This window comes from Callithrix jacchus, chromosome 21 (genome assembly GCF_049354715.1).
Source record: "Callithrix jacchus isolate 240 chromosome 21, calJac240_pri, whole genome shotgun sequence".
Classification (NCBI taxonomy): domain Eukaryota; kingdom Metazoa; phylum Chordata; class Mammalia; order Primates; family Cebidae; genus Callithrix; species Callithrix jacchus.
In genome coordinates this window covers 35,088,241-35,160,329 of record NC_133522.1, presented here as the reverse complement: position 1 = coordinate 35,160,329, position 72,089 = coordinate 35,088,241, and the positions used below count along the sequence as shown (strand labels likewise).

General features: G+C 38.8%; 2 protein-coding genes across 11 annotated transcripts; one reads left to right on the top strand and one right to left on the bottom strand.

Annotated features, from left to right (window-relative positions):
- The first annotated feature begins 27,402 nt into the window (after positions 1 to 27,402).
- Positions 27,403 to 44,478, top strand: CCT8 (chaperonin containing TCP1 subunit 8). 5 transcript variants are annotated; one of them, XM_002761336.7, is made up of 15 exons: positions 27,403 to 27,516; positions 30,291 to 30,381; positions 31,131 to 31,210; positions 32,975 to 33,124; positions 33,617 to 33,797; positions 33,911 to 33,972; positions 35,217 to 35,354; positions 36,494 to 36,672; positions 37,799 to 37,865; positions 38,237 to 38,324; positions 38,409 to 38,524; positions 39,095 to 39,166; positions 39,241 to 39,405; positions 39,996 to 40,115; positions 44,251 to 44,478. In XM_002761336.7, exons 1-15 carry the CDS (start codon positions 27,457 to 27,459, stop codon positions 44,326 to 44,328), a joined length of 1,647 nt encoding a protein of 548 aa, XP_002761382.1. In that variant the 5' UTR covers positions 27,403 to 27,456; the 3' UTR covers positions 44,329 to 44,478. The 5 variants fall into 5 exon arrangements, with proteins under 5 accessions (XP_002761382.1, XP_002761384.1, XP_008984791.1 ...); XM_002761338.7 differs by having other exon boundaries at positions 27,403 to 27,541; XM_008986543.5 differs by having other exon boundaries at positions 27,403 to 27,737.
- Positions 44,479 to 45,963: 1,485 nt separating this feature from the next.
- Positions 45,964 to 71,511, bottom strand: USP16 (ubiquitin specific peptidase 16). 6 transcript variants are annotated; one of them, XM_008986539.5, is made up of 19 exons: positions 71,395 to 71,511; positions 70,408 to 70,470; positions 68,248 to 68,349; positions 65,798 to 65,976; positions 65,440 to 65,543; positions 64,556 to 64,659; positions 63,200 to 63,387; positions 62,260 to 62,355; positions 61,533 to 61,663; positions 61,154 to 61,241; positions 60,017 to 60,095; positions 58,632 to 58,723; positions 58,217 to 58,273; positions 57,139 to 57,315; positions 53,288 to 53,951; positions 51,635 to 51,729; positions 50,272 to 50,358; positions 46,478 to 46,634; positions 45,964 to 46,373 (listed from the first exon to the last, which is right to left on the bottom strand). In XM_008986539.5, exons 3-19 carry the CDS (start codon positions 68,306 to 68,308, stop codon positions 46,252 to 46,254), a joined length of 2,481 nt encoding a protein of 826 aa, XP_008984787.4. In that variant the 5' UTR covers positions 68,309 to 68,349; positions 70,408 to 70,470; positions 71,395 to 71,511; the 3' UTR covers positions 45,964 to 46,251. The 6 variants fall into 6 exon arrangements, with proteins under 6 accessions (XP_008984787.4, XP_035139024.3, XP_002761381.4 ...); XM_035283133.3 differs by having other exon boundaries at positions 63,200 to 63,384; XM_002761335.6 differs by lacking the exon at positions 70,408 to 70,470.
- Between the last annotated feature and the right edge of the window lie 578 nt (positions 71,512 to 72,089).

Genomic DNA, 72,089 nt, shown 5'->3' with positions numbered 1-72,089 from the left:
TTCTAATTCTCTTAATGAAATTGTTAATTCCTTGAAACTTTAGTCTTGCTATTCGAAGTATGGCCCCTGGACCAGCAAAATCAATATCCCTCCAAGAGTTTTTCAGACATGCAGAATCTCAAGTCCCATCCCAGAACCCATAGAATTAGAAACATTTTAACAAGATCCCCAGATAATACCATGTACAGTTCTCAACCAGTGCTCTGGAGTAGTCGGTCACAGCAGATGTTTTTGTGCCATTACATTTGTATTCAGAGCACACAGATTGGGAGACTGCAGGTGAAGGAAAATAGTTTAAGGCTTTTAAGGAATCAGATGTTGAGGTGGTCAATTAATTCAACGTGCCAAACTGAGAGTAACACTCAGACCGTTATTCACCATTACAACAGTGCTAGCAAGAAGCAAAAGAGGGCGGCTCCAGCTCCCCCACGTTCCCCTTGTCCCCATGGAACAGCTCTAGGTGAGGATCAGATGATGTGGAGCACAGACAAGAAAAGTGAGACCCTGCCCCACACGAAAGGCTCCTGCCTTTTTATAGGCCCACAGGCTGGGAAAGGGGGAGGGGCTAGGAATAGAAAGGTGTGGAGTCAAAGTGGCAGAAAGTGCCTCAGTCAAGGCACCCAACAGACAGCCTCTGAATAGAGACATCTGGGCTAGGCATACAGCCATGCATATGTGCACGAACAGGTGCAGGGTTGTCGGGGTGGGGTGGTGAAACAGAATCCTTTTTTATTTAATGAATGAACCTAACCTTCCCATCTGTTCCCCTCCCTCCTCTTCCCCTCCCCTTCCCTTCCATTTCATTTTTGAGGCAGGATGTGGCTCTATCACCCAGGTTGGAGTGCAGTGGCATAATCTCAGCTCACTGCAACCTCCGCCTCCCAGGCTGAAACCATCCTTCCATGTCAGCCTCCCAAGTAGCTGGGACTACAGGCAAGTGCCACCATGCCCAGCTATTTTTTTTTTCTATTTTTGGTAGAGATGGGGTTTTCCCATGTTGCCCAGGCTGGTCTTGAACTCCTGGGCTCAAGCAGTGCTTCTGCCTCAGCCTCCCAAAGTGCTGAGATTACAGGAGTGAGAAGAAAGAGGTATTTTCACCTGAATCCTTGGATGCAACTCCCTTGAAGGAACTGTAAGGCACTGGCTGGTGTACCGAGTGTGGTGTGGGAAGGGCAGCTTCTTTCTTCCAGGGAGCTTGCCAGGCAAAGCCTTGTCATTATCTCAAATCACACATAGATCACACAAAAGATTTTGGCCTGGAGTCAAAATTCTCAACTAGTTGATACAAATAGGCACCATTTAAGAAGATACTACTCCGGCTGGGCGCGGTGGCTCACGCCTATAATCCCAGCACTTTGGGAGGCTGAGGCAGGTGGATCACGAAGTCAAGAGATCGAGACCATCCTGGTCAACAAAGTGAAACCCAGTCTCTACTAAAAATACAAAAATTAGCTGGGCATGGTGGTGCGCGCCTGTAGTCCCAGCTACTGCGGAAGCTGAGGCAGGAGAATTGCTTGAACCCAGAAGGCGGAGGTTGCAGTGAGCCAAGATCGTGCTATTGCACTCCAGTCTGGCTAACAGCAAAACTCCATCTCAAAAAAAAAAAAAAGAAGAAGAAGAAGATACTACTTTGCTCAGTTGGCTAAGCAAGTAGTCTATCAAAGCGACCAATGCATATTGAAGGATTTCTCTCCAGAAATGGTTCTCAAAGAGCAATGTCTGGACCAGCAGCATTAGCATCACCTGGGAACTTCCTGAAAATTCAAGTTCTTGGGCCCCACCCTAGACTTTCTGAATCAGAAAATGTGGGGATGGAATCCAGCCACCTGTGTTTCAATGTCCCCCAGGTGATTCTAACACATGCTAACATTTGAGAACCCCCTACTCTGCAGCAGGTTTCTCAAATTCAGCACTACGGACATTTGGGGCCAGATAACTGTGTCAAAGGGAGCTGTTCTATGGATTGTGGGATGTTAGACAAGCCTCTGGCCTCTAGCTACCAGATTCCAGTACCATATCCCTGGTTGTGACACCGTAAAATATCTCCAGCCATTGACAAATATTCCCTGGGGGACAAACTTGCCCCCGGTTGAGAACCACTGCCCCAAAGTAATAACTATGGCCTAGATTGGTCCAAGACTAAAGCATAACATATAAACATACAAAAATAATAACATAATGCACTTAAGTATTCACAGATACACGACAATGTGACATAAACTAACCATTAAATAGCTTACAAAGCACTTACACATACAGGTCATTTATTCCCCACAGTAATCCTAGAAGGAGGTTAATTATCATCATTCTCATCTCGGTGGGAAGGAAACTGAGATGCATACAAATTACTCAGTATGACCAAGGTCACTGCCTGCTAAATGGCAGAGATGGAACTTAAAGCTAGGTCTTTATTTTTCACGAATAAAGAGAATTATCTTATTAAATGAGTTATGGAGGGGTTATTTCTAGCCTTTAACAATATTGTGGCTGTTGGAAAAAATTCAGTATTAGCTGAGAAATAATAGTTGCAGGGATACTTTAACAGATTATTCAATACAAAAAAATGTATTGTGCATCCAAAATCAGGAAAGCCTATCTTTAGATAGTCACACAAATGATTATATGAGCTATTATTTGGAAATAGAAGTCTTATGATAGTCAGCCAGGCATAGGGGCTCACACCTGTAATCCCAGCACTTTGGGAAGACGAGATGGGCGGATCACTTGAAGTCAAGAGTTTGAGACCAGCCTGGCCAACATGGTGAAACCCTGTCTCTACTAAAAAAAAAAAATACAAAAATTAGCTGGGTGTGGTGGTGCATGCCTGTAATCCCAGCTACTCAGGAGGCTGAGGCAGGAGAATCGCTTGAACCCAGGAGGTGGAGGTTGCAGTGAGCTGAGATTGTGCCACAGCACTCCAGCCTGGGTGCCTGGGTAACAGACTGAGACTCCATCTCAAAAAAAAAAAAAAAAAAAAAAGTGAAAGTGATAGTGAGCCTGAGTCAGAGATGTTGGGGAGATTTGTAATCAAATAAGAGGAGTAAAAAACAGCACAATTAAACAAATCTAGGAATCGTCTTTCTCCTGTAAACTTCAGCCTCTGCCTGGTGAGAAAGTGAAATGAGAATCCTAGGACATTGGCTAAAGGAGATAGAGGGAAAGCACCCAGCACACTGTGGAGCCATTGTTCTGCTGTGATCCAGATCCCTGCAGAATGAGGTGCTGCCTAACCAGCCTTAGGCTTCCACGGTGCAGTGCCTGAGACTTCCTGAAAGTGGACGGAATACTCACTCAGAGGTGAGCTGGGGATTTCCAGGGCACAGTAATAGACTTTGGCTTCAGAGTGAGCATCCAATCAGCAGTAGCCAACTTGGTGACCTTTGGATGGTCCTCCAACATGGCCAAACTTGTTGCAAAGCATAAAACTGAAATGCTAAATAAAGATGAAGGCCAAATCAAAGTCATGATGAGACAAATGACCCCACACAGACCTTTTGATGTCAGTTCTTTTTTTCCCTGAGAAGAATTTGAAACCTCTTGCCTCCTCTTTAGAGAGGGTTGTTAATGGTCCTATAAACTGGAGTTTAAATCTGGAAACATTTCTCATCAAGGGAAAGAGCACTGAGCTTGGACTCAGAATCCTGGGTTCTAGTCCTGGAGGTTCAACAGAGAAACCCCTCAGCCCCCTTCTGCCTCAGGTTTTTCTTATAGAAACAAAGAGAGTTGGTTATAAGAACTCTAGGATTTCTGCCACTTCTACCCTTTAGCAATATCTTAAATTTGCATTTAATATACTCCCCACCTGGGAGACACCATACATAAAGTGACAGAAGGCAGGATTTGCAGTCATTTAGGCCCAGCTCACAATCCCAGCTCTGCAGTATTCTAGCTGGATCATGTTCAACAACTCCTCTAGCCCTCCCTTTGCTCAGTTTCTTCATCTTTAAAACAGAGGTGGTAATAACAGTATCCAACTCAAAAGGACTTTTGTGAATATTAAATGGAATTATATGTATAAACGATTAATACATAGCTCCTGGTACGTAGGAAGCATTCAGTAGATGGAAGTTACTATTAGGTATTTGAAAATGGACAGGCCAGGTGCAGTGGATCCAAGCACTTCAGGAAGCCAAGGCAGGAGGGTTGCTTGAGGCCAGGTATTCGAGATCAACCTGGGCAAAATAGCGAGACTCCATCTCTATGAAAAAAGAAAAAAAAAAACTTAGCTGGACATGGTGGTACATGTTTATGATCTCAGCCACTTAAGAGGCTGAGGTGGGACAACTGCCTGGGCCCAGGGGGTCAAGGCTGCAGTGAGCCATAATTGCACCACTGCACTCCAGTCTGGGTAACAGTACAAGGGCTGTCTTGAAAAAATTTTAAAAAGGTCCGGGCACAATGGCTCACACCTGTAATCCCAGCATTTTGGAAGGCCAAGGCGGGTGGATCATGAGTTCAGGAGATTGAGACCATCCTGGCCAACATGGTGTAACCCTGTCTCTAATAAAAATATAAAAATTAGCTCGGCGTGGTGGCGCATGCCTGTAATCCCAGCTATTTGGGAGGCTGAGGCAGGAGAATCGCTTGAACCAGGGAGTGGGAGTTTGCAGTGAGCTGAGATCATGCCACTGCACTCCAGCCTGGTGACAGAGTGAGACAAAGGAGAGGGGAGAGGGAGGAGAGGGGAGGGGAGAGGGGAGAGGGGAGAGGGGAGAGGGAGGGGGAGAGGGAGAGGGACAGGGGAGAGGGGACAGGGAGAGGGAGAGGGAGAAAAGAAAATGTACACTCAGGGAAAGAAAATTGAAGGATTTTTATTAAAATCTATACCTCATTTTGTGATAGAGGGAGCTAGAGTGACTTAAATGTCAACTGGCTAAAAACATTCTATTTTTTAAAATCTCAAAACTGGTAAACAGCCTCTTAGAAGGAACACAGGCCATTTCTTGTGTTTCCTGCATGATTCAAATTGGTGGATAATTAGTCATAACGATTTCCTGAGTACACGGCACCATTTTGTAATGTGCTTTTTTCTGCTAGTTTGGTTAGAGATGGGAAAATTGTGAATGAAAGAGGAAGGTATATAGACGTGTTGTCCAGTACAGTGGACAGTGGTGCCATGTGGCTACTCACAGCTTAAAATGTGGCCAGTTCAAGTTGAGATGTGCTATAAGTACAAAACTCACAGCAGATTTCAAAGATTTGGTACCAAAAACAGTAAAATATTCAATAATACGTTTATATTAAGTATATGTTGAAATGATAAAATTGGATTCATTGGAGTAAATAAAATATTCAAAAATAAATTTTACCTGCTTTTTCGTTTTTTAATGTGATTATTAAGCAATTTTAAATTACATATATGGCTTGCAGTATGTTTCTGTTGAACAATGCAGTATAGAGAGGAAAAATGAGAACAAACTTACACAAAGAGCAAGAAAAGAAAGGAAGTGCCAGGGATGTAGAAAGTTAAAAATAAAAAAAAGAGCCCATGAGGACGGCCACAGGCTTGATGATCCTAGCTCCATGCAAAGAAAGTCACCAAAATTGATTTTCCTATTAACAAAGAAACTAGCAGAGATTGGATTCCCTATGTCTCTTACATATTTCATTTTGTAACATTTGGTAGAAGAAAGAAAAGAGAAGTTGTGCCTTCCTCACCTCTTTCTTTGGATAATCTCTTTCAATCTTATAAAACTGTGTCCTCTTTGGTCCTAAGTGGTGGAAAGATAAAAGTAAGGAAAGTGCACCCTCTGCAGGCCACTTGGTATTATAGAAATGTTGAACAGTGAAGTTGTTAAAAAAAAAAAAAGCGGAATGAATAAGCGAATGGATGAGTTACACTCATATTACTGCATCTACTGCTGTCATCATTGATTCAGTAAGCTGAAAATAAAGGCAAGGAAACGGGTTGGATAGTAAGAAAATTATTCTTAGGTTATCTTAACTCTTTCTTTTTTCCTTCCCTTCTTTTCTTGCGTTCTTCCGCTTTCCTGCCTTTCTTCTCTTTTATTCTCCTTACTCCCTCCCTCTCTTTTCCCTTCCTCTCTCCTTCTCATTCTTTCCTCCTTCTTCCCTCCCTGCCTCCCTTCCTCCCTCCTTCCTTCCTTCTTTCCTTCCTTCCTTTCTTCCTCTTTTTTCCTGCTTTCACTCTTTGAACAGCTTAAACACTCCTATTTTGGAAATCCTATATAAAGAAGGAAGGCAAAAGGCCAAACTCAGCCTAGTTGCTCTATGAGGTTAATACTTCAGTCACATTGCTAAATCCAATCTGGCAGACAAAGTAAAAAAACAATAAAGCCACAAACATCACCAGCCACAAACTTAATGGTGTCAAATATGTGATTATAAGCAGCCCCTAACTTAGGAAAGGGTTACCGTCCCAAAGTCAGTTTATATTTTGGTTGTTTGGAATGAGAAATCTTATTCTCATTTTTCCTGGGCCAGTTCACAAGGGCACAAATACGTATTAACCTATAATGTATCTGAGACAGATAATAATAACAGCATTATTTTTACTTTATCAAACAGTAAGATGTAACAGCATTTTTATGGAAAAAGACAAAATGTAAGGCCCACTTTGGGCTCTCAGGAGATTATTCTTCTTTCTTCAGGTAATATGAGGAGTCTTCCACCAGCTTCTTGATTTAGAGATGAGGATTACCTCTGGGAGATCCATGCCAGACACCGCCCCCCGCTCCCCGCACCAGTATCTTGTTAGCATTCTTTTGTGCAAAGCAAGGAAGCTAACTCAGTGGTACAGTTACACCCCAAGATTTCCGAACTGGATAACAAAGAAAAATTCGTATCATCACAGGATCAGAGAAAGCAACACCCCAAAAGGTGAACTCTCTCTGCTTTCTTCAAAACACACACACACACACACACACACACACACACTCTTTCCTTTGTCACCAACACTCATTTCATAGATTAGTCATCTGTAGGTTAAGACTGCCTATAATGATAATCAGGCTTCAACAGCCTTAAGGAATGCAGCACGAGGGTTATGGAATATATTTCCTATTAGCATTTTTATTATTCACAGCATAATTTATTTTAAGACCAATTTAATTCCTTTTAACCTATTAAACAAGACTAGCATGGTTAAATTAAACTTTGCAGTGTGTGAAATAAGGAGAGTTTATGAAAGGGAATTTGGAACAACCCAGAAATTGTATTTATTGCTTACACATAATTCAAAACAGTACAAAAATGTAATACAATCTGTAAACTTGTGTTTTTGTCAAATAAAGATTATATATTTTAAAATAAACACTTTCACAAAAATACAACAAAAGGTGATAGCATTTATTATTCGCTTTTTCTTATGCTTACATTTAAACTTTTTAATCCAGAATATTTACAGCAGCCTAAATTGTGTGCCTATTCAAGCTTCACTTCTCAGAGTTAAAATGCTGAAAAAAATTAAAAGCATCTATCTTGATCAGAGTTATGAGAACACAAGTGAAATGTTTTTGCAGCCCTCCTCTCTCTTGAGTGCACAGACATACAATTCAGAGCTTTTGAGAAATATGGTCCCTATCTAATGCACAGTGGTTCAGTGAAGAAGCTCTTACTTACTTAGTGAGTAGATTAAAATACAATCAGAATTTCCTCTTTGGGAAGCTAAGTTTAGTTTTTAGCTATAATCTTTATGTGATTGCAGGTGTGATATACAGAAATCTCAGTGTTGTATAGCATGATCATTAAAAAAAATGAGCATTAGATTTAAACTTTACAGTTAAATCTTGCATAAACCACTCAGGAGATGTATGACCTAAGACATACTGAACCTCTGTGCTTTAGCTTCTTCATACAAAAACTGAGGTTTACTCATTTATTGAATAGTTACCATGTGCCAAGCACTGTTCTGAGAACGAGGAACATAATAACAAAGGACATACTTGGTCCAAATTCTTAGGAAGATTATATCTAAATTGGCAGAGATAGAGTTTTTTAAATTAATTAATGTGAAAATGGTTAGGGAGTATTAGCTTTTAGGATAAAAATAAAACAGGGTAATGTGAAAGGAATATTGAGGAAGTTCCTCGAACAGAGTTGTCAAGGAAAACCTCTCTGGGGAGATGAGATGTCATCAGGGACCTGAATGACAAGGAGGAATCATCTACACCAAGGTTTGGGAGAAGAGAGGTCCAGGCAGAAGGAAAAGATGTTGAAAAAGTCCAACAGAGAATTAGTGTGACATGTTACAAGAACAAAAGGAAGGTAGTGTGGCTGGGGCAGAGTGAGTGGAAAACAGCAGGACACAAAGTAGGCAGGGGCTAGATCACACACGCCTTAGAGGACATGTTACAGAGTCTGGATTTTAAGTACAATTCAAAGGCATTAGAGGACTTTCATCAGGATGGTTGTGAAGGCTGAGACGACATGCATAAGCCTTCAGGACAATGTGCAGAGTGAACACTCAGGAAAGGGGGACATCATCATAGTCATTGTTGATATATGATAAAAACCTAACACACAATATGTGAAGTTCAAAATATTTATTCTTTTAAAACTCAGGGTCAAGTTATTGCAAGATTAATGAAGAAAGAACAGGGCCTGAGCAGAGGATGGGAGTCAATTGCCAATCACCACCTGACCAAATTCTTGTTATTTAATGTGTTTCTTGTCATCATTATCATTTTCACCATGAGATTTATTATCAATGAATTTGAAGTAAAATCTTAGGCCAGTGCTGTTCATCACTGAAGTGAAATGTTGACCAGCCTATGGCAAATGAACCTGAAAGAGCAATACTCAAGGCTGGGGTCACTATGAAATAACACCAACATTCCTTAATTTCCCCCAGAGCATCATCAGGTAAGTGGACTTTCTGCTTTCCAAGCTGGGTGGGAATACTTCCACCCATTTTTCCAGAGCAGGTGGGCAGCAAACACTTGCTGGGCTGTGAACCTCAAGAAGTTCATTTCAAACTGGAACTCACATAGATGTGCCAAGGATTTTTTCCTGGCTACATTTTCTCATCTGTGCCTGCTCTTTCTCTAAGAACACCATATAAAGCAGTCCTTACTCCATGGATCATTTAGTTTACTAAATCATAATTTATTTTTTCTGCAGGATATCACATGCTATTTTAGAGTTAGTTTTCAAAAGGTCTTAAGTGACTTGGCTCAAAATTGGTTTTGTATTAAAGGAAAGAACCGATGTCCCAGAGTTTCAATCAGCACCTTAACAAATAGGCTGCTGACCTCCCACAGATTGCCCAGAGATTGCCAACAGCAATGGTTAGCTGAGATTTCCAAGGTTCATTTCTCTCTGCTTATTTTCTATATTTTTTTCATCCTGTTTTCATAGTCGACAGTCTTACAGGAAGAGGTTGCGGGAAGGTGGTTATACCATAAGATCGGCTGCCTTGTCCTACATAACTTCTAAAGGTGCAAGCAGCTGAACCATCTAGTCACTTTGCATGATAGTAATTTAACCACTTAAGTTGTCTCTCACATTGGGGTTACGATTCTGCATCAAAGCCATCACAACATTCCTTCAAACAACATACTAACCATGCCACTGACATTCAATTAATGTTAAATACAGTAACATTTCATTCACGTATCATATTGGGGAGAATGAGGTTTTCTACATAAATGAATTTTGCGGATAAGCAAAGCTCACCCCAACAAGAACCAAAAGATATTTGTAAATTTTGAATCATTTTTGATAGAATTTAAATGCATTTTTCATGTCCAGTGACCACTTAAATAAGGTGCAGGGAATCTTTATTTTGTTTATTCATAGCCAATAATCACTTTAAGCATAATACACAGCTACATGCAATGAATTTTCCTAAAAGCTTCAATTATATTTCTTAAGTTGTGGTGAACAAGTCTCCTTGAAGCATGCCACACCCCTGTTGGTCTAGCTGTCGCTTTTGCTTCTATTAGGAGGTTTGACTGCTCTTGGCTTGAGCATTCCCACCCCATTCTCATTTACTTGGTGTGAGAAACAAGATTATAAAACTTATGCACTTGAGCAGTATTACTTTACACCAATACTCAGTTCAGAAGGTCCTGGGTAAGATTCCATATCTCAAATAAGAGAAAATATGGGCTCAGAGACAGGCATCTTCTTTCCTTGTGAATTGTTGGCAAAGTTTGAGAATCATCTTGCGCTAAGTCACTCTGCATTATTACATTTTCTAAACATATTCTCTTCTACTTCTCATTTCTCATTTTCATTTCCTAAATAAACTTTCTTACTCAGAAAGTTAATTTCTAATTGCTGTTAGACTATATTTGCCTAAGTTATCAAAAATCGCTGTGAGATGATGTCAGAGAATGAAAAGATCTTTTGGAAGGGATGTTTGGTAAGCATTACCCTCCTTCTTCATTGAGATTCCTGATGTGATTTAACTTTCACCTCAGTGGTGCAATCTGGCATAGAGTCAGAAGCGTGAATATCTGGTAAGAAACAGAAAATAGCCTAATCAAATAGCAATGAGAAAATGTAATTGCTTTAGCAGACTGCTACATAAATAGACACATAGATCCTCTCTTGATTTTATTCCCCTGACACTAATGACTGACCCTAATGAAAATCCCAGAGGAAATCACTGTAATAAAAATAGCCAAAACATTAAGAACAGGGCAAGTGAGAATGATGATGGCTGATAAGCATTTGAATCAAGCATCCTTACTAATCCAACTACAAAAATAAGTACTGGCTCATGGGCTAAGTACCTAAAAGAAATCAGGGACCATCTTACATGAATCAAGTAGTGTGTAGACCTTAAGAAAAAATATTCTACAATGACCCCCTAGTTCCCATTATTATTTTCAATGGAATCTATATATAGAATGTAAGAAGGTCTCAATCTTGCTTTTTATGCTTCGGTGTTGTGCTACTTATGATTTCGTCGTGTTTCTAGTTTAAGCTACAAATTATAAATTCTTCCAAGTAAAAAACAAAATCATCCTAAAGTGAAACTGCTAATCCTTTTAATCATCCTTAAACCATCTGTGAATTCATAAACTAGTAATTTTGAAAAAATATATACATATACACATATAATATATATTACATTTAATCTTATTGCATATATTATATATCATATAAAATGTATACGTATTATACATGTATATAAACATATATATTATTATATATACATATAATAATATATTAAATGATTATATCCGAATGAATAGAACAGATATATATATATTACATATAGAGATATAATATTATATATAACATACATATATATATATACACACACATATATATACATACACACATCCCAGCTGATTCCATAAAGAACTTGATGTGGCTTATAAAAAAATAAAATCGGCCGGGCGCGGTGGCTCACGCCTGTAATCCCAGCACTTTGGGAGGCCGAGGCGGATGGATCACGAGGTCAAGAGATTGAGACCATCCTGGTCAACAAGGTAAAACCCCATCTCTACTTAAAATACAAAAATTAGCTGGGCATGGTGGCACGTGCCTGTAATCCCAGCTACTCAGGAGGCTGAGGCAGGAGAATTGCCTGAACCCAGGAGGCGGAGGTTGCGGTGAGCCAAGATCGCACCACTGCACTCCAGCCTGGGTTACAAGAGCAAAACTCCATCTCGAAAAAAATAAATTAAAAAAAAATAAATCACTAAGGATTTTTTTAAGTTGAGAAAGTCTCAGCAAAAAAGAAAGAACAATCAGGAAAATAGTAAAACCAAGTAGTAAGAGCAGTAGACAGAAATGTTGCACCAGAGCCCTATAGAGTTGGTAGAGATGGGCTATACATTTGGCCCTAAGTTTCCAGCAGTTAAAGAGAGAAACAAAAGCATGGGGAGATTCATAGAGGCCATAAAAAAAAAAAGCCATGGTTGAGTGCTGAGATAAATTTTTCCCACAGGTCATATAAAAAGGATATCATGTAATGAAATGATTGGCATTCATAAAAACAAGCACTGAGTAGTGCTAACAGTCTACGGTAGTTGGCCGTTCCTTTTAATTTGCCTTATTATAGGACAATGGCATGATACCAAAATGCAATTTGTCAAACTCAGTTCTCTGAAGGACTAAAACTTTAATGGTCTGGCTTCATCCGAGGGCAAAATTAATTATCTAAATGAGAATGTACTGCATGGCATTCAGAGGATTTTGCTCAAACATAAATTTTTGAAATTAGGCGTTTGATAAGGATTGGATAAAGAATAGTTATAAATTATCTTCTCAAACTAGAATCCAGGGTGCATATTTCTGTGTAATAGAATAAGGCAAAGAAAATTGAGGAAATGCCCAAGGCAAACACTGCAGTACCTTTAGAAAGAACCAATATCATGCCCTCCTAACATTTCTGAATTCATTTCAAACTATAATTAAATGGGAAAGTAAGCCACCCATGCTTTACAACACAAAGAATGATGACACTAATGTTTAGCTGGAGTTTTTTCAATATAGATATTAATAGTTACCTGCTATAGTGGCTCAAGAAAAAAAAACCTCAGTAAAACATCAAAACGACACCTTAATTTAGGTAATACTGCTTGCTAGTGAATCAGTTTATCCTATGGATAATGAATAATGGATCAATTTATCCTGATCCCAACATTTTCTTAAGATAACTTGTTGAATGAAGTTGTTGAACACAATGTAAATGAATGTTGGAGAACTCTTGCCAAAAACAGGGACTGGGGTTTTAGAGTGGCTGTGGTAGACTGACTGCACTATTGTCCTCAATTTCCATGTCTCCGTGTATCCACAGTCTTTGATACTACCATGCCACACTGATCCTGGGTGTGGCCATGTAACCTACTTCAGCCAATGGGCTAGTAACAAATTTGACAAGGTACTTACACATTTCTGCTTGCTCCCTTGGTGCCCTCTATTTTCATGAGAGCAAGCCCAGGTAATCTACTAGAGGATGAGACCATGTCATGCACAGCTAAATTGCTCCAGCTGACCCCTGCCAACACTGCTCCCCAACCCCAAGCCCACCTGCCAGCTGACTGCAGATACCTAAGCAATCCCTGCCTAATACAGTAAAGCTTGGTCAGATCAGCCAAACCGCCCAACCAGAACTAGGCATGTGAGAAATAATAAGTAGCTGTTGTTTTAAGCCACTGAGTTTTGGAGTGGTTTGTTACACAATTACTGACTAAGCGCCTGAACTTAAGCCATTTCTCTCTCTTTTTTTTTTTTGAGATGGAGTCTCGCACTGTTGCCAGGCTGGAATGCAATGGTGTGATCTCAGCTCACTGCAACCTTGGCCTCCTGGGTTCAAGCTATTCTCCTGACTCAGACTCCCAAGTAGCTGGAACTACAGGGGCATGCCAGCACACCCAGCTACTTTTTGTATTTTCGGTAGAGACAAGTTTTCACCACACTGGCCAGGATGCTCTCAAATTCTTGACTTCATGATCCACCTGCCTTGGCCTCCCGAAGAGCTTGGGATTACAGGCATGAGCCACTGCACCTGGCCAACTTAAGCCATTTATTTATGTAATATTAGGAAATAGAACCAAGAGCTGCTAGAGTTATCTATGGAACTTAATAATTTTAAAGTAATATTTAATATTACTTTTACTTTCAATGGAAACAGGGACAGATTCAGTTAGTGCATCCAAAAGTAATATTAAATATTATGAAACAAAAAGAAACAAGGTAGTCAAAATATCCCTGTTTTATTCATTTTGAAATAATCATTTAACTTAACAGGAGACTGTTCTTCCAAACCCAGATCTTTGCACTGGTATTAAGATGCAAATTCTAGTCTGGGTGTAGTGGCTCACACCTGTAATCCCAGCAATTTTGGAGACCAAGGCTGGTGGATCATGAGGTCAGGAGATCGAGACCATCCTAGCCAACATGGTGAAACCCCGTCTCTACTAAAAATACAAAAAATTAGCTGGGCATGGTGGCGTGTGCCTGTAATCCCAGCTATTCAGGAGGCTGAGGCAGGAGAATTGCCTGAACCCAGGAGGCAGAGGTTGCGGTGAGCCGAGATCGCGCCATTGCACTCCAGCCTGGGTAACAAGAGTGAAACTCCATCTCAAAAAAAAAAAAAAAAAAACAGCCAGATGTGGTGGCACACGCATGTAATCCCAGCTACTTGGGAGGCTGAGGCAGGAGAATCACTTGAACCCAGGAAGTGGAGGTTGCAGTGAGCAGAGATGACACCACTGTAGTCCAGCCTAGCGACAGAGTGAGACTCCATCTCAAAAAGAAGAAAAAGACGCAAATTCTATATAGGAAACAGGACTGGGTTCAATATTATACTTAGGTGGGTTTGCCTATAATTGGTTCCTGTGCACAGAATCAAATATTGAGTAAAGATCAATAAAAGATGCAATCTTATCTTGTTATGGAAAGATTTTTGCATAAAATATACAGAAAGGAAAATTAATTTGATGTGGAAGAACTTTGCCAAAAGCCTGCTGCTTGCATAGAACAATGGTGTGAGAAACTCAAACTTGCAATCTGTGGTGGGAAACCCGGCTAAAATATAAAAAAGAATAACCAGCAAACTGATGAATTCATAATATGAGAAAGAGTAAATTAACCTTTGTTTACAAAAGGGGAGATGGGAAATATACTATATTTTGCTCCATCGGAACCAAATTGGAAAGGCCAGATGCCAACAGACAATAAATAATTTTAATAGCAGAAAACCTCCTCCAAATTATGTATATAATTTGGCCTTTTCAATCAGCAAAATGATGAAATAAAATGTTCCCTGCATGTGCTAAGGAGAGGAGATTTATCTCAAAGTATAAGCCTGAGAAAAGAGGCCCTTTGTATTTCTTGATATTGTGACTACTTCAACCTTCCTCATCAGGTTTGTCTTAAAACCTTTCCTGATTCTCAATTCGAACTGCCAAGTCTGGGTGAGCCACAAGAATTAATTTTAAAAAGTAAAATATTTTTAAATCAAGAGTAACAATTGGATTTGGTAAGATGCTGAATTACTTCTGACTTTCATTTCAGATGTGAGCTCTCAAGCCTGGCCATGACTGTTTTTAGCTTTGTAACAATCATAAACACAGGAATTATGTCATACAGCATCCCATGTAGGAAACAGAAACCACTCAAGCAGAAGGGGTTTAATACAGGAATCCGATCCTTCAAAAAATCTTGATGGGCTGGAGAAGCAAGCTCTAAAATGGGCTTCCGGGAATAAATCCCAGATGTAACAAAACAACTTACCTTGGGAGCTACACTGAGAGTGATCAGCAAGGTAGGAGGAATCAAACACCACCACTGGATGGACCGAGATCAAGAACACACCACCACAGCTGTGACCCAGAAAGCAGGAAGCCAGGATTACAAAGCTGTCGCCAGCCCCACGGCTGCTCTTGTACATCTGTAAGCCTGGATAGCAAGGTGTATTTTTGGCAAAGAGGTGGCAAAAATGCACCATCTCATCACATTCCTTATACTAAGGTTCACAAAAGACCCTGGCCCCTGGTCACCCATGAGTGCACCAGGAATTCTTGTTGAATCCATGGCAGCTGTGGAGGCTTATGGTAGAAATGCCAAAGCAGCATGAAATAGATTTTGTTTTCCTATCACTTTCCAATCCTCACAGGAAGGTATCTAACTGGTGGAGGCTTATTTGTATCCAGAGCCATAACTACAACAGAATCCAAGAAACACAGTTTCTGCTTCCCAACCTTGCAGTACAAGACTTCATGTGTGCCAGTCTAGCACATCCATCGGGGAACTATGACAGTAACTTCTATCTTTGCTGAAAGAGAGACTGATAAACACAGTTTTAGTTCATCAATAGTCGATTCATGAAAGCTCAAGAGAACCTTCTCTCTCAAGTCACCTGAGATAAAGATTTCATCTCTAGATATCTAAGGTATTACCAATAGGATTTAAATGCATCTCACTCCATTTCGCCCTTCTCATTCCCACTACTCTAACCAGCTCAATCACACCTAGGCACAAAAGATACCAGGACAGCTAAACCAACATTGAAACTAATAAATAATCAATCATTTTCATCCAGTTCAAGATCTTCCCTCTTAGAATGGTAATAAACAGGGAGTGATTAGCTATAATAGATTTCATTTCTTGTGACTTTGCCCTAACCTGGCAAGACTTAAGGGAGCTATTCACTACAGTACAGCCTCAAATAGATTGACTGGACTACTCTTGAAACTCTGAATGTTGTGGGCCACATACAGAGACCACTTTGGAACAAAACAGCCACAGAGCATTCTCACCCCGAGGTTACAGATGACCCTGGGCCCCATTTGCTATTGAGTGTACCACCAATTCTTGCGTAAGCCAAAGCAGCCATGGAGACTTGAATCTTCTGAAGTTGCTTGACTTGAGAATTTAGCAGAACCTGGGGGCTTTCTGTGGCAGAGCAATAAACTGAACCAATCAGATACTTGGGATGTTTGAACGTGAAACATGTAGAGCCCTTCCTGGGGGGATGGAGAGACAGTATGGGGAAGCTGAGAAACCCACCGAGAAAAGGAAGCAAGCCAAAGCTAAGAAATAGGGAAGAAAAAAAAAGAGCTCAGCAGTCGATAGAGGTGAAGAGATGCAGAAGCCACCTTGGTAAACACCTAGGTGTTTACCACCTTGGAACAGATAAGCTAAGGTATGAGAATGGTAAGTCAGAGACAGTCACCCTATGATGATACACATGAAAAGTCATCTGGCTTCTAGAACAGTTTTGCTCTTTCTTACTTTTCTGTAATCCTTAATAAACCAAACCCTCTAGAGTCTCAGCATGTAGGTTTCCTTTCTTTCCAACCTCAAAGAGCCTATCCTACACACTAAAGCTTACAGAACAGAGAAAAATTATGTCTGAGTTTATTTCATATGTAACTCATTCAGATTGAGAAGACTATGTATGCAAATGAGGTTGGTGTGGAATTTCCCATTCAACACTTCCCTGTGATGCTCATAGAAGTGGTTCATGGGAATCCTTCTCTCAATGGTTTCAGGCAGGTATTCACTGGTTCTTTACCAAGCTGGAAATGTAAATGGTTTATCCTACTATGGAGATTAATAGAATAGTTGAGAGTCCAAAGATGACAGAATTATGGCCTAACACCTAAGCAGAGCGTGGGTGGTCTGATACAGAAATATATGAATCGAGGCAAAGCTCATCTGATTTATCAAAGAAATTAATGGAAGGAAAAAAAACTTTTCATAAGAATACAGAATGTTATAGACTGAATTTTGTCACCCAAAAATTCATATATTGGGCCAGGTGCAGCAGCTCAGGCCTATAATCCCAGCACTTTGGAAGGCCGAGGCGGGTGGACCACTTGAGGCCAGGCATTTGAGGCCAGCCTAGGAAACATGGAGAAACTTCATCACTACTAAAATTACTAAAATTAGCTGGGTGTAGTGGTATGTGGCTATAATCCCAGCTACTTGGGAGGCTGAGGCACAGAGGCAGAGATTGCAGTGAGCCAAGATCCTGCCACTGCACTCCAGCTTGGTGACAGAGAGAGACTCTGTCTCAAAAAATAAAATAAAATAAATTCATACATTGAAGCCCTAACCCCCTAACTTGACTAACTTGACTACATTTGAAGATAGGGCATACAAGGAAGTAATTAAGGTTAAACAAGTTCATAAGGGTGGGGTCCTAATACCATAAGGTTAGTGTCCTCATAAGAAGAGACATTAAAGAGCTTGCTCTGTCTCCCATCATATACACACAATGAAGTCATATGAGCACACAGTGAGATAATGTCTGCCTACAAGCTAAGAAAAGAGGCCCAGGACCAGCACCTTGATCTTAGACTTTCTAGCCTCCAGAACTAGGAGAAAATAAATGTCTGTTGTTTAAGCCACCCAGCCTATAGTATTATGTAATGGCAGCCTGAGCTGACTAAGACAAAGAGCTTGGTAGCCATCATCCCCTTCCCCCCAACAAGCTTGGAGAAAAAAAAGTGAGCACAACTAGCCTATTTTTATCTCTGTGAAAGATTTTTTCCCTCCATTACAAGGAAAAGAAGAACCTAAAATCTGGCATTTATAGATACCTGCAGTCAAAATATTCATGTATCCAAAATAGATACTGTAACTTTGCTTGGAGTTTTTAAAATAAAGTAGTTTAGGAACCTTATCTTAGTGTCCCAACTATGCCACATTCTAGTAGAGGAATCTTGTTCATTGGAAGGAAAACAACCTCTATCTTAACAACCAGAAATTATTAATACAGAATAGATATATTGGTCATAGCATAGAGGCTGATATCAGCAACTGTTGCAACTGTCTCTGTGAGCTCAGCATCCATCTAGCTCTCTTATCTGAATCAAGACAGCTCCCTCCACATGAGAATTTGGAGCAAAGGATATGTACAGACTATCTGGACCAAGACACCAGCCCTGATACTGAGCTCACAGCAGATTCAGTCATCTAGAGAAGATCCCCCTTGACTGTCACCAGAAAAAGTGTCAGAGTGACAAGTGAAACCATCTGCACCCACAAAGCTTGAGGTCCACATTGACATGACTTTACTATTCCAATGTCCTCATCAACATAACTTTCTTCCCAGAAACAATGGCCTAGAAACATAAAAACTGCAAGTAACTTTATTGTCCACTCCAGAAACTTCCTGAAAAACCCATCAGCTCTTAATAAAAAGCATCAAGTGATGATTTACACAAGACTCTTTGAATCTTTGCCTCAAAATCTTTTTCTTGCTGTGCCCATATCATGATCTTTACTCAAACCTACCCAACCCCCTGCATTGAAGGACCTGCTTCAACCAGACTTTAAAAACTCCTGAATATCCCAATTTCGTTCCCCACTGAGTTTCCAGTAAGACACTGTTAAGGTAGTATTCTTTGTGTCATCAACATATTGTCCCAGTAACATTTTGGGGAGCCAGTATTCCATAGGAATTAGGAAATAATTATAGGTAACCAGACAGTATAAGATATCTTGCAGGAGGAAGCTAGAGACATGTCCCTTCAGAAGGGTGGGCAGGAAGAGTAAGCACCCAAATGGTGCAAGGACAAGATGAGCCTCACTGAAGACAAGAATCTTCGCGGGGGTGAGCCCTCTAAGGAGAGCCATAGAAGCAGCAGTGCCAAGAGACAGGAGGAAAGTGGTTCTGCCCCTGGTGTATCCACAAAGGCAAAGGCTTCCCCCAAACATATCTGAGTCTTGGCCAAATGCCTTGTGATCCCCCTGGAACACAAAAAGGTGGAGGTCTGCAAAAACTTCTCCAAGGTCATCTTTTTCTCACCTCCCAATCTCCCCTGGGAAGCTGTCATGAAGCAGTTTCTCCTCACCTCCAGTGTTCTGATGAGATATGGGTCATCCTGCCTCACCCCGTATTAATAGAGTGGCATAATTTAAAACCACTAAGCTGCATTACACAGCTTGTATTGCAAGCTCCAAGTCCCTTTGGTTTCAGTGTCATTCTTTTTAATGAGCAGAACAATGACCAAGAGAAGCCGGCACATTTGGCTAGTCTTCCTTTCATCATCTATGTGACTAATAAACTGTCTGATTCTAAAAAAGAATACTTGTGTCTTTACCAGTCTGCCTTACAAGAGCTCCTGAAAGAAGCACTAAACATAGAAAGGAACAACCAGTACCAGCCACTCCAAAAACATCCCAAAGGGTAAAGAGCATCAACACAATGAAGAAACTGTGTCAATGTATGGGCAAAACAACCAGCTAGTGTCAAAATGGCAGAATCAAATTCACACATAACAATATTAACCTTAAATGTAAATAGGCTAAATGCCCCAATCAAAAGACACAGATTGGCAAATTGGATAAAAAGTCAAAACCCATCGGTGTGCTGTATCCAGGAAACCCAACTCACGGGCAAACACATACATAGGCTCAAAATAAAGGGATGGAGGAAGACTTATCAAGCAAATGCAGAGTTAAAAAAGCAGGAGTTGCAATCCTAATCTCTGATAAAATAGACTTTAAACCAATCAAGATCAAGAGAGACAAAAAAGGGCCTTACATAATGGTAAACAATCCTAAACATATATGCACCCAATACAGGAGGACCCACATATATAAAGCAAGTTCTTAACGACCTACAAAGAGACTTAGACTCCCACACAATAATAGTGGGAGACTTAACACTCCATTGTCTATTCGACAGATCAACAAGGCAGAAAATTAACAAGGATATTCAGGACTTGAACTCATATCTGGACTAAGCAAACCTAATAGACATCTACAGAACTCTCCACCCCAAATCCACAGAATATACATTCTTCTCAGCACCACATCATACCTACTCTGAAACTGACCACATTATTGGAAGTAAATCACTCCTCAGCAAGTGCAAAAGAACAGAAATCACAACAAACAGTCTCTCAGACTACAGTGCAATCAAATTAGAACTCATGATTAAGAAACTAACTCAGAACCACACAACTTCGTGGAAACTGAATAACTGGCTCTTGAATGGGGACTTGATAAACATTGAAATGAAGGCAGAAATAAAGATGTTCTTTGAAACCAACAAGAACGAAGACACAACATACCAGAATCTCTGGGACACATTTAAAGCAGTGCCTAGAGGGAAATTTATAGCAATAAATGCCCACATGAGAAGCAAGGAAAGATCTAAAATCGACATCCTATCATCAAAATGAAAAGACCTAGAGAAACAAGATGAAAAAAAACCTCAAAAGCTAGCAGAACACAATAAATAACTAAGAGGAGCAGAACTGAAGGAGATAGAGACATAAAAAAACCCTTCAAAAAATTAATAAATCCAGGAGCTGGTTTTTTGAAAAGATCAACAAAATGACTGCTAGCCAGATTAATAAAAAAGAAAGAGAGAAGAATCAAATAGATGCAATAAAAAACTATAAAGGGGATATCACCATCAATTCCACAGAAATACAAATGACCATCAGAGATTACTACAAACAACTCTATTCACATAAACTAGTAAACCTGGAAGAAATGAATAAATTCCTGGACACTTGCACCCTCCCAAGCCTAAACCAGGAAGAAGTCGAAACCCTGAATAGACCAATAACAAGGGCTGAAGTTGAGGCAGCAATTAATAGCCTACCAACCAAAAAAAGCCCAGGTCCAGATGGGTTCACAGCCGAATTCTACCAGACATACAAAGAGGAGCCGGTACCACTCCTTCTGAAACTATTCCAAACAATCCAAAAAGAGGGAATCTTTCCCAAATCATTTTATGAGACCAGCATCGTCCTGATACCACCCCAGCAGAGACTCAACAAAAAAATAAAACTTCAGGCCAATATCCATGATGAACATAGATGCAAAAATCTTCAACAAAATACTGGCAAACTGATTGCAACAGCACATCAAAAAGTTTATCCACCATGATCAAGTAGGCTTCATCCAGGGCTGCAAGGCTGGTTCAACAAACACAAGTCTATAAATGTAATCCACCATATAAACAGAACCAAAGACAAAAACCACATGATTATCTCAGTAGACGCAGAAAAGGCCTTCAACAAAATTCAACAGCCCTTTATCTCTCAATAAAGTAGGTTAATGGAATGCATCTCAAAATAATAAAAGCTATTTATGACAAAGCCACGGCCAATATCATACTGAATGGGCAAAAACTGAAAACATTCCCTTTCAAATCTGGCACTAGACAAGGATGCCCTCTCTTACCACTCCTATTCAATACAGTATTGGAACTTCTAGCCACAGCAATCAAGCAAAAGAAACAAAGGGTATTCAATTAGGAAAGGAGGAAGTCAAATTGTCTCTATTTGCAGATGACATGATTGTATACTTAGAAGACCCCATTGTCTTTGCACAAAATCTCCTTAAACTGATAAACAACTTCAGCAAAGTCTCAGGATACAAAATCAATGTGCAGAAATCACAAGCATTTCCTATACACCAATAAAAGACTTAAAGAGAGCCAAATCAAGAAGGAACTGCCATTCACAATTGCTACAAAGAGAATAAAATACCCAGGAATACAACTAAAAAAGGATATAAAGGAACTCTTCAAGGAGAACTACAAACCACTGCTCAAGGAAATAAGAGAGGACACAAACAGATGGAAAAACATTCCATACTCATGGTTAGGAAGAATCAATATTGTGAAAATGGCCATACAGCTAAAAGTAATTTATAGATTCAATGCTATCCCCATCAAGCCACCTATGACCCTCTTCACAGAACTGGAAAAAAACACCTTAAACTTCATATGGAACCAAAAGAGAGCCCGCATAGCCAAGACAATTCTAAGCAAAATGAACAAAGCTGGAGGCATCACGCTATCTGACTTTAAACTATATTACAAGGCTACAGCAATGAAAACTGTATGGTACTGTTTCCAAAACAGAGACATAGACCAATGGAACAGAACAGAAACCTCAGAGGCAATGCCACACATCTACAACCATCTGAACTTTGACAAACCTGACAAAAACAAGCAATGGGGAAAGGATTCCCTGTTTAATAAATGGTGTTGGGAAAACTGGCTAGTCATGTGCCGAAAGCAGAAACTGGACCCCTTCCTGACACCTTACACTTAATTTAACTCCAGATGGATTAAAGACTTAAATATAAGACCTAACACCTAAAACCCTAAAAGAAAACCTAGGCAAAACCATTCAGGACATAGGCATAGGCAAGAACTTCATGACTAAAACAGCAAAATCATTGGCAACAAAAACCAAAATAGACAAATGGGATCTAATTAAGCTCCAAAGCTTCTGTAAAGCAAAAGAAACAATCCATTAGAGTAAACTGGCAACCAACAGAATGGGAAAAAAGTTTTGCAATCTGCCCATCTGACAAAGGGCCAATATCCAGAATCTACAAAGAACTAAAACAGATTTACAAGAAAAAAACAAACAAATCCATTCAAAAGTGTGTGAAGGATATGAACAAACACTTTTCAAAAGGAGACATTTATGAGGCCCAAAATCATGAAAAAATGCTCATCATCACTGGTCATTAGAGAAATGCAAATCAAAACCACATTGAGATACCATCTCAGGCCAGTTAGAATGGCAATCATTAAAAACTCTGGAGATAACAGATGCTAGAGAGGATGTGGAGAAATAGGAACACTTTTACACTGTTGGTGGGAATGTAAATTAGCTCAACCATTGTGGAAGACAGTGTGGAGATTCCTCAAGGTATCAAATTCCATTTGACCCAGCAATCCCATTACTGAGTATATATCCAAAGAATTATAAATCTTTCTATTATAAAGACACATGCACATGTATGTTCATTGTGACACTGTTTACAATAGCAAAGACCTGGAACCAATCCAAATACCCATCGATGATAGACTGGACAAGGAAAATGTGGCACATATACACCATGGAATACAATGCAACCGTAAAAAATGATGAGTTCGTGTCCTTTGTAGGGACATGGATGAATATGGAAACCATCATTCTCAGCAAACTGACACAAGAACAGAAAAACACCACATGTTCTCACTCATAGGCAGATGTTGAACAATGAGAACACATGGGAGATCGATCCAAGATGGCCGACCACTAACAGCTCAGGATTGTAGCTCCCAGTGAAAGCTCAGAGAATGAGAGGACGCCACATCTTTAGACGAATTTTCGTCACTCACCGATTAGCTGATTCCCAGTGGAGGAGCCCCACGTGTCGCCAGCGCGACTCTTGTGGCCGCCGCAGGGGTTTTGCTGGCGTCTCGGCGCAGCAGCTCTTCATGCAGAGCCAACGGGACTGCTTCCCCTACTGACCGGAGTTTGGAGCTCCGGGAAGTCAGAGCCGCTTGTTGCGGACTCAAGAGGGAAGCCAGACCAGAGATTCCTGGGCAGAAGAGCACCATCAGTCTTATCGCTGCTATTTAGGCTGCCACAGTGGGTTGCTCGGATCCCAGCACTGGGAACCAATAAGTCGGACGTCGACTCAGAAACCTAATTAGAAAGGCGGTTCATCTACAATGAAGGGAAAAAAACAGCCTAAGAAGGCCAAGTATACTCAAAATCAGAACCCATCAGCAACGGAACAAGCCCTGATGGAAAAGGACTCATCAGCAACCGAACAAGCCCTGATGGAAAAGGACTCATCAGTAACGGAACAAGCCCTGATGGAAAAGGACTGTGTTCTATTATCTGAAGTAGGCTTTAAAAGGTGGATGATAAGAAACTTCTGGGAGTTAAAGGAACTTGTTCTAACCCAATGTAAAGAAACTAAAAACTTGGAAAAAAGGTTAGATGAAATGTTGAAAAGAATAGACAATATAGAGAGGAATACAAATGAACTTATGGAGTTGAAAAATACAACACGAGAACTTAGTGAAATATGTACAAGCTTAAACAGCCGAATGGATCAAGCAGAAGAAAGGGTATCAGAGGTCGAAGACCAACTTAATGAAACAAAACGACAAGACAAGAATAGAGAAAAAGGGATAAAAAGGAATGAGCAAAGTCTCCAAGCAATATGGGACTATGTGAAAAGAACTAATATACGCTTGATTGGTGTACCTGAATGCGACGGAGAGAATGAATTCAAGCTGGAAAATACTCTCCAGGACATTAACCAGGAAAATTTTCCTAATTTAGCAAAGCAGGACACTATTCAACCCCAGGCAATACAGAGAACACCACAAAGATATTCCTCAAGAAGAACAACCCCAAGGCACATAATCGTTAGATTCACCAAGATCGAAACGAAGGAGAAAATATTAAGGGCAGCCAGAGAGAAAGATCAAGTTACCCATAAAGGTAAGCCTATTAGGCTTACAGCAGATCTCTCAACGGAAACCCTACAAGCTAGAAGACAGTGGGGGCCAATATTCAATATACTTAATCAACAGAACTTTCAGCCCAGAATTTCATATCCTGCCAATTTAAGCTTTACATTTGAAGGAAAAATAAAATCTTTTAGGAACAAGCAAGTACTCAGAGATTTTATTACCACCAGGCCTGCTTTACAAGAACTTCTAAAAGAAGCATTATACACAGAAAGGAACAATCAGTATGACCCTTTCTAAAAATACACCAAAAAGTAAAGAGCATTAACATAAAGAAGAATTTTTATCAACGAAAGGACAAAATAGCCAGTTAATATCAAATGGCAGCAACCCTAAATTTAAATCGACCAAATCTCCCAATCAAAAGATACAGACAAAATCTAACAGTATATCCAAAGATATACATAGACTCAAAATAAAGGGTTGGAAAAAAAAAACGTACCAACCAAATGGAGAGCAAAAATAAATAAATAAAAAGCAGGAGTTGCAGTTTTCACATTTGACAAAATAGATTTCAAAGGTACAAGGATACAAGGGTAAAAGGATTAATGTAATAATAAGAGATCTTAACACCCAGATACATAAGACCCATAATGAGATTTAGATTCAACGAGACAGAAAATGGATAACGATATCCGGGACTGGAACTAAGATCCAGAACAAATAAACTCAATAGAGCTCTCCATTTTAAACACACAAAATATACATTATCCACAAAATCTAACGATATATCTAAAGATATACAAAGACTCAAAACAAGGGGATGGAAAAAAACTCACCAACCAAATGGAGAGCAAAAATAAATAAATAAAAAGCAGGAGTTGCAATTCTCACACTTAATAAAATAGATTTCAAAGCTACAAGGATGCAAGGGTAAAAGGATTAATGTAACAATAAGAGATCTTAACACCCAGATACGTAAGACACATAATGAGATTTAGATTCAACGATACAACAAATTGATAATGATATCCAGGACTTGAACTCAGAGCCAGAACAAATAAACACAATAGAGGTCTCCATTTTAAACACATAAAATATGCATTAACCACTTTAAACACTCAAAATATTGATCGGCCATTATTGAAACCCATTTTAGGAATGAAGTAATATTCCTTTTTCCCTCTTTTTCTTTTTTTCCCCTTCTTTTTCTCTTTTTCCCTCTTAAAAAGAGAACACATGGACACAGGGAGGGGAGCATCACACACTGGGGTCTGTTGTGGGGGAATAGGAGAGGGACAGTGGGGGGTAGGGAGGTTGGGGAGGGATAACATGGGGAGAAATGCCAGATATAGGTGATGGGGAATGGAGGCAGCAAACCGTATTGCCATGTAGGTGCCTATGCAACAATCCTGCATGTTCTGCACATGTACCCCAGAACCTAAAGTGCAATATATATATATATATATATATATATATATATATATATATATATATATATATATAAACTCAACCAAAACAAAACAAAACAAAAATAAATGCCGAAGGATGATGTCCACCTTAGAATGGGCACGCTACAGTGACAGAAACTCAAGAAATGCTGGGTTTCCGAACAATGAGGACATTCAACTGGAATTGATAATGAAGAATTATGTATGTCTGAAAAAAAAATTCATACATGTTCAAGTCAATTGTTCCACCAAAACAGTCTGCTTCATATTTTCTGTATTTTCTACAAGGAGAGTGGATTACTTTCACAGTGAGAAAATTATTCTTTTTTGAAATCAGCCATGTATTGATGTGAGAAGACAGAGATCGGGTTTTAAGATTCTCATCTTAAAGGAGTAAAAGGAATCTATATGTATAAATTTATATATAAATCAGATCTATTTATATAAAATGTATACATTAGATATATATAAATCAGATAAATAAATATGCATATTTATATCTGATCTTAAAGGAGTAAAAGGGATTTACATTCCCAGGAAGAAGGAGAAAAGAGGAAGACAGTGGTTAAGAACCGGCATTTTGCAATCAGTTGATCTGAGTAGGAATTCTAGCTTTAACATTTACTAGCTCTGTGATCTGGGGCAAATTATTGACAGTTTGTGAACTTGTTTCTCTTCTACAAAATGGACACGATACCATTTAATTTTTAATGGTATTACCTCCATTTTATAGAAGGAAAACTAAATGGTATTTTAATCGACAATATCATTAATTTTTAAGATTGACCATTAAGAGATACTGCATGTAAAGCAGATCACACAGAACCTAGCACACGCGAGCACTCGATGTATAGCTACCCTTAGCGACGACCTGAATTATCATGTACATCTCAACGCTTCCTATGATGCCCAACACAGAGCGGACGCCCAAAGACAGTTTTGGGGGATGGGGCAGATGATCCACCTCAGGAAGAAAAGGCACACCTGCCCTGATGTTGGTGGCTGGCTCTGGAAGATTACGTGTTAATTAAGATAAGGATGTGTGGCTTCCAGGTCAGAAACGACAACGTCCCTACTACTGAGTGCGGTTAGAGAGGACAGACTGGAGCAAGCCCCGAAGGCCTGGGCTGTTTGCGCGTGCGTGAGCTAGAAACCCCCAGGAGCTCCCTGCGCACGCCCCATCGATCGACCCGATCGGGGATCGTCAGTTTGGTTCTGGCCACAGAAGTTGCTCTTCTCGCGATTCTTCAGACCTCGCGGCGGGGAAAGGACAGGCTAACCGGAGAGCTAAAGGAGCGTGGGGTAGCAGCACGCTGCGTTCCCAGAAAGCTGTGCGCGCTCCTCACTTCCTCCGCGGTCTTCCGAGCGGACGCGTGAACGGCTTCCTGCAGCCTAGACATGGCGCTTCACGTTCCCAAGGCTCCGGGCTTTGCCCAGATGCTCAAGGAGGGAGCGAAAGTAAGAGCTGAAGGAAAGGAGTGAGGTGGGAGAATCAGCATAGGGCTGCGGCGAAGTAGGAGGGCCTACTAATGGGCCTAGCGTGCTGGCTTGGCACAGCGGCCGGGGGAAGAGAAGATTCCAGAAAGGGAGGTGATATCGGAAGGGCTCGGCCCCTAGAGCCTGCGAGCACTTGCCTCCTTCCGCGACCAGGGGGAAGACCGAGGGGGCGGCGGCGATGGGTGGGTACAAGGCCGCACGATCGACGTTATTACACTTTGAAGGTGGACGGACGTGAAGCGCTCGTGCGTTTTGCCTCCATCGGTAAATGGGGCTAAGGCCCGTCGCCCTTAAAAGGGGTTGTGAGGGTGTAGTTGAGTAACACAGATGAAATCGTCTTGGGAACTGCTACGCCAGTTTACACATAGCTCGCGAGTTTTAGGATAGGAAGGAACCAGAAGTAGGCGATCCAGGGAGTAGGCGGTGGGAACAAGGGCCGGGTCTTAGTTGCTTCCTTCCCAGTGAGAATCAGGGCTACCAGCTTAATTGACAGAAGCTATGCGTTCTAGACAAATAAGCTCCTGTCCCAACTTACTTTAGCTGGCTTAATCTAAAACGTAACTCTGTTGGGTTTTGCTTTCATCTTTAAATTGTGGAGATTGGACCAAGAGGTGGTGTCTCTGAGTTCTGACTGTGTAATCTGCCGGATAAGTGATACCCTGGTGCACATAACGTCATTTTGTGTAATGGCCTTGTCTTCAACGTTGTATCAGTATAGTTTTAAGAAATACTATACTGCACTGTTGATAAATTTGTCTTTTGTGCTTTTCGAATTGCATTCCTCTATGCGTCCTCCAGACTTTTTTAATTCAAGAAATCTGTGGTTGAATTTAAGATTTTATGTGAGGTAGAGGGAGCATTAACAGTTTAATGGGACTAGGTTCATGTTAGTAGGCTGCAGTTTTCAAATAATGTCGGTGTACTAAGTAAATGTCAGGGTTTAATGTAAATGTTGGTGGAATAATCTTTTGAAAATACATGGAGTGATTCCCTTAAATCAGGCTGAGATCATAGCTTCCAATTTGGATTTTTTTCACTAATACAATTTGGAAAACTTGTGTATCACAAAGCATTATTTCTCATTCCAGTGCTAGTGGTTTTTTTTACAGAACACTAAACTGTTTGATTCGGTAAATAGGTGCTGAAGGAACTGCAGTGAAAGACACAACTCCCAGCTCTGGTAGAGTTTATATCCTTCCAGGGCAGAAATAATGATTCCAGTAAAAGGAGAGATCCAAATAATGATGAAAGAAATTGTACTGTACTAGAGGATGACAAGAGGTAAAAATGTCTCTAAAAGAAGGATCAGGAATAGAACACTTAGATGCTTGGGGAAGAACTCTTAGCTCAGTGCTTAGTGAGAGAAGTCCCTGAGTCTGGACTGTTTTCCTCCCCGTCTTATTTTAGGGGGAAATTCCAGGCTCAGGGACTAATACAAGGACCCTCAGGATGGAGTGATTTGGATCTGTTTTTTAAAAAACAAAAAACAGGTTATAGGGCTGAAGCTTACCAAAGAAAAGAAGAATGGTAAATTTCAGAGGAGGAGCTGTACCAGGGCTAGGACAGCTCCTTGAAGTAGGGCCTTGTTTCCTTGAAGAGGGATTTGGATTTTATCCTAAGCTGGATTGGAAACCAGTGGTCTTAAGTATGGGAATGATGGGATCTGATCAGATGCTGGTTTCTCACAGAAGGGGAGTGAGGGGAAGAAGCAAGAGTGTAAGCCAGGAGTTTGGACTTAAGTGGCATTGCTGGAATACCACCTTTCTTGCTGAAGATGCTTTTAAAGAAGTAGCTATTGGCAGGAGTTGGTGGCTCACACCTGTAATCCCAGCATTTTTGGGGAGGCTGAGGTGAGTGAATCACTTAAGGGCAGGAGTTCCTGGCCAACATGGCAAAAATCCTCTCTACCAAAAAAAAAAAATTATTTTAATTGTTTTCACTAGCCCCATTTAGCTAGTGGCTATTGTGTTGGGCAGCACAGCTCTAGAGAAATGTAGATTCACGAAACATATCTGAGGACTCAAGTAAATCCCAACTCAAGTCCACTGTAGAATTTGTAAGAATTTGTAGTGCTGTGAGCAATTCACTTTTTCAGTATATACGCATTGGGATTTTATTGCAATTCAAGAAAGTATTCAACAGTTTGTATACTTTGTCCCTAAACACTTCTCGCTTTACAAAAGATTCTAACACAATAAGAAAAATATTCCACATTTCAACAGTTAGTTAGAAAATACTGATAAACTCTAGAAAGGAATTTACTACTTGAAGTACCTCATACCCATTCTCTGATTAGTCTTCGCATGCTTTCCTGTACTTTTCACTACTTTTAATAAAAAAATTATAGGTCTTATGATTTGATAGGCAAGTAGGTACCTGTGGTACCCCAAAATGTTATACTTTATTCATTCAGCTAGAGGAAAGTAATGCATCATTTATGAATATCAAATGCCTTGTTTTACGTAAATAAATCTTGTTTGTCCTCTGAGGTAGGTACTATTATAATTACCTCATTTTACTAACGAAGAAATATTAAGAAAATTGCCCCAATTTAAAAATAGCCAGAAAACAAAGATTCGTAACCATCCCTCCAGCCCTCTTGTGCCAAATACCCAAGCTGTCTTTCTTCTTTATTAGAAAGAAGCAAGATATAAGCAAAGATATCTTGTATTTGAAAATTCTTGTTTCACTGTCCTGTCTAATTGGCGGAGTTTTATTTTTTTTTTTTTTAACAGCACTTTTCAGGATTAGAAGAGGCTGTGTATAGAAACATACAAGCTTGCAAGGAGCTTGCCCAAACTACTCGTACAGCATATGGACCAAATGGTAATTTCTAAGTTAATGTTTGTAAAGATACAGTAGTAGAATTTTGTGTACTAGCTCTTTCAAACTTGTTCTGAGGATGTCATATTTATAGTATGGCTTTGGAAGTTAATTTGATAGCTCAATGAATAGTTCATTTCCAATATTTATTTCTTAATTTTTCATCAACTCACATCTCTTTAGAAAAATAGGGATCAATATATTTTTATCCTGTTGAGAGGATAGAAAAATTATAACACTTGGATGAGTGAGATAGTACCTAATATTCATTGTGACAAACACTGAATATAAAAGTGACATAGTTTAAGGAAGAAAATGCTCTTCTTCCCCTTGCCTTCTACCACCAATTAAATGTAATTGATACAGTTTCATGGAATAAACATACAACTAAATATAGTAAGTGGATTATTTTGGCCTTTTTATATGTTAATTTCTGTTGAGCACTGGCTGCATGACAATCATGTTGCAAACAGATGATAGAAATTGGCAAAAATGTGAGATTTGGCATCTTATGTAGTAGTAAATATTGCAGGATGTTAGAAAGGAAAGAAAGAAAATGGATCTGCAGTCCAGGATTGCCCATGGGGCTAGAAGATAAACTTGAAGAATAGTACATGTGTTCTTACAAAGCTGTTTTTTTTTTAATATACACATTTATACATACATATTTTTTACCAGATTCTCCTGGGTATTTGGGGAAGAATTTGATTAATAATGGCTTTCTTTTTCTTTTTTTAACTTTTACTTTTGAGGAATGAACAAAATGGTTATCAACCACTTGGAGAAGTTGTTTGTGACAAATGATGCAGCGACTATTTTAAGAGAACTAGAAGTAAGTTGTTTCTTTTTTTTTTTTTGTAAGTAGTTTCTTTAAAAAGAGTCAAGAAATGTTTTGGTGACATCAAAATTCAGTAGATTTTAACTAGAAGAAATCTCTTATTTCAGATTGGATAAGGGACTATTTTTCCAACTTGAAAATTTATTATATAGATTGTTCTAATTATAAAGAGGCCTCTTTAGGTTGAACATTTTAGCCACTGAAATCTTAAAAATCTCATTATTAATTTATGGAAGGATTGATTGTGATACATTTTCTAATTACCATTGTCTTCATGCTATAGAGTGCCTCTGAAGTGAATTACTACATAATGCAGAAATGTTTACATAAAACAGTGGTTTTTAAGAAGATCAAACCATTTGCTTTTATGAAAATAAAAACAATCAGTTTATGCCATTTTACTTTGTTCAGCTCTAGTTTCGCTATTACAGTCCATAAATTAATTACTGTTAGCAGGGTTATAAGGACGGTCTGGCACCTGAACAGGTAGAGAGAGCCATTCCTCATCCCTGCCTTGTAATTAAAGGATAACGTATTCAGCCTCAGGGAATTTTCCTGAAACTTAACTCTTGAAAGCACTAGAACTTAATATTTTGTTTAAAATGAAACTAGATAAGAATCAACATTTCTCTATCCTCTTCTTGGTTAGGCACGGTGGCTCACACCTGTAATCCCAGCACTTTGGGAGGCCGAGGTGGGTGGATCACCCAAGGTCAGGGGTTCGAGACTAGCCTGGCCAACATGGTGAAACCCTGTCTTTAATAAAAATAGAAAAAAAAATTAACTGAGCATGGTGATGCACCCCTGTAATTCCAGCTACTTAGGAGGCTGGGTCAGGAGAATTGCTTGAACCTGGGAGGCAGAGGTTGCAGTGAGCCGAGATTGTGCCACCACACTCCAGCCTGGGTGACAGAGCGAGACTTCATCTCAAAAAAAATCCAATATATTCTTAAAGAATTTAAGTTAAAAGTTAAATTTTAACTCCACAAAACATTTATACAAGGATTTGTCATTATGAATGTTAATTTTGTACACAGATCTCTCAGGAGTTATTAAAGTATCGTGCTGATAGTGTCAAAGTAATAAAATCACAGGGCTGACTTTTTATAGTTTTCCCGCTGTTAGTTGTTACTCCTTGGCTTATTTCTGTAATGGTATCTAAAATTAAATCCTAAGAATAAAATCCACATAAAATTATGTTATATTTTAAGAAAAATTGTATACTCCCCCGTTTCTTTTTTTTTTAAAGACGGTGTTTCACCATGTTGGTCAGGCTGGTCTTGAACTCCTGACCTCAGGTGATCCACCCGGCCCTACCTCCCCCTTTCTTTAAACAACAAATGATAGTTCTTACAACAAGAATGTATAGTAAAATAGGTTCTGAGACTTAAGACCAAGTTCGGTGGTATCTATTTTAGTTCTCCTGAAGGCTTTTTAAAAAATGTCTAGGTTTGGTGATTGTAATTACTTTATTTTTTAATTTAGTGAAATACATATGCTGAAGTAGCACTGTATGTACAGGTCATCAAAAGAGGATGTACTTTGAAATTCTTATTTATAGTGATACACTTGTGCTGATTGGCATAAAGGGACTTGAGTTTTTTCTTGTGACCACACCAAAAGTAGTATAATAGCAGTGTGATCAAATAGAGTTACCCAGTCTACAGGAAAATTGGAATCTATTTAAGAAACGGAACTACACAGTTTTATGTTGCTTTAAGGATCAGATGTTTAACTTGATACTATGTTTTATACTAGGTACAGCATCCTGCAGCAAAAATGATTGTAATGGCCTCTCATATGCAAGAGCAAGAAGTTGGAGACGGCACAAACTTTGTTCTGGTATTTGCTGGAGCTCTTTTGGAATTAGCTGAAGAACTTCTGAGGATTGGCCTGTCAGTTTCAGAGGCAAGTGTTCATTTTATAATGTACTCCTACTTAATTTTTGCTTATATGTACACCAGCTTAAAACATAAACTAAAATCATTATTATAGTAGTAGCTAACATTTACTGAGCAGTTTGCTCTGTTCCAGCCATCATAGTATATATGCTTCACATGCAGTATCATTTTACTCTTACAAAAAAACCCTGTTAGTAAGGCCTATAATCCCGTTTTACCTATTCCCATTTTTTTTTCCAAGTTATTTTAGATGAGAAAACAGACTAAAATAAAAAAAATCTTGCCCAAGATTTCATAGCTAGTGAGTTAGGTAGAGTTAAGATTCAAATTTGGGCTGTCATCTTAGCCTCCATTCGTGACTAGTAGAGTCTTCCATATATATTATTCCGAAGTATATTCTTTGTCATTTTATATCAAAAATAAATATCCATAAGCATTAGATTACCAAAATAAGCTACTGTAAGTCATGTCAGAATAAGAAATGTCGTTTATGTTTTAGGTCATAGAAGGTTATGAAATAGCCTGCAGAAAAGCCCATGAGATTCTTCCTAATTTGGTATGTTGTTCTGCAAAAAACCTTCGAGATGTTGATGAAGTCTCGTCTCTGCTTCGTACCTCCATCATGAGTAAACAATATGGTAATGAAGTATTTCTGGCCAAGCTTATTGCTCAGGCATGTGGTAAGTAAATATCAGTAAATGAAAAGATCCAAAATAAAAATATCTTTAACATGACTAGATATTTTCTCTGTTGTCCTAAAATAATCTTTTGATATGTCTCATTTTCTTAACAGTATCTATTTTTCCTGATTCCGGCCATTTCAATGTTGATAACATCAGAGTTTGTAAAATTCTGGTGAGTAGAAAATGCATTAATGCTAGGTCAGTTTTTGGTGTTTTTTTGGTGGTGTTGCTGTTTGTTGTACAAAAAAAAAAAAAAAAAATTGTGTTAATCTAAACCTAAATGTTACTTTATGATTTGGGCACTTAGGACTTTTTTTCGGGGCATTATTTTATAACATTTTGATATTGTTAGTTGTAATAATACTACTACCTCTTTAAATTTAAAAGAATATTGACATATTATCTCCTTATAAAGTCATTTTCTGTGATGTGGGTTTGAGAATAATGTATAAACAAAAAAATTTTTTTTGAGACAGTCTCTCTCTGTCACCCAACTGGAGTGCAGGGGCGTTCTAGGCTCACTGCAACCTCCACCTCCCAGGTTCAAGCAATTCTCCTGCCTCAGCCTCCTGATTAGCAGGGATTACAGGCACCTGTCACCACACCCAGCTAATTTTTCACCATGTTGGTCAGGCTGGTCTCGAACTTCTGACCTTGTGATCTGCCCACCTCGGCCTCTTAAAGGGCTGGGAATACAGGCATGAGCCACCGTACCTGGCCCAAAATACTAATTTTTTTGTGTTCTTCATATTATTCGGAATTATAATAAGCTTCTAAAACAATTTTGAGTGGGATGGAAGTTAACCCTATTCCTCTTCAATAATAGAATTCACATCTCAATGTTAGTATTGAAATATTAAAGTATATTTTTAATAAAATGTGCTTGATAGAGTAAAATCTATCATTGGAGTGGTTTTGGTTTTGCACATTGGCATTCTGATTGTTAATATGAATTTAGTTTATAAGTACTACATGCGCTCTCTCTGAAGATACTCATATGTGTTCCACGTTTGCTGTTTCCCTCCACGTACTCCCAGCTTTTCCCATTAAACTGTTAAGCTTGTGAGAACAGAATCTTTCCTTTGTTCTGTGTTGTATTTGGGGTACTGACGGCTGTGCCTGCTATACTGGTACCAATCACTAGGTGACTGAATGGCTAGGAGCAGTTCTGCCTTTGGTTCTTCCCAGTACCCTCAAGGACCTCCCCTCCATAACAGTAGCTCATTCCCTCAGTGATTTCTGCCTCGAGCAGAATGGTATGTTTTGTCCACTACCCCACCCCTTATCCTAGGAATCACTACCTTGGTTTATGATTTTATTTTAGAAAGGGATATTTTTGGTATGTTTAGAATCAACAGTTTAACCGTAATGTTATTTTCATGAGATTGCTGATGGTTTTGGTATTTAATTCCTTAGGGCTCTGGTATCAGTTCCTCTTCAGTATTGCATGGCATGGTTTTTAAGAAGGAAACTGAAGGTGATGTAACATCTGTCAAAGATGCAAAAATAGCAGTGTACTCTTGTCCTTTCGATGGCATGATTACAGAAACTAAGGTATGTAGACTTCAAACGTGAAAAGTAAAAATTTGGGTTACACTTTCAGATTGAGTTAGCTCTTAAATCAGTGAGTACTTGTTAATTACTGAACACTGCAGGATCTTACCTGGTTTTTATGTCACATTTATATTCTTTGAATATCTAATTCAACTACTGAACATAAAACTTGAAATATAAAGATGATGGCCATTTATTTATATTCTGACATACAGCCTTTAACTTCTAGTAGAGCTTATACATTCAACAAGTGAAAGAATATGAGAATGTGAGTACTTTGTGTGCTCTTCACGAAAATAAAAAAAAAGTTGACATTCTGTAGCATCCTGGAACGACACGCTAATTTAATTTGAAAATGATAGATATGTTTCTAAAAATATACATTAGAAAGTTTGAAGTGTGTGTTTATAGTCAGTAGTGGCTGACTTCATCTAGAATTTGTGAAATCCAAATTGTTGACAGTTTTAAAAGAGATGTGTCTGGTCATTTAGTCCACTTATTTAATTAATTAGTTTGTGTGTGTGTTTGTTTGAGAGAGTCTTGTTCTTTCACCCAGGCTGGATTGCAGTGGTGCGATCTTGACTCATTACAACTTCCACCTCCTGGGTTCAAGCGATTTCCGGCTAATTTTTGTATTTTTAGTAGAGACGGGGTTTCACCATGTTGGCCAGGCTGGTCTCGAACTTCTGACCTCAAGTGATCCACCCACCTTGGCCACCCAGAGTGTGAGGAGTATAGGCGTGAGCCACTGCACCCGGCCTAGTCCACATTTTAGAAAAGGTTTGGGAACCACAATGTTGTTTTGGTAACACTAGTTAACCTTTGTCAAAAGACGAACACCAGGACACCTGCCTGACATACTTAAAAGTATTTCTCCAGCTTTTCCACCAAAGTACTTCAAAAGTAGATGCCTCTGTTTCGAGAGGGGATTCTAGAAGTAATCTGAGTTTCTGTCAATTTCACACAGATTTTGTATACTGCTGCTTCATAATACATGCACATTTATCTTCATATTTTTGTGCCAAACCTTTAAATTATTTCTTCAGTAGACTAATTATCTTATGACTTTGAACACCAATGTAGTGAAATTTTTTTTAACATGAAATGATTTTAAAGGGAATATTTGCTTGTTTTGCCAGGGAACGGTATTGATAAAGACTGCTGAAGAACTGATGAATTTTAGTAAGGGAGAAGAAAATCTCATGGATGCACAAGTCAAAGCTATTGCTGATACTGGTGCAAATGTCGTAGTAACAGGTGGTAAAGTGGCAGACATGGCTCTTCATTATGCAAACAAATACAATATCATGTTAGTGAGGTAAGAGAAAGGGAAATTCTTTTTACCTCTATTATAAATGGTATTTTGGTGATGAAAACACTAAACAAAATAGACCATGAAGACTGTTCATAAAGGGAAAGTATAGGTATTAGGTCAAATAGCAAAAGGGCTTAGTTGGGGGAGGGGTCCAGAAACACCTCTGAGAAAACATAAATTTAAGCTGAGAGCTACAAGGACAAATTACCAGATATTTGAAAAGGAAGAGGAAAAAGCATTCCAAGCAAAAGGAACAACTTGTCCAAGAAACTAGGCACAAGCTTGGTGCACTGCCTATCAGTGTGGAGTAAGGAGGATTCCTTTTAATACATGAACACATTTAATGTGTGCACTAGACAGCTTACCCATTTCTACCTACCATCATCCCTAGTACCCAATAAAATGTGCAAAATAAATCACTGTGCTTTTCTTCACAGAACATTGATTGCACAGAGAAAAGCAAAAATTTTCTATATGCTGTTGAGTTTTGTTTTTGTTTGTTTGTTGAGACGGAGTTTTGCTCTTGTTACCCAGGCTGGAGTGCAATGGGCAATCTTGGCTCACCGCAACCTCTGCCTCCTGGGTTCAGGCAATTCTCCTGCCTCAGCATCCCCAGTATTTGGGATTACAGGCACGCGCCACCCATGCCCAGCTAATTTTTTTTGTATTTTTAGTAGAGATGGGATTTCACCATGTTGACCAGGATGGTCTTGATCTGTTGACCTCGTGATCCACCCGCCTCGGCCTCCCAAAGTGCTGGGATTACATGCGTGAGCCACTGCGCCTGGCCCCGCTGTTGAGTTTTGTAAAGATTTCCCTGATGTTTTAGAACTGAAAGCCACTGGCAACCTGAAGTGACTTCAGTTCTCCCAATTCTAACAGTGCTATACAACACAGACTTAAGATGTGGTATTACTGGCCAGCTGGACTCATTTGGAGGGTCAGGAATGAGCTGCTTGGCCTCAGTGTTCATTGCAGTCCAGATGTGTTCTGAATTTAAATCCATTGTCAAAAGAATGTGACTTGGGGGCTGGTGTATAGGTTCGTCTTTAATTCATACTTTATATGTTACCTGAAATTAAAATCAAATGGATTAAAACTTTTATTAAGGTCTTTGTGTTTTTTAAAGGCTAAACTCAAAATGGGATCTCAGAAGACTATGTAAAACAGTTGGTGCTACAGCTCTTCCTAGATTGGTACGTATTTTAGAAAGCACTAAAAGATAGTTGAAGGTGGGGCTGGGCGTGGTGGCTCACGCCTGTAATCCCAGCACTTTGGGAGGCCCAGGTGGGTGGATCATGAGGTCAAGAGATCGAGACCATCAACATGGTGAAACCCCGTCTCTACTAAAAATACAAAAAATTAGCTGGGCACGGTGGCGCGTGCCTGTAATCCCAGCTACTCAGGAGGCTGAGGCAGGAGAATTGCTTGAACCCGGGAGGCGGAGGTTGTGAGCTGAGATAGCGCCATTGCACTCCAGCCTGGGTAATGAGTAAAACTCCATCTCAAAAAAAAAAGATAGTTGAACATGATTGAATTTTTTATTACAAAAGTCATTTTCTTACAGACACCTCCTGTCCTTGAAGAAATGGGACACTGTGACAGTGTTTACCTCTCAGAAGTTGGAGATACTCAGGTGGTGGTTTTTAAGCATGGTACGTAAGAACGGTAAAACATGTTTATGTAAGTGGGGGGTGTTTAGCTTATTTAATCACTAAATATATTCAATTTTTTACTAGAAAAGGAAGATGGCGCCATTTCTACCATAGTTCTTCGAGGCTCTACAGACAATCTGATGGATGATATAGAAAGGGCAGTAGATGATGGTGTTAATACTTTCAAAGTTCTCACAAGGGTCAGTATTAGCAATAATCTTAGTACTTTGTAAGGTCTGAGTACATTGTATGGTCTTAAAAGTATGGCTGACAGACTCATGAACATCATGAGAACTTGAGAATGAGTGGTTTATATGAAACACCTGTTTATGTTTTTACCTGAGACTTAAGTGTCCACTGCTATTAAATATGATAGTTTCTAAAAAAGATTGTACAGAAGAGTTAATAGCAAAGCAGAACTTTAAAAGAAAGTTGTGTGTGGTTGTTTTCCACTGTAATGTACTTTTAGATGGTAAAGCAGTTCTTAGTGCTATATCTGGATATAGAAGAAAAGATATGGTGCTATGCCCGTTCGGTCCTTTTCACATACCAGACTGTGTACTAAGAAAATTTGCTTACCCACTCATTATATACCAAATTTATAACTTGTATTTGAATAACAATGCCTGATTAAAAACTCCTGTTCGGTGGGGTGTGGGAATATGAAAAGATTAGAAAAATGCAAACTTGCTTTTTAGTGACTTTATTATTTATTTATTTATTTATTATTTTTTGCTTTTTTTTGTGTGTGTGTGGGGGACTACATATAGGATAAGCGTCTTGTGCCCGGAGGTGGAGCAACAGAAATTGAGTTAGCCAAACAGATTACGTCATATGGAGAGGTACAACTTTTTCTGTATAAATTGACTTTCCATTGCTTGAATAAAATGCAATAACTAACACATTTTTGTTTTAGACATGTCCTGGACTTGAACAGTATGCTATTAAGAAGTTTGCTGAGGCATTTGAAGCTATTCCCCGGGCACTGGCAGAAAACTCTGGAGTTAAGGCCAATGAAATAATCTCTAAACTTTATGCAGTACATCAAGAAGGAAATAAAAATGTTGGATTAGATATTGAGGTATTTGAAAAAAAAACACTGAACTTAAATTGCTTTAATTTGGGAATGCACAACCTAAAAATAGTGTGAATTTAAAGGAAAAATCCATGAGAAACTGTTCTGATTTGGGAACAGATTATTTTCTTAGTTTTTACATAGATTGTCTCATGGAGGAAAGTTTCGTTTTCCTTCTGTTTTATTGATAGCCTTTTGTTCTATAGTGTGTAGTCAGCCCAGTTCTTTACCCATTGATTCACCCAACCACAGATTGAAAATATTTGGAAAAACTAAAGACATTTAAAAATACAATATAACAACAATTTATACTATGTTAGATACTATAATTAATCTGGAAATAAAGTGTATTAGAGGATATGCATAGATTATATCTAGACATGTCATTTTATATAAGGGACTTGAGCATCCACAGATTTTGGCATCCTTGGGGGTTCTAGAACCAATCCTTACATACTAAAGGATGACTCTGTAAGGTAGTACTATGCTTGGTTGCTTTCTAGTACTATTTAAGGTGCTATGTGGGGCTTTTTGTTGAGTATAAACATTTTCACATAAAAGGATTTTAAATGAAGGATGAAAATTGTGTTTGACAGGCTGAAGTACCTGCTGTAAAGGACATGTTGGAAGCTGGCATTCTAGATACTTACCTGGGAAAATACTGGGCTATCAAACTCGCCACTAATGCTGCAGTCACTGTACTTAGAGTGGATCAGGTGAGCAAAGTGAAATTTTGATCTTTAAAAATACTTATTTGCATATGGTTCAACAGTGTATTCTCCCAGAACTAGAACCATAGCAGTTTTTTCTTTTTGAACATAGTTCTAATTCAAAGGATTCATAGTCATCACATATTGGACATACTAAAGTGCCCCTACTCCGAGTTTTTTCTTTTTTTTTTTGAGACGGAATTTTGCTCATTACCCAGGCTGGAGTGCAATGGCGCGATCTGGGCTCACCACAACCTCCGCCTCCTGGGTTCAGGCAATTCTCTTGCATCAGCCTCCTGAGTAGCTGGGATTACAGGCACGCGCCACCATGCCCAGCTAATTTTTTGTATTTTTAGTAGAGATGGGGTTTCACCATGTTGACCAGGATGGTCTCGATCTCTTGACCTCGTGATCCACCTGCCTTGGCCTCCCAAAGTGCTGGGATTACAGGCGTGAGCCACCGTACCCAGCCCCGAGTTTTTTCTTGTATGTAAATTGTATTGAATATATTACAACTAATTTAAAATGGAGATCTTTCCACTGAAAGAATCCTTTGCCATTTTAAGTAGGAATCGGTGGAACAAATATAATTTAAATTTATAATTTTCACACCTTTTAGCCTGAGAACCCCGTGTACAAATAATTTAAGAGAGTAAATTTAATATATAATACCAAGATGAAATGTGGAAGGACCATAAAGCCCTCAAGCAGACATTGGAGACTTCCAACTTGAAAGAAAGTGAAGTCTCTAGCTGTGTAGATAAGAGGACTGGGTATTTAAAATTCTTTTCTGCTATGACTAATTATAGCTTACGGTACTAAAAGATGTTAAAGGTGTTTAAAATCATATTTTTACCTTTTTTTTTTTTTTAAGAATGTGGTAAGACTATATAGAAGTAAATCTGAATTCATAATTATTTTTCCAAAAGGCATTTTCTTGTAGGCTTGATTAAATCAATTTCTCCACAAAATTCTAGAACTAATTAATAAGCAATGACTATTTGTAAGTACTTAATAGAAAATTTTAATTTGCTAATGGTATAGTATAAATAAATCCATTAGGTAAAAGTTATGTCATATTAAAACTGGAGTAAGTCCTAGGTAGAAATCAGTGGAAAGACAATTCAACTTCTAAGCACAGTAAGGACCAGTTGGTGGTAATTATAAAAAATTAATTCTTTATATAGGGAAGAACTATGATAGCTAGAGATGACCAACAAATGGAACTGATATTTAGTTTGAAGTCATTGGAAAAAAGCAGAAACTAGATGTTTGTGTACCAGATTAATAGGGGTTTCTCTATCAGCTTATTAGGTGGTTTTCAATGGAAGAATATGGTTTTTGAGTTTTTAAATAAAGATAATAGAAATCTAAGGAACTGGCCAGGCGTGGTGGCTCAAGGCTGTAATCCCAGCACTTTGGGAGGCCGAGGCGGGTGGATCACGAGGTCAACAGATCGAGACCATCCTGTTCAATATGGTGAAACCCCGTCTCTACTGAAAATTACAAAAAAATTAGCTGGGCACAGTGGCACGTGCCTGTAATCCCAGCTACTCAGGAGGCTGAGGCAGGAGAATTGCCTGAACCCAGGAGGCGGAGGTTGCGGTGAGCCGAGATCACGCCATTGCACTCCAGCCTGGGTAACAAGAGCGAAACTCCGTCTCAAAAAAGAAAAAGAAAAAGAAATCTAAGGAACTATTTATTCTAGAAATTAAAGGGGGAACCAAAAATAGGGATGGGAGAAGCTAAGTAGACTGCAGCATAAGGTAAGCAGAAATTCCAGCAGTGTTAGGAACTTTGAATGTCATCCAACCAAGACAATAACAACCTTGAACACAAAGGCACGTTGAATTTTGGCTTTAAACTAGGAACTCTGCTTTGTCTTATGGTAGGGGAAGTTGTTGGTTGATGTGTGCCCCCAGTCTTTGCACTCTATATAAAAGTATGTAGCTAAAGAACCCATCCAAATATATTAACCCGTTTGTGTATATAGTGTGTAGTATAACGAACCTAAATTTGTATAGTATATATTCTGGAAAAGGAATCGCAAATCAGGCTTTAAGCATTGGATAGTGTAGTACAGGCTGGATTAATCTTTGTTCGAACGTCTATTTCACTAGTTCTCAGAAAGTATGGTCCAAAAATCGACAATGTCAGCATCACCTGAGGACTTGTTAGATAATGATAGATTCTCAGGCAGATATGGTGACTTCACACCTGTAGTCCCAGCTACTCAGGAGGCTGAGGTGGGAGGATCACTTGAGCCCAGGAGCCCAGGCTTCGGTGAGCTGTGATCACATCATGGCACTGCAGCCTGGTTGACATAGTGACACTCCATCTCTAAAAAACTAAAAATAAGAAATACAGATTCTTGGATGTCACTCCAGACCCACTGAAACGCTGGAAGAGGCCTAGCAGTCTGTTTTAATGAGTACTCTGATTACAGTACTCACTGAAGTTTGGGAACTACTTGTTTTACTTTTTAAAATCAACGTGCACTTAGGTTCTAAAATACACTTAATGCCTGATATTCAATCTGAAATTACCCTCAATCAGTAACATGTTATTCTAAGAATTTCAGGTTTAGGTATTTTTTTTTTTTTTTTAAGCTAAGGTCTTACTCTATCACCCAGGCTGGAATACAGTGGCACAGTCATAGCTCACCACAGCCTTAAAATCCTGAGGTCCAGTGATTCTCCTGTCTTAGCCTCCTGAATAGTTGGGACTGTAGGCAGGTAGGTACTGCCATGGCTGGCTGATACTTTCTTTTAGTTTTTGTACACTAGGTCTCATTGTGTTGCCCAGGCTGGTCTCAAACTCCTGGCCTCAGGCCTTGGCCTCCCAAAGTGCTAGGATTACAGGTGTGAGCCACTGTGCCCAGCTCAGGTTTTCCAGCCAGGCACGGTAGCTCACACCTGTAATCCCAGCACTTTGGGAGGTCAAGACGGGCAGATCATACTTGAGGTCAGGAGTTCAAGACCAGCCTGGCCAACATGGTGAAACCCTGTCTCTACTAAAAATACAAAAATTATCCAGGTGTCGTGGTGGGTGTCTGTAATCCCAGCTTCTCAGGAGGCTGAGGCAAGAGAATCAAACTTGAACCCAGGAGGCAGAGGTTGCAGTGGGCCGAGATCACGCCACTGCACTCTAGCCTGGGGAACAGAGCAAGACGCCCATCTCAAAAAAAATAAATAAATAAAGCCAGGCATGGTGGCTCACACCTATAAGCCCAGCACTTTGGGAGGCAGGCAGATCAAGAGGTCAGGAGATCACAATATTCTGGACAACCAGGTGAAACCGTCTCTACTAAAAATAAAAAAATAAAATAAAACCTGTGTGTGATGGTGTGTGCCTGTAGTCCCAGCTACTGGGGAGGGTGAGGTAGGAAAATTGCTTGAAACCTGGAGGCAGAGACTGCAGTGAGCCAAGATCGTGCCACTGCACTTCATTCAAGCCTGGCAACAGAGTAAGACTCCATCTCAAAAAAAAAGTTTTCCAATTTGTGATGCTTGAAACACAAGCTAAAACCCGTTTTAGATAAAGTAAGGTGAGGTTTGGAGGTTTTTTTTTTTTTTTTTTTTTTTTTAAACGTTACCGCGGAACTAAGTGCTTTGATTTTTGTTTATGAAAACTTCCTGCTACTTGAATGGTTCTCATTTACAGATTTTAGAAAATTTCAGTGTGCAACTTTGTATATATTTTTATATCAACTACTTTAGATTATAATGGCAAAGCTGGCAGGTGGACCTAAACCACAAGGAAATTGGGACAAAGATGGTTGGCAAGACAAATCTCATATAAATAGCAAATCAGGTGCCAAACTGACTGACTTATACCAGTGATGCATACACATATTTTCACTTTCAGCTTATTGAGTTATTGAAGTGCATCTCTCAGAGTGTTCCCTAATCTGTGTGAATTTTGTTGCTATTATCCACAAAAGCAGTAAACTTTCTCATGCTGCTGGAAGTTTACAATTTAATTTCTAACAAGGGAGCTAGCAAACTCTGCTGTAGTGTTTTATATGCAGCACATAATTATATTAAGAAGAGTGCTTAACCTTGAATCAAGCTAATAGGATTCTTTTCATTCTAAAGGTTGGGTTTATAAGCATACTCTTGTGTGATTCTTTTTTATGCAGATCATCATGGCAAAACCAGCTGGTGGGCCTAAGCCTCCAAGTGGGAAGAAAGACTGGGATGATGACCAAAATGATTGAAATTGGCTTAATTTTTACTGTAGGTGAAAGCTGTATTTGTAGTAGTACTCTAGGAGTCGCCTGATGTTTTCTTATTCTCCTTAAATTCAGAGGTGTTTTGTGTTTGTATTCTTGGCTGGATGTTATAATAAACATGTCGTTACTGTCAAAGCCTTATTGTCCTAAGGACCACTATTATTGGCTCTAAATGACTGTGTTCCTCCTCTCAACCCTGTTAATTACATTAGCTGTGGGACTTAAATCACTTGGGTAAGTAGAGGCCTGCCTCCCATGTGTATCTGGCCTACTGGCTGTTTGTGTAAATAAGTAAGTGTTATTGGAACACAGGCTCATACTATTATATATTGCCTGCAGTTGCTTTCTAACAAGGGAGTGGCAGCGTTGAAGTATTTTTGACCAAATGGGCCTACAAAGCCTAAAATATTTTACTACCTATCTGGCCCTCTACAGGAAAGATCTGCCAACACCTGAACTAATTTCCAGAGTGTTTTTGTCACAGCTCTGGAATTCCTGACTCAAGGTGACTTGTTTCAATAGCAGTAATTTGTTGACATTCTTCTTAGTAAAACTAAGTACAAAAAAGATGCTTATAACTGAAAATAGATCTGATGTACAAAATTAAGCAAGTTAGTTTTCATAAAGCAGATCCTATTTTGTTAAAATTACTAAGGAGTGTTGAAAAAGCAAAGAACATTATAGTTATACTGAATTGCATAGGACATGTGCTACCACATGTGTTGGTTATGTAAGCTCCTTAATACTGTTTGAAATCGTATGTGTATATATTTCCTTGAGACAGTGTCACTCTGTCATGGAGGCTGGAGTGCAGTGGTGAGATCTCAGTTCACTGCAACTTCCACTACTCTTGGGCTCAGGCTCCATCCACCTCAGCCCCCTGAAAAGCTGGGGACACAGGCACACACCACCACACTTGGCTAGTTTTTAAGTTTTTGTAGAGATAGAGTCTCACTGTGTTACCAAGGCTGGTCTCAAACTCCTGGGCTCAAGGTATCCTACTGCCTTGACCTCCCGGAGTGCTGGGATTACAAGCATAAGCCACTTTTGCTAGCCTGTTTTTAGTTCTTTCCGAGAGATTTTAGAAGCTATATGGCTGACTGGGTCTTAAATAAACTCAACAGATGTTAGGAATGATAAAACTCTCACTACTGCCACAGTAAGTTATAAATGTTCATTGTATATCAAAGTCATCCTAATAACCTTGGAAGAAGTTCAGAGAGGCTTGGTGTCCTTAAGCTCTTTGGGTTGCATGTAACTCAAACACTGGCTGACTGACTTGGGACAGTTCACAGGCTTTCTCTGGTGTGCTGGTTTTAAAGGGGAATGGTAACCAGTTATACTCCTAGGAGTGCGATTGGTTTGTCTTGTATCTGTCCTAGGTCAGTTGACCACTGGCACAGAGGAAATACAAAGTAAGGCCTTACATACCCCAGCTTTTGCACACTATGGCTTAAGGATTATAAACAAACATTTCTCCCATTCTTCTGCCAACCTCTATGCTTGTAAAATTAACACACTTGTAATGAAGCTTCATTTGCCAGTCTGATGAAACATTTTTTAAAGTGTTACCTAGCAGGATAAGTCAATAGAAGCTGAAATCTCAGCAATAAAACAAAGTTTGGAGTAAGTCAGTTTATTGATGTGGTCTATTGCCCAGACATTAAACACAGAAGACTTAAGTAATTCAGGATTTGTTTCCTTTCCAGAAACAAAGTAGGAATAAAAACCACCATAACAATACAAAACCATTCTAAGTTTTTAGGTATTTTTCCCTTCAATATTTAAATAAACATGATTTCTTCTGGCATGTATTTAATGTTAGGTCGACATGATTTTAGTCTTTATACTTTGTTATTTCAGCCATTATAAAAGCCATAACGTGTTTCCAGAGAAAGCACTTTGATATTAGAATATTCTCTCATAAAATAGGAGGTATGCTTGTGAATTTAGTACTTTACTTGTAGGCACAGCTTGCACGTGTGTGTCACTGATGTGAAACCACTGCCCTTTTGATTCCATTTCAAAATCTGTCAAAAGGAAATCAAACATAAATGGAAAGATTCAAGTTGATTACTTTTTGGTTATACCATAATCTGCTGAGTGCCTGATTTTTCCAAGACATCTTACTTACCTTGTGGAATATCACCGTGAAGAACAAGATTAGAGAGATGACTATTTGCAGTTCTTGCCTTGGCATACGCAGTGTAATGCCCCGACCTCATAGTACCACTGTGTTCCACAACTCCATATAAGGAATATAGTACCCTTGTATTTTCTTCTGCAACATTCTTTAAAAATGAGTAGAATCCAAAAGTTAGTTCTAGTTCCATTTACACAGATGTCATTGGCAAGACAAGTTTATACTATGCAAAGGGTCTTTAACCATTACTTTTGAGAGGAAATCATTCATGAGCAGAAATCATTCATGAGTCTACTATTTTCTCCCTACTTCTTCTCAGCTTGAGACACTTCTATTTTTATTATAAAGTTACCATTGTTCCCCTGCTAGAAAAGCCATAGGCCACTTGATGCAATCAGTTACCTGGCTCAGGTACCAAATAACTGAATTCTACTTACCAGTTTCTTTAGGAGCCTGAGGATAATTCCAGAATATCTTAACAACCTTAGCTATTAACAACCCTGAATCCCCTGTTGAAAATTTAACCCCTAAACAGACGGTATTCTAGGTTGTGCCAAAAATTACCCCTTATATTTTTAAATGTTCCCAAGGAAGTTGGTGAGAGGCACACTATACCTCTCAAGTGTTCCCTTTCCCCACCAGAAAGTGGAAGCTGCTTATTCTTTTAGGACTCCAGGACTGCCAACAGAAACAGGCATTCTCTGGGCCAGGAGCCATTTTGCAGACAACTATTTGTGCTCACATGTAAAAAGTTCTTAACAGGCATCCCTGCTCTTCAGTAGTACTTTCTCCAGTCTCAGCTTCCCAAATCTGTGCCTCAATATTCACTGAATAACTTAGTACTTCTCTGTCCATCTATGATCCTCACAGGATTTTAAATGCCATTCCATTTTAGCCAGCCACAATCAGGACTAGATTCTGCAGTTGTCATCACTCAGAACTGTTCATACAATTTTTTTTTTTTTGAGGCAGGGTCTCACTCTTGTCTCCCACTGCTGGAGTGCAGTGGCGTGATCTCGGCTCACTGCAACCTCTGCCTCAGCCTCTGGAATAGCTGGGACTACAGGCACACAGCAACACCACTAATTTTAATTTTTTGTAGAGACAGGGTTTCACTATGTTGCCCAGGCTGGTCTCAAACTCCTGAGCTCAAGGGATGTAAATCTTACTTTTCATCTTAGTCCAAAAGTCTTCTATTTATTCAACTTTCATCTCACCTGTTCTGTACTCTAACCTAGAAAGGATATCCGACACTCATTCTCCTGGCCTATGAAGACTTTTCACTTCATTCCGGATACAGTTTGGCTGTGTCCCAACCCAAATCTCATCTTGAATTGAAGCTCCCACAACTCCCAGGTGTTGTGGGAAGACCCATTGGGAGGTAACTGAATCATGGAGGCGGGTGTTTCCCATGCTGCTCTCATGATAGTGAATAAGCCTCACAAGATCTGACAGTTTGATAAAGAGGAGTGTCCCTGCACATGCTCTTGCTTTGCCTGCTACCATCCATATAAGATGTGACTTGCTCCTCCTTGCCTTCTGCCCTGATTGTAAGGCCTCTCCAGCCATGCAGAACTGTAAGTCCAATAAACCTCTTTCTTTTGTAAATTGCCCAGTCCTGAGTATATCTTTATTAGCAGCATGAAAACGGACTAATACAATTACCATATGCAGCCTAGACCATCGCTATTCAAAATGTGGTCAATGAACAGCCAGCATCAGCATCACCTGAGAGTTTACATTAAAGATGCGGAATTTTCGATCCCATGCCAGATCTACAGCATCAAAATTTGTAGGTCTGATTCACATATACACATTAAAGTTTGAGAACTTCAACGACATGTATCACTTACAAATAATTCTTCTCAGTACTCACCACCAACTTTGCCACTATATCCAATTCATCACAAAACCTCACCCTGAATCCTATAATGTACCCACTGTGCCCCAAACCCAGACAGCTGCTACTGCCAAGAAACAAAAGTATAATATATGATCATGCACCTTGTCACAGTCCTCAATGTAAACTATAATCTTATACATTGTCCTTAGCTGCCTCTTCCATTATGCCCTTCACAGCAACTAGCCCAGACTTTTTTTTTTTTTTGAGGCAGTTTCTTGCTGTTGCTCAGGTTGCAGTACAGTGGTGTGATCTCAGCTCACTGCAACCTCCACCTCCCAGGTTCAAGCAATTCTCCTGCCTCAGCCTCCTCAGTAGCTAGGACTACAGGCATGTGATGCCACACCCAGGTAATTTTTGTATTTTCAGTAGAGACAGAGTTTCACCATGTTAGCCAGACTGGTCTTAAACTCCTGACCTCAAGTGATCCACCCACCTTGGCCTCCCAAAGTGCTAGCATTACATGAGTGTGCCACCACGCCTGGCCCCAAAATCTTCTTTAACATGGAGATTCTTTGAGATCCTTTGTGGTATCCTCACTTTCTACCCCTGCCTCTTCCACTCAGATACTTTGGAGGGTCCTGTCATTGGCCATCTCTTCTCTCTCTCTTCAGACTCTACATAAAAGGGATCCCATCTTCTCATAGTTTAAACCACCACATATGTACTGATTCTAAACCTTTGCCCTGGGCCAATCCTAACCTCTCTGTTGTAGGTCTCAGGTATGTATATACACAAATGTTTTCTAGACTAAGCACATTTTCTAAAATATATTGGACACGCATATGTATCTAAGACTGTCTCAAAGATATCTGACACTCAAATGTATCTAAAACTGAAGTCATTATCCTTGCTCTACCTGCTTTCTCCCTATGTTTCCTACCTCAATTTATAGTACTCCCATCTGTAAGCCAGGCCTCAGGAGTCATCTTCAAGCCCTTCTCTGCCACCCTCAGCATCCACTTATAAAGTCCTCTGCCTCACCTTCCAGTGCCAATCAACCATTAAGTCTGGTTAATTCTACCTCTTGAAATACTCCTTCTATCTCCCCATCTTCTGCCCAACTTTAAGCCCTCATCGACTACTGGCTGAATTAATGGAACAGCCTCTTAACTAATTTCCCTACCTCTAGTCTTTCCCTCCTAAAACCCAGCATCCATACTTCAACAAGTAGCTTATGTCATATGCAGATCTGACCATGCCACCCCAATGCTTTAAACTCTTCAGGGCTCCCCATTGTATACCTAATGAAGTCCAAATTCCTCACCATGAGAATCCTCCAAAACTTCATTCCTATCTCACTTCTCTGGCTTCATTTCTCAACTCTTCTACACTTTGTACTGTAAGTTCTAGAACTACATACATTACCAGTCTCTGGCACTCAACATCCTATTTTCCACTGCTCCCTTTACTCCTGCTGTTCTTTCTGCCTGCAAAACTCATTTCATCTTGATTCATCATACTTTTACTCCTTCTTTAAATATACCTGAAGCATGGTTTACTTTACAGAGCCATTCCTAAACCACCAATATGCTGGATTAAGTGTATACCACCCCGATCTATGTTCACAAGCCTTAACATTCAACCATATTAAACTAAGATTATTCATTCATAGATCTGCTACTTTTAGTTTTATGCCCTCAGGTCACAAGACAATGTGTGCCATAATAAAGGGGATTCTAAACATTGAAATGAAATAACAACCCAATCTTTAAAATGATTCATCACTGATCTTTAAATTTTAAAGCTACAATGGTCAAAGACCCACTCTACCCAGTGATTGTTATCAACTTCATACTTAAATGTGATGCTTCTGAAGCATTAAGGTAAGTAAGCTATGATTTGACTGTAAAGGACTTTCCCGAAAAAGACCACTTTCACTTACCTTACATTTAAGGGTGCAAAAAGGAGCCAAATCTAAAATTTCAGGAAACTTTATGTGTTTGTTAACTTTGCGTAGGTTAAAACCAGCCTAAAAAAGAAGCATAACAGATTGAGTTCTTTTCCTGGAAAAGCAATACAGGTTAAGTAAACTGAAGTCCCCTCCGACGTCCAAAAGAGTATCAATATCAAGCCCTAGTTCAATTTTCTTTGGAGGCTCAATTCTTCCTAATTACCAACTGATTCCAAGTTGGTCTATATTTGCTAAGTACACATGTATCACCACAAAGAACATACACCAACACATTAAGAAAGCTATTCCCAGCTGGGCATGATGGCACATGCCTATATTCCCCGCCCTTCGGCACGCTGACACAGGGGGATCACTCGAGCCCAAGCATTCGAGACCAGCCTGAGCAACACAGTGAGACTCTGTCCCTACAAAAAAGTTAAAAAATTAGCTGGGCATGGTGGTAGCCACCTACAGTCCCAGCTGCTACTGAAGCTGAGGTGGGAGGATCGCTTGAGAGAGGAGGTCAAAGCTTCAGTGAGGCATGATCATGTCATTGCATACCAGCCTGGGTGGCAGAACAAGACTGTCTCAAAAAGAAGAAGCAAAAAGCTGTTCTCATGAGAAAATTCTCAAAGTTTCTGCTTCAGCCAGCCAGAAATGCCAGATTAGACCAGAAGTTCCAAGTGCTTAAAACTCAACAATAGCATAATACTTTTCTGTGAAACACACACACTCAGCCTCATGCTGGAACCAAGCTTAGTGAATTGTTATTAAGGCCAACCCAATCAGTCAAGCCCATATCAACCACAATAGGAAAAATGTTCTGAAGATGCTGAAGGTACTTTTGGAATTTGGAACACAGTTAGGAAGTTATACTGCTTATAGCAAAAGTTTTCCAGAAAAGATGGAAAACTTTCCATCATTTTCCACTAAAATGATGACAATCCAATGCAGCAATGTCTTCTTAACAAGGGTCAGTAAAAACAAGACAACAGACACAAAACAGAAGAAAAAATCACTCATATTCAAAAGCATGAGATATATGTAATACATCAATCTTTTTCTTTTTTTAACGTCAAATAAAAGATGCCTTACTTTATTTCACGTTAAAAAAAAGGAACATGAACATGAGTTCTAGGAAATCTGAGGAGACTGTGCCTCCACTTTCACATGCATCTCTGCCTAGCACGTATTTTTTTTCTTTCCTACTTCATTGACATTAGACCTAAGAAACAAACAAACAAAAAAAAAAAACAAAGAAACATAGTAATATGTTGAGACAGTAAATAATAAAGTAGGTAATAATGAAGTAGGTGTTACATATTTAAAACAAATTTTGGGTAACAAGGATTACCTGCTGAAATCTCTTTAAATGAAGAGTAAGAACAGGAGGAGCAAGAGAAATTAGCATCTGCTTTTTGGCATTGGTGTAAACATGCTTCCTTTCACCTAAAGAAAGGAAGAAATTTTTAGCAGTGTGAAAATCATTTCAGATCCCTGCAACATTCTATTTCCTATAAAATCACTTCAAACATCTAAAGCAAGGATCAGTAAACTTTTTCTATGAAAGACCAGATAACGAATATTGTAGAATCTGTGGACTAGGAGGCAAAATCAAAGATATTTTATAGGTACTTACATATGAGATAAAAATTTCCATAAATTCTTAGTGATGAAATCAAAATACTGTAATAACTCAAAGTGCTTATAATCTTTTAAAGAGAAAAATGGAATCACTGTGGAGAGACATTATTTTGGTTAATGAGGTTCAAAGGTTAGTATACTCCATCATCAAATCATTTGCAAATGTTCATCTATAAAAAATATTTTTTAGGTTGGGCATGATGGCTCATGCCTGTAATCCCAACACTCTGGGAGGCCTAGGCAGGTGAATCACTTGAGGTTAGGAGTTCAAGATCAGGCCGGCCAACATGGCAAAACCCCAACTCTACTAAAAATACAAAAATTAGCCAGGCATGGTGGCGGGCGCCTGTCATCCTAGCTACTTGGGTAGCTTAAGTAGGAGAATCGCTTGAACCCAAGAGATTTCAGTGAGCTGAGATTGGTCAATGCACCTTAGCCTGGGAGACAGGGCACAACTCTGTCTCAAAAATATATATGTATGTATTTGTGTGTGTGTGTGTGTATGTGTGTGGTCTCTGCGCTGATATATATATATGTGTGTGTGTATATATATATATACACACACATCCAAAAGTAAGTCTGTTTTTGTATGGTCTCTGAGCAGATACATATATATCATATATAAGTAACATATATTTATGCATAAGATATAGTACATATATATATATACACATATAGACAAAAAGTAAGCCTGTTTTTGTATGGTCTCTGAGCTGATACACACACAAACACACACACACACACACACACACACACAAAAACAGGCTTACTTTTTGTCTCTACAGGTACATAAATAAAAGTTTACTTAGAATTTTAAAACATTTCAACAATTTTAGTAAAAATCCTTAGGAATCCCTGGCCCTCCACATCCCATTTACTCAAACTAAAAAAAAAAAAAAAGGGCAGTAGGGAGATGGGAGAAATTTTCAGCATCTTCCTGTTTCCCATTTGAGGAAGACTGTAAGAAAGCACTGTCATCCCCATGCCTTGCACTGGGCGTGTCACATTAGTACACTGATAAAGTAGTCTGGCATCCTGGGTACAAAGGAGATAAGGGTGGGAAAAAACAGCCACTATGTGTCAGGATGCTGTGGTGATTCCATTCTAATGGGATAATTTACCCACAGGGAGAGGTGTGAAGGAGAAAACTGTACCATTTAACTGCTGCTGGGATGTCACAGAGTACTAGCCACTTCAATAAAGTCCTACTTCTTCCATCCTTCTATTAAAATATTTACACAGAAGAGGTCAGTTATTCATGCCGTCCAAATCCAGATACAATCACAACAGGAGTACTGTGCCTATGCAATGCAAAATGTGCCCCTGAACATTAATTTTACTTACAATGAGAGTATTAAAATACCTTTTATATTTGCCTTTGGTCCATTACACTGTCTCCGTGTACATACTTCACAAAGCAGTTTATTCGCATCTCGGAGTTTCTCATTACGAGTGAACTGATACAAACAATGCTGAATTGAACACTCGTCAGTACTGAAAACTTCCCTGTTTGCAAGAGTACAGAAAGCAGTTTCTGGATCTTCATTCACAACCTCATACACCTTTGTTCCAGAAGTATGACTATCATTCAGAATCTCTATATTTATTTCATCAGGATGAAGAGCAGCATTCAAATTCAGGTTTTTGAAACCACTGGAAATGTCCATTTCTCCATTGGTCCCTTCCTTCAGGTAGGCACCATTTAAATTTCTATTACATTCAGTGGGAGAAGATGACAAAACCTCCAGATCATTATCCATGTTGATATTTTTCATATCAACTTCCTCCGTGGATTTTTGATTGTCAGTTACACTTTCTATCATTTTTTCTTGGCCATTCAAATCTTTCTGGTTGACACAGTTTTCTTTATGCATAACATCCTCTTGTGAAATATGGCTGGATTTAATATCTACTTCTCCTTGAAGTGACATTTCAGCTTCATATTCACTATCTTCAGGATGGTCAATAGTACAAATATCACTTAAATGAAGAACTTTTCCTTGAATTTTTTGTTGTCTTCGTTGGTTCTGGGTAAAAAGTATAAGATATTACGAAAGAAAAAAAAAGCGGGAGGGAGAAGAGGAGGAAGAGAGACAGGAAGAAAGAGAAAACATACACATGTACTATACCCAGTTTCGTTGCTTGTTAATCAAAAATAATTTCATAAAAAAGAGTTCACTCTCCCAATCTGATCCTAAAAGTTCCTTTACTGTCAAGGATCAAATAAATTATGAAGAAACTGGTTGGGCATGGTGGCTTCCCAGAACTATGGAAGGCCAAAGCACGATCACTTGAGGAATCTGAGACAAGCCTAGGCAACATACCAAGACCCATCTCTAAAAAAAATAAAAACTAGCTGGGCACGCTGGTGTGCACCTGTAGTGCCAGCTACTCAGGAAGCTGAGGCAAGAGGATCACTTAAGCCCAGGAGTTCAAGGTTACCATGAGCTATGATCATGCACACTATACTCCAGCCTGGGTAGCAGGGCAAGACTCTGTCTCAAAAAATAAATATATAAATAATGAAGAGAAGTTATTTAGGTCAGGTGTGGTGTCTCACACCTATAATCCCAGCTCTTCGGGAGGGTGAGGCAGGTGTCTCACTTGAGTCAGGAGTTTCAGACCAGCCTGGCCAACATGGTAAAACCCCCCATCTCTACTAAAAATACAAAAAAATTAGCCAGGCATGCCTGTAAGGCACACGTGGGTGGTGCACACCTGTAGTCCCAGCTACTTGGGTGGCTGAGGCAGGAGAATCTCTTGAACATGAGAGGTGGGAATTGCAGTAGGCCGAGTCCACACCACTGCCCTCCAGCCTGGGCAACAGAGTGACTCTGTTCCAAAAAAAGAAAGAAAGAAAAAGTTATTTAAATGAAATCAGGAACAAACCATCACCAATCATCAAAAAATCATCCTATTGCAGAAATGAAAATATCCAAGACATGGTCTCTGTGCTAAGAGAAGTAATCCAGGCAGAGTACTAAGATTGTTAAACCCAGGCAGCCATGTTAAATTATATGGTGGCTCTGACTACACACAAAACAGAAAGAAATGTATCCACAGGAGTTATAATTATTGGGTCAAGGTTTCACTCAGATAAAAAAAACAAACTGAAAGAAAACTCAAGGATGCAATAGTATAGGACTGCTTTCATCAGAGGAATAGACAAAAGTATTCTGGGAAAATAATGGCCCGAAGTTAGCAAAGAAGCAAGGTAGCCAGCTGCATATACAGGAGAAAGTAAAGAACTTTTACCCTTTTATTTTTAAAGCACTCTTATCACTTGCAACCTACTTGTAAATAGAGAGGAAAGGAAGGCATTTAATCAAGATTCCTGTTACTAAAATGCCTAGAAACCCAAAGGGGTTAGCATTTCTGGTGGTTGTAAATGAAAGAAGAGCCCCTGTGAGGCTACACTTTAATACCAGAAGAATGAAGGGCAGCATAGAGGATGGGACCCAAATATTTTCTGATGTGTTTCCATAGAAAACAGAGAAACACGTGAATAAAAAATGAGAAAATATAAGCAAAAACTTCAAAGAAAATGAAACACAAATGGCTATGAAACATAAAAATATGCTTTATCTCATTTATATTAAAATAAATACAAAATAAAACTGCACTGAAATAATATTTTCCATCTAACACACCAACCCAAATCTGGAAGTTTGATTAACACACAGCTGTCAAGGATCAGGAAAAACCTTTGTGAAGGGCAATTAGGTAGTATCAACCGAAACTACAAATGCAATCCTTCTTCTCAAAATTTACCCTGCAGATAACATATGTATAGGGTTATTCACTAGAGCATTGACCATTATAGCAAAAGACTAGAAACAACCTAAACCAATAGAGAAATGGTTAAATGAACTATGGTACATCCATAAAACAGGGAAGGAGGGAAGGAAGGAAGGAGGGAAGGAGGGAAGGAAGGAAGGAAGGAAGGAAGGAAGGAAGGAAGGAAGGAAGGAAGGAAGGAAGGAAGGAAGGAAGGAAGGGAGGAAGGAAGGAGGGAAAGAAGGAAGGAAGGGAGGGAGGGAGGGAGGGAGGGAGGGAAAGCGGGGGCAGGAAGGTGGGCCAGGTACAGTGGCTCACATCTGTAATCCCAGCACTCTGGGAGGATGAGGTGGGCAGATTACTGGAGGTCAGGAATTCAAGACCAGCCTGACCAACATGGCAAAACCTGTCTTTACTAAAAATACAAAAATTAGCCAGGTGTGGTGGCTCATGCCTGTAATCCCAGCTACTCAGGAGGCTGAGGCAGGAGAATCACTTGAACCTGGGAAGCAGAGGTTGTGCTGAGATCTCACCATTTGCACTCCAACCTGGGTGACAGAGCAAGACTCTTGTCTCAAATAAAGAAGAAAAAAAAGAATGAAGAAGTTTTATATACTAAAATGGAAAGGACTCCAAATATTTAAGTACAAACAAACAACACACTCCAGAATAGTGTTTATGGTAAGAAAGGGGGGAAAAATCCATGAATACATACTTGTATTTGCTCATACTTTCCAAAAGAAACTCCAGAAGGATATGTTAAGAAAAAACAAAAATGTTTACCTTTGTCATAAAGTGGTGGTCAACTGGGCATGATGGTTCACACCTGTAATCCCAGCACTTTGGGAGGCCAAGGCGGGTGGGTCAGTTGAGGTCAGGAGTTTGAGACCAGCCTGGCCAACATGGTGAAACCCTGTCTCTACTAAAAATATAAAAATTAGCTAGGCTTGTTGGCATGCTACAGTAACAGTTGTTACTGCTCAGGAGGCAAAGGCATGAGAATCGCTTGAACCTGGGAGATGGAGACTGCAGTGAGCAGAGATTGTGCCAGTATACTCCAGCCTGGGTGACAGAGTGAGACTCTCAGATTAAAAAAAAAAGGGGGATGGGTGGGGACTTATTGTTACCTTTATATATTTTTAAATTTGTGAGTACCAATATATTAACTCAAAAAATTAAGTTAATTAACTAAATTTACTACAAATACTTCTTACAAGCAATGTAGGACTTAAAAAAAAAAGAAGCACAATCTTTTCTTTACATATATTCAAAGCAATTTCTCTGCAGAGAATACAAAATCAGCTAAAGCTTCTAATTGCCAAATGAAAGTGCTGTATATAAAATAACAGACATGTCTAACCAATGTCATTCAGACTACAAACTCAATAGTTCAAAATATCAAATTAGAAATGTATGATTTTCCTCTTAAATACCCACCTTGGCTTGCTTTTTGGCTTGTTTCTTTGCTTTTTTCTGTAAGTGCTTACTTGTTCCAGAAGGAATATCATTTCTCTCTTTTATGTAACTGTCGTTATCTTTTTCTTCCTCGCTATCTTTATCTTCATCCTCCATTGTCTTTTTTAGATTTTTATCATTTACACTTTTCTTACCACTCTTAAAATATAGACAACACGGGTCAAACACAAACTTTTACAGCTACCATTAAAAAAAAAAATCAGTACTATCTTAAGTATTTTTCTACTTCTATTACATACTAGCTTTATTTTCCATAATATTTGAAAATAGATGAGACAAAATCCATTTATCTCATATACTAGAAAGCAATCTTCACATAGTGAGAAAACAAGCAAACCAACAAAACATCAAAAAGGCAACCTCACATGCAAGCATAATAGAAATACAATGAAGTTTACTAGATACATGCTGTGTCACACTGTAAATGTCCATTTCCAAATGTATTTTCTAAGTGATTTATACATGTCACCACAGTGTGTTCTTTTTATTCTTTTCGTTCTTTGCATGCACATGACAGTTTCAGAGAAAGAGAAAATAAAGTTTGGTGAGACTTCAATTACCAGGTAATAAGCCAAGGGACTCATCATTCATATGAAGTTGAATAATGATTTATCTAGTACTCATAACATCTCTTCTTTTCCTACTACTACTTAAAAGTAACTAAATTAACGTGGCTCTAAAATGAAACAATAGTCTCTATTTAACATTTATGAACTTAGGTGTGCAAAGGATTCATGGTTAGTCTTAAATAACAAAAACAAGTAGTGATTTTAATATAAGGAAAATACTTCCCTGCATGCAAACCAATCAAACTAATTACTTGTACAGAATTCTGAATACATCATCTTTTTCTTCATCCTCGTTTTTAAAAGTAGTTACCTTGTTCTTTATTCAAATCCTAAAAATTATTCTAACTCAAATTAAGAAAAATTTCTGCATGGGCTAGTAATACACAAACTTAAAAAAAGTTACAAGGCTTCCCCATAAAATCTTACAGGGAAAAAAATCTACTTGAATAAAATAAACTCAATAGTCTTACCTGATCATCTAAAACTGGGAGGGACAAATCAAGGAAAGATTCATGAACCAAGGAGACCTTAAACAATCAAAAAAGAAAATGTAAAAATGCAAATACTCTAAATATTACATAGTAAGATCCTCTCTGCCCTGTGGAGTGGGTGGTAGGGGTAGGTTTTAAAATAAACAAAGGCTTAAAAAATTTTTAAATAAAAAATTGCACAACACTGAGGACTTTGGGTTGGGGAAAATAAAATGTTAAACTAACTTCTTCAAGATTTAAGGAATGCTGACATTTCCCACAGAGAACCGTGTGCATTTGAATACTTTAAAAAGATAGCCTGTGACAGTAGATGTTTCTGTTTTTGAAATAAACAACTGATAAACTACTCTATGAATATTAGTGAATAAAACCAGTACACATGGCATCTACTTACAGTTCTGCACTGATCACACATGATTGTACTAGTTAGTTCACCACCAAAGATGCGGTCAACAAAACTGGGTATTGATTTTTTCTTCTCATAATCTACAGAGAAAAAAAGTGTATCAATTACCAACTACCCTTACTTAATTAATTAAACAAGAAAACCTAACACTACTTACCCAACTCTAAAATTTTATTTTAAATTTCCTGTCCCACAGACTTCTTCCTCTATTCATAATCACCATTATTTGATTTTTATGCAATAGAAGTCAGTACTACATATTCCACCTATGAGCATAACACACTTGAACATAATCGCCTTTTATGAATAAGACAAAGAAGTCCTTATCCAAAATCTAGTCAGTGGGAAGTAAACTGTGCAAGTCAGCGAGACTTCTATGTCTCTCTCTCTCCACTGGTGTAAAATGAAAAGCTCTGACTAGGCTGAATGACAGTCTAGCTCCTTAGTTCCAGTTCTAACATTCTAATATTCAAAACTGATAAAAGATACCACAGTAGCAAACTGGGAGAGAAAATGCACGTAACTTGTTTTGTGAACTCTAACACTGAACTCCTTTCATATTTTAGAAACAAAAGAAAAACCTCAGGAAAATGTTTCAAACAAAATCTTCCTTTTATTTCCCTATGTTCCCAGAAATAATCTTTTTACTACTCGGTCAGCCAATTTTCCAAATATGTGAAACCTATAAGCATTATTCAAATGACAATTTATGCAGAAACACACTTTTATGACAGAAAATGCCAGCAGGCGTAATTCTCTCCATTACTGGCCAGGCTCTAAAGGGCACCAAGGAAGCAAAGAGTTGCTGTGAGTTGATTTAAATCTGTGCTTTATAATACAATAGCCCTTAGTCACTTGTGGCTATTTAAATTTAATTACAATTAAATAAAAATTGAAATGCAGTTCCTCAGTTTCACCAGTCACATTTCAGGGTCCACACGTGCCTGGTTGCTTCTATGTGGAAGAGCAAAGATACAGAAGAGTTCCATCAACAAACTAAGTTCTATTGGGCAGATCGGTCCTAATCTTTACATGCCACACAGTAAGAACTAAGTTGGCTCCGTGATTAATAAACCAACTACCGAGAACTCACACTAACAAACATAATTAATGTATTACTGTTAATTATAATTTTAAGCTTTTGAAAAGTAAAATTGTAATTCATCTTAGCTTTATCTTTAATATATAAAAAGAATACAACATAGGTTAAAACTGTTCACCTTTGAAGTACTGAATAATTTTTACTAATCAATGTTGTAAAGAGAAATTATACACTAATAATTGTGGACTTGGAAATACATGTACCAGCAGTCTTGTCCTAAGGTACAGAGGAATTCAACTATATTGTTTTAGTTCAAAAAGTGAGACATTACCTTTAACTTTATTTTTTAGTTCTTCATCCAATTTTTCAGTAGAATTACCAAATGCTTTAAGTATTCCTTTACTCACTCTCTAAAAGTAATAAAATGAATATATATATACTATTAAATTTTAAATTTTATTTTCCTTAGAAAATATGTAATCAAGTCAAGAAAGTGATCAAGCTATAGCTCCCCATATTTACTAAATAATTCCAAAATCACATTTGCAAAATTAATTCAAGGAGCTAAAAATGAATTATGCCTGCAAAGTAATCACTAACTACTGAATGAAGATATTACCTTATCATTTCAAGATCTTAAGCCTTTTCAAATCAAAGCTTTTCAGAACATGCCCACCTCCTTTGAAAAGAAACTGAAATAGCTTGTCCTACAAGCAGAATGTTTATGTGAGCCACAGGGACTGACTCTAGTACTTACAACAGCCCAGCTCCATTATTTCTGGGGGACCTTACACTAGGTACTGAACTTTTCTCTACAGCCTAGATTCTCAATCTATGGAGTAAGAAAAATCACAGTATTCACCTCACAGAAACTTAGTGAAAACGAAGGAAGATAATTAATATAAAACACTGAAAACAGCGACTGGCATAAAATAAATGCAAAATAAATATTAGTTATTAGTTATTATCACTATTATTAGTACTCACTAATTCATATCCCCAAATACCTCATTTTATATCCTGGCAATTAACAAAAATTTTAAAATGCAACAAATGTTCCCTGACTCTTACAAAGAGAAAATACTTCCTAGTTTCAAAAAGCAGTGTTAAATCAGACTTGGAATAAGAGTAAGGGTCTGCTGCACCTGGGAACTATTTTGGGAGAAACATTTTCCAGTATTTGGCAGCTGTCCTCGCAGAGGTTAGTAAACAGAATCTTTCAAGAACATTAATGCTGTAAACATCAACTGAACTTAAGCCATGAAGAGAAAGAGAATCATTGCTAATTCTCTGGACGCACTATAATGGTGAAAACATACTAGTTGAAAAAGCTGGTGTAAGAAAAAGCTTAAAAGTATGATGGCCTTAATAACTAGCTTTCACTGTTTTAATAACTCATAAGATATCAAATGAGACAGAAAGCGTATGAAGATAGGATTATAAAATACAATGGTCATAACATGCTAACTTGGTGTTCTTCTGCTCGCATCCCATCCAATAAATAGCGAAGCAGCTCCTGGCTGTCTTGCTGCTGATAGCCTTTAAACCGCACTGCTCTAGAGAAAAACAAAAAGACAGAAAAGCAATGATCACTCTACTAAGATATGAAGCTATTTTTACAAAAAATCGTAGGATCCTTTCCCAAATCTCAGAGAGTTCTAGTTTCTCCAAATTTCCATTTAGTCTATTAACATGCTTGGGAGATTTAACTATCATAAAATGTATTTTAAAATCCAAATGAAAAAAACTATGCCTTATTGCATATATAGGGTTGACTTTAATGCTATTAATATTATTTCTCAGCATCTCACTGAGGCACTGAAAGCACGATCAAAGTGGATACTCACTTTTTACAGACCTGAGAAAAGAGTTCTTTAGGTGTCACAATCCCCTTTTTGGTCTCTTGCATCTCATTAAGAAACTGGCTCATGGCTAAAGTAAGAGGGCCTGGGGGCTCAAGGTTTATTTCTAACGGTTCCTGAATATGGGAAAAGAAATTACTTTCTTCAGTCAAATTTTGAAATCACTGACTTTACTAAAATGTAATTAGTTAACATATACTGCCAATGTTCCTGACAGAATTGCCCCATTTAAAAGTTTAAAATGTGTATCAAAAAATATAGAAAGTGTTGGTTATAGACTGTCTAATGCAGAATTCAGCTCTACTATTTTAGTTTTAGATTATCTGGAACACTTACTCCTAAGAACTGAAAGAGTCAAACCAAAATGTAAATAATCAATATGGGTAAGGTAGTAGTACTTATTTGGTTACACAGCTCTTAAGTCACCTTAAGATGTTAAAAATAATAACGTAAGCCTAAGGCTTCACAAACACATACACGTCCCCAGGAAGGAGCCTTAACATCTGAGCACAGAAAAACAAAGCATACACAGAGCAAACAAACATAAAGTGTCCTTGTAACTTCTATTTGCCTGAAACTGTTTAACTTAGTAGCCTAAAATAAAACAAAACAAACAAAAATGGTGGAAATGAGTGTTAATTATTTAAAATAATTTAGAAAGCAGACATTCAGAGAGGAAAGTTACAGATAAGAAAAAGTTTAAAGAACATACTGTTAATGCCAAATCAGGCGGTTCAATTTTTACAATTGTTCCAGACATTTTCACTTCTTTTAGTAGTTCTCTCAGTACTGGTGTTTGTGACAAGTTCTAGAATGTAGAATGAAAAAAAAAAAAATTATTTAAAGGCAAATCAACTCAAATACTTCGTGTCTATTTTATCAAAACAAAATCATGAGCAACACTGAAATCACTATTGTATCTATACTAGGGAAATGAAAAATTACAGATGCTTCTCTCCCTACTCTACTTGGGTCATAACTTCTTCAGTTCTAGGCTTATTCATTGCCTCCGGAGGGCATTCTCCTGCCACCCAATCACAAGTAGCTGTCCCCAGTCCTCCACCATGATTTTCTTACCACCACTTGTAGCTACATATATGCTTCTGTGTGAGGTTAACCTGTGTTTCCGCCACCCAACTGCAAGCTCCATGAGGGAAGCAGCAATATTTATTTCAAACCCACTGCACCCCAGTGCCTACTAACTGTGTTACTATCATGCAATAAAACTTTCCTTAAGTTTTCTTTGGCCATGTGTGGTGGCTCACGCCTGTAATCCATCCAAACACTTTGGGTGGCCAATGTGGGTGGATTGCTTGAGACCAGGAGTTCAAGACTAGTTGAAGCAACATGGTTAAACCCTGTTTCTACAAAAAATACAAAAACTAGCCAGGAGTGGTGGTGCATGCCTGTAGTCCCAGCTACTCTGGAGGCGAAGGTAGGAGGATTACTTGAGCCCAAGAGGCAGAGGCTGCTGTGAGCCCAGATGGTGCCAATGTACTCCAACCTAAGTGAAAGAGTGAGACCCTGTCTCAAAAAAAAAGTTTTCATCGAATACATAGAAATAAATTACTTAGGGGGAAACAAAAACTCAAGTAGCAGATTCTATGAGGAAAATGACAGCTTTTTTAAAAGGGAAAGAAATGACAATGTACCTGCATAACTGCATTGAAGAAACATGTGTTTCCCAAATTACTGAGTCCTTTCACGGTTAACTGGGAAGGAGAATTCAGAGAAGGATTTTCTTTAGCCATGTTTTCCTTCTTTTCTCTCTCTTGTTCATTTTTACTCTCTTTTTCTAATTTTTTATTTTCAAGCTCAATATTTCCATTATCTTTCTCTGCTTTAAAAAAAGAAGAAGAAAAGATATAGCAAAATGTGAAATACAGTCATATTGAATGCAAAAGTATACTTAGGAAACAGTACTAGAGTTTCTGAGTTTTACCTAAAGTTATTATTTTCCACCTATTTGATTTTAAATAAATACAAGTAAACTGCCATCCAAAAAAAAAAGAACCAATACAAAGTACTCAGACCTCAAGTAAGCATTAGTTTGACAAATAAAACCAAACAGTATATGCTTTGTATAAGTCTCCCTTTTTTACTGCACAAAAATTCACATATCTTGTGAAATTAAGAATATAAAACAGGCCGGGCGCGGTGGCTCAAGCCTGTAATCCCAGCACTTTGGGAGGTGGGTGGATCACGAGGTCAAGAGATCGAGACCATCCTGGTCAACATGGTGAAACCCCGTCTCTACTAAAAATACAAAAAATTAGCTGGGCATGGTGGCGCGTGCCTGTAATCCCAGCTACTCGGGAGGCTGAGGCAGGAGAATTGCTTGAACCCAGGAGGCGGAGGTTGCGGTGAGCCGAGATCGCGCCATTACACTCCAGCCTGTGTAACAACAGCAAAACTCTGCCTCAAAAAAAAAAAAAAGAATATAAAACAATGAAGTAAAGAACGTGAACATGAAATAAAGTTTTTAATAAATTCTGTGGGCCAAAAATCAATCCTACAGTAAAAGCAAATAATTCTGGCCCTGACAGACTTTTGTGACGATAAAAACTTAAAGAATATCCTTAAAGCAAATGCTGTATGTCAACCAATTAATTTAGTTATTCATGGAAAGAACCTAAGAAATATCTGACCAGAAGGAATCACAAATGCTTTACTTTTATATTATCCCAGCAGACAAACTGAAATTCTGTTATTGCAAAATGTACTACAGTAAGAAGAGTGTAAGGCAGGTCTATAGTAAGCCTTGCCACGGTTATGAGAACAGGCCTATTGCCTATTACCTTAGTCTATGGCCTTCATCGCATCTACTAGATCATTTTTCACATCCCTTCTAATACCTTATAGTTAAACCAGAAATAGTTTCATAGTTGGAAATCAGCCCTAATTAACGTTACTAAGCTGCATATAATGCTAAGTAGTATAACAAACCTGAGTATCAGCAGATACACAAATCAACATTTAGTGTATATTAAAGAAACAAATTATTTTACCTGGCTTTGGAGTTGTAATACCGGCTTGTTTTCTAACATAATCAACCACTTGACCCAACTGGTTTGAACTACAATACTGGACCTCATTATCACATATGTAACACCTGTGTCCCAAAAAATCACAGAGAAGAAAAATGATGAACTGACAATTAAAAAAGGGAGATAAATAATAATTCCTGGAATCCAGAGTGTGTAACCACCAACTTATTCTATTACAGAAACTGAAACTAAAAATTCTGTTTTCCTGAAGAAGACTATGCATATTAACTCTGGTTTATTATTACTAAGATTAGCCAGAATTATGGATACATGTAAGTGGTGCGATGAAATACTCCAAACATTTTACTGTACTAATTATAACACTGAAGTCAAAAGATTTTTCTACATGTATTTCAAAATACAGAACTACACCAACAAAAGTAACAACCTTTACAATTGAAAGATGTCATTCAGGGAAGACCACTGTGAAAATAATTTTTAAGACATAAAAATCTGTTTTAATGATATTACAATGCAACATCTATAACATACCAGCCAGCCATTTATTTTCATACAAATTCATAGTCAAAATTTTGTCACATTCTTATTTATCTGAAATTTGTCCTTAGTGTCCTTATCTCCACTATATGCCTTATAATATCACAAGCAAGAAAAACAAAGGCGTAAAGATTCTTAAGTCTTCTACATTAAAATTTTTGTGTTTGTGCAAATGTCCAAGTAAAAGCTTCTCATGACATCATATTCTTTGGCTTTCTGAAAGTGATGGTATTTTTTAAAATACTATAAAAATTTTAAATTGCTTTCTTCTTAAACATACACAAACACTTCCATTCTGCAATGTTTCAAATAATTTCCACCCAACAGGTAGAGGAACTGAAACTCACCATACACTCCAGTTGTCCAAGCTAAGAACCAGACAGTGAGGTTCAGATCGTGGCGTCATATAGTGCTTCAAGGCATGCTGCTCCTGAGAATTTCTGCCACAGCCCTAAAAAAAAAACCATAATCATAAACCTCACAGCCATAAAAATTCACCGAGAGGGGAGAATTCATAATCTATCATAAACAAGGAAGGGGTTCGTGAAATTCTGCCATTCTTACCAATGTTGAACAAAAAAATTAGAATCTGTATTTTGTTAAAACGTCTAAATGCACAGGCAACTGTACTTTCAGGTAATACCTTCTCAAATAAGTTCAAAGAGTTTTCTAAAATCCCAAATTGATCTTAAAATGTAAGCATACCTGATGGCCACATTTAAGACATAGCCAAACTGAAGGCTTTTCTTCTGTTTCTTCTTCAGATTTATCTTTTACTTTATTGTCTGTCTTACAGTCTTGGCAAATATTCCATTCCACATTCACCAAAGCTTTTTTCAAGTTACCTTGTTCCAATCCTTTTCTAATGTGTCTGCACAAAGGTTCTATTAAAACAAATAGAAAGGGAACATACAACGTCAAAAATGACTTTCTTCAGTTACTCTTAAAACGTACCCTTGACTCACATTTCAAAAATGAATTCACTCTATAAAGAAACTGATATTCTGAACTTACAATTGTTTGATATTTGAAGAATATGGGATAAATATGTAATAAACAGATAAGACACAAATTTGTGAAATTTTGCTTTCTCGAAGTCCTAAATATAAACACCACTGCCCCTACTACAAATTCATTTCCATTTATTTGGCTATTTCCTTTAAATTAAGGCTCGTTTTCATATTTATGATTCCTTTTATCTCTAAAGATTTGTAGAAAACGTCCTTCATTCAGTCAGTAATACACCTACTATAGGGAAAGCACTGTGCTAAATGCTCAGGAGCCCAAAATAGAGTAAGTCACAGCTCTTCTCTTTGAGCAGCTCACATTCTGGAAGGAAAGGCAGCTAAATAAATTAATTTATAAGTATCTCCAAAACATGGTGTAGCAGCACAAGAAGAGAAGGCTGAAGTCACCAAAAGTTTCACAGGGGAGGTAACATCTGTGCAATCCTAGAAGATAATAATAGTAATAAAAATTGCTGATATTAATACTTTCTATAAACTTTGTTAAATATTTTGCATACATTATCTCATTCAATCCTTATAATCACCCTAAAAAACACTATTAGTCCCAATGACAAATGAGAAAACTAAGATTTAGTGCCCACATAACTACTGAGTATCTATGCCAGAATTTAGACTCAAGTCTTTATGACTTCATAGCTCACACTTTAAACCGTAACCTCAGAGAGCGAAGGGCAATCTGAAAATGCCACGGCCATGAAGAAAGACATATAAAAGTACATGTTGTCTCCCCAGATGATGGAGTTACACAGTGGGTAAAAATGAGCAGTTGAACCTGAGGCTAAAAACGCTGTTGCAGTCAAGATAAGTAAAGAGTTTTGCAAACCACTGTACAGTGCCTGAGTTGTTTCAGGAACACTGGAGGTTTAGAAACTACTCAAGTGGCATAATTAGTTTTATGTCCAATGATTTTGCACCAAGTAAAGAAATATAAATGCAAATGGGATCACATGGAAAAACTACTAAATCTCAGTAGTCAAAGAAATACAAACTAGAAAAAGAAGGTATCCTTTCCAACTATCAAATCAGCACAGATTTTTACAGATGATACTAACCAGTGCTGATGAAGGTTCAGGGAAATGGACACTTTATTATGCTGAAAGGGGGCCTGTAAATTAGTAAAACATTTCTGAATGGCAATTTATCAATGAAATCAAGAGTCTTTATACCCTCTGATTCAAAAATTATATTTCTAGGATGTGTATTAGGAAAATACTTGGATGTACACAGAGATTTAGCTATAAAGTTATTACTGATCCATTCATAATACTAAAAAGTTAAAGATTACCTAAATCTGTAACAGTAGAAAATTATCTATATAAATTATGAAATATGCATTCGTGATCTTTGGTCAGTGCAATAATATGCCATTAAAAATGTTGAAGGCCGGGCATGGTGGCTTATGCCTGTAATCCCAGCACTTTGGGAGGCCAAGGCGGGTGGATCACTTGAGGTCAGGAATTCAAGACCAGCCTGGCCAACATGGTGAAACCCCATCTCTACTAAAAATTCAAAAATTAGCTGGGTATGGTGGCGCACACCTGTAATCCCAGCTACTCAGGAGGCTGAGGCAGGAGAATCACTTGAACCCACTAGGTGGAGGTTGCAGTGAGCTGAGATCACGCTATTGCACTCCAGCCTGGGTGACAGAGCCAGACTCCATCTCAGAATTTAAAAAAAAAAAAAAGTTGGAGAAGGTCAAGTGCAGTGGCTCTCACATGTAATTTCAGCATTTTGGGAGGCTGAGGCAGGAGGATCACTTGAAGCCAGGAGCAAGACCAGCCTGGCCAACATAGGGAAACCCCATCTCTATTTAAAAAAAAAAAATAGCTGGCTGTGGTGGGATATGATTGCAATCCCAGGTACTCAGAGGCTAAGGCAGGAGAAAATCATTTGAACATGGGAGGCAGAGGTTGCAGTGAGCTGAGATTGCACCACTGCACTCCAATCTGGGTGTCAGAGAGTCTCAAAAAAAACAGAAAGTAGAAGACTATTAAATGACATATAGATATAAACTTTACATTAAAATGCAGATAATATAACAATATGCACTTTTATACTATTTTCATATTTTAAAACATATATCCATGTAGAGATATGAACAGTAAAGATTCAATCAATCAAATATACCTAAAGCTTCAGGGGAATCATCGATTGGAACAGTTTTTCCCTTTGTCCGTTTCTTTCCCATGTTGGCACTTTATGGATTAGTTACTGACACAAAATAACAATCTAGAAAACAAGATAAAGTGAGCTTGACCAAAGAAAAAAGTATTTCTCTAGGAGTAATATAACTAAAAGCCACATATATTATGCATGTCTATCACACTTCATAATTTACAAAGACCAGTCAGATATAATCAACTAATTTTCAATAAGAATTCAAGTATATAGAACAGTTATCTCCCCTGTTTTCACAGCATAGAAAACTGATTCTCAGCAAGCTTAAGAGGTTTTCAATACATGCAAAGGTCAGGAGAGAACCCTGGTCTTCTTACACAGATCTTGAGCAGTCTCAGAACTTGACACTTGTAGGAAGATGACTCCTCACTACATACATGTGAAATAATGGTGGCACTCTTAAACAGAAAACTGATTGTCTTTCCTTCTAAGCTACATTTCTTAGCTCTGCAGTCTATGCAAATTAAATTGATAATTTCTCTAATAAAAATTAAAAATAATTCTAGTAACAAACTCCTGAGGGAGTTAGAAAATTTGCAAAATAACTTCAAAGCCAAATACAAAAAGTGATACAATGTTGTGCATTTTCCAAGCCAGGATTTCCTAAGGGCATTAGCTAAATGGAAATTGATTATAACTGCAGTGTCAACTACTTACATTATTATATTATTGCCAAAACCAGTTTGGAAGGCTATGACAAATCTAGCTGCACATAAAATCTTCACCTTTTTAGTCAACAATTCAAATTTAGAAAACATGAAAAGTGCTCAAAGTATATACAGGTCTACCTAACAATCTAGAAGTACAGATTTTAGAAACAAATACAAAAAATAGCACCCAAGTTCTTGCCTCCAATCCAACTAGTTCTAATCGGTGTGGTACCAGATTCATCTTCCAGTTATGCCATGTTTATCCCATCACTCTCTTGACTGAAAGCATTTAACAGCTTCCCAAACCATACTCCCTAAACTCTGCACTCATAGGCCTTTATAAATTTCGCCCTAATGCTCTGCTAATCCTGACTCTCTATTATCCCTCGACAACAACAAAAACTGACTAAAGTTATAATTATATCGTGCTTTTGCTCTTCAAAGCCCTTTCACAAACATTTTTACACTGGACTTTCATAGCAACACTTTAAATAGAGACATTTCACTAAAAATTCAGGAAAAAAAAATGGTGAAAGATCACACAGGGTAACAGGGATGAATTAAAAGGGAGATGCTGTCTGGACTGTAATCCCAACACTTTGGGAGGTCGAGATGGGAGGGCTGTTTGAGGCAGGAAGTTCAAGATTAGCCTGGGCAACAAAGCAACACTCTTATCTCTACAACAAAAAGTTTAGAGAATTTTACAACAAAAATGCAGATGTTTGCATTTCAAGACCACCACTTTTTACCTGCCAATCAAGTCTCTCTCTCTTTTTTTTTGAGACTGTCTTGCTCTGCTGGCCAGGCTTGAGTGCAGTGGCTCACTGCAACCTCTGCCGCCCAGGTTCAAGTGATTCTCCTGCCTCAGCCTCCCGAGTAGCTGGGATTACAGGCTCCTGCCACAATGCCTGGCTAATTTTTGTATTTTTAGTGGAGATGGGGTTTCACCATCTTGGCCAGGCTGGTGTGAACTCCTGACCTTAGGTGAACCACCTGCCGCTAGCTCCCAAAGTGCTGGGATTACAGGCATGAGCCACCGCACCTGGCCAAGTCTGTCTCTTATACTCCACACCAAAACACTTTGCATACCACCTCCCCCGGCCTCGGTGCCTTTGATTTCTAGCTATACTATTCTATCTATCCAAATCTTACCAATCTTCCAAGTTCTCCATTTCAAGGAAGCCTTAATCATTTTACTCTAAATTAACCTCTCCACTGAACTTCCTCAGTATTTATGGCGTGCTCTAATTATCTTGTCCCCTTATCATATATTCCAGTGTATTTCTTAAATCTTTAATCTCGGTTTATGTTATTTCTCTAAGCAGAATCTAAAGTTCTTAGAAAAATAAATAGATTCAGGCAGAGCTTTGGAACTGCCTATAATATCTAGCATAATGTTAGTACATAGCAGGTCCTGAAGAAATACTTCTTGCATTGAAACAGAAAAACAGAATAGTACCTGAGGCATAAAGGATGGTTACAAGGTGCAAAGGTAGGTACATAAGAATGAAGCAACCAAGTTCTGGTGAAAAAGAAAAGGGCGAAAAATAAGTCAGAAATCTGCAGTAGTGAAGACACACAGCACTAGTAAATCTGTTTTGAGGATTGCAGCAGCTCAGACTCCGTAAGAAAACTTGAAAGACGAATTGTTAATTGCTGCTGGCAGAGGACATAGAGGGGTCACTCCAGTGCTGTAGGAAGAGCCCCAGTAAATTCCTGGCAACTCTAAAGGCAACTCATGTGTCATGAGGAGGGACTATTGTGACTGCCATCAGCTATAAAACATCAATAAACTTACTACCCTTTTCAAGTAGTGTCAGCAGATGAACATTAGCGTCTTATTGAAATGACTCTTCGCAGGACTCCACACAAAATTTAAATCAAAGCTAGTCTTGCCAGCTCTCACATTATTCCAAGTCTCCTCTCTCTCTGCCTTCCCAGTCCTCCCCCGCCTACTCGTTTCATTAAAAATGTAAGCGTGTGGAAAACTTTGTCAGCAAGTCTTAACGTGGCTTTCAAGTTTTGCGTAGATCAGTCCTCTCTTAGGTGTATTCAATTGGATAGGTGACAGATGCTGCTTTTCCTACTAACCGTGTGAATGCGGCTGCAAACCCAGACCCAACCCATAGGGCAGTCCCTGCCACCCACCCACTTGCTCGACGCCTGCCACATCTCCCCTCTCCTCCCCTTCTAACAGCTCCGATCCCACGGGGGAAGCTCGGGGTCCACGGGGTCGAGAAGCGCCAGCAGCGGCATCTCATTTGCCAGCTCCTGGAACTGACAGGACGTGCAGCCAATGAGATCGCAGTACCGAAAAGTAGCCGGGTTACACGCTTAAGGAGAGGGGCCTTCAAGAAGAGAAAGAGATTGGGAGGGAAAATAGGGGCTCTCCGAGGGCAGGAAGTCAGGCGAGCGACGACTGCGAGGCAGTGGGCCCAGAACTCACCCACGGCGACAGAGCCCATAACTGCATCCCCTCATGGGCCTTTGGGCTGGGCAGCCAGCTCTGTCTTCCTTCTGGTGGCGAATTGAGAGCGACGGAGCTGAAGCCAGAGTGACCCCTGGAAAGCAAAAACTTCCGGAACGCGGCATTATGGGAAGCGGCTAGGCGCTCCCCTTCCTTCCTTCCAGCCCCTGACCGTCGGCTCTGGCGCTGGTAAATCTGCGCCTGCGTGCGACTGAACAATGGGTTTTTTTCGTCTCTTCGGACAGAGGGTTTGGTTGTCAGTGGGATTTTTGGCCTCTGTTGTGACTATGGAGTTATATAAATGCTTCTGAAGTGTAGGCATCTGGTGGTGGTCTGAGCCTTGGAGTCTCCGAGGTGGTGACCTTTCTGGAACACATTACATTTGGAGGCTAAGGGGGGAACACTTGAATTTTCGTTTCCCTAATTCTTTCAGCTTCTAAAATTGAGTACGTAAGTTGTCTTAAATTTACCTTCCTGCGCCAAGTCAGAATAAAAAACGCAGCGAGAGTGAATTTTAAAGCAGAACTGAAAGACGGTGTTAAAGAGAAATTGCGAGAGAGGAGGGTAGTTTTCAAATATTTACTGTTGATTCGTGGAAACTATGTAAGTGCGAGGCCAGGAGCGGTGGCTCACGCCTCTAATCCCAGCACTTTGGGAGGCTGAGGTGGGTGGAT

Excerpts from the sequence above, each read along its gene's own strand:
- CCT8 (XM_008986543.5), top strand. The coding sequence starts at position 27,588 with ATGGGCCTAGCGTGCTGGCTTGGCACAGCGGCCGGGGGAAGAGAAGAT. Across the intron at positions 30,382-31,130 it reads TACAGCATATGGACCAAATG|GAATGAACAAAATGGTTATC; the intron begins GTAATTTCTAAG and ends TTTACTTTTGAG. Across the intron at positions 39,167-39,240 it reads AGATTACGTCATATGGAGAG|ACATGTCCTGGACTTGAACA; the intron begins GTACAACTTTTT and ends TTTTTGTTTTAG.
- USP16 (XM_008986539.5), bottom strand. The coding sequence starts at position 68,308 with ATGGGAAAGAAACGGACAAAGGGAAAAACTGTTCCAATCGATGATTCC. Across the intron at positions 60,096-61,153 it reads TGCGAGCAGAAGAACACCAA|AGAGTGAGTAAAGGAATACT; the intron begins GTTAGCATGTTA and ends TATTACTTTTAG. Across the intron at positions 46,374-46,477 it reads TCACGGTGATATTCCACAAG|ATTTTGAAATGGAATCAAAA; the intron begins GTAAGTAAGATG and ends TCCTTTTGACAG.